The sequence below is a fragment of the Varroa jacobsoni genome, unplaced genomic scaffold, assembly GCF_002532875.2.
Source record: "Varroa jacobsoni isolate VJ856 unplaced genomic scaffold, vjacob_1.0 scaffold_166, whole genome shotgun sequence".
Lineage (NCBI taxonomy): Eukaryota > Metazoa > Arthropoda > Arachnida > Mesostigmata > Varroidae > Varroa > Varroa jacobsoni.
The window spans coordinates 41,022-113,110 of record NW_019213068.1 but is presented as its reverse complement, the minus strand read 5'-3'; the positions used below and the strand labels follow the sequence as shown (position 1 = coordinate 113,110).

Here is a 72,089-nt window from a genome sequence, read left to right as displayed (position 1 = left end):
CAGACAAAAATATGGAAAAGCAAACTGACTTACGCTGGAGAGCCATCGGTTCACCCTGGGGAAGCCTGCAAAATAATTAGCCGTAGCACAGGAATTATGTCAGGCCATTTTTAAAAATCATGTGGCTGTAAAGGGACTCACAGCGAAGGTGATGTTGAATGAGCTGAATTTCAGGTTAATGCCGACTTGTCAACTGGGCCGCAGAAGAACCTTGAAGCGCGCAAAAAGGAGCCGCATTTGCTTCAACGTGTCATTATAGCTGACACGATGTGAAGATAAAAACGTAATCATTTAAGCTTGAAGTAACCTACAGGGTATATTTTGAAGATACGCGTGTATTTGTGGCAAATGTTTTAACTGTCATTAAGTAACATTACTACCAGGTTTTGAGCGGATTCCTTAACGCTGTCTATTTCGAAAGCAATTCGTGAATTTTTCACCACGATCGTGCCCTCACTCACATGTTACTACTCGTATTGCGCTTTGTATGGAAGAACTCGACACCTGTGTTAGCTTGATCTTTGCATGCATTAGACCTCTATGTTTCGAATTCTCCGTCCTGTATTAGTACCGTTAGGCATACGGTTGGCTCCCAGCACGAAACGAAGTCTGTCTATCTATGCCCGGGTTCGAAGCTAGACCACAACCTGCTTCTAACATTAGCAGGCAAATACGTAACCCGTTAAGCTATTACGAGGAGAGTTTACCAAACGTAGTCACCTAGAACCCTCCTGCTCCGCAAAGCTTTTTTTGAGAGGGAAAAAGGGCGTCCGGGGAAATTCAAGCAAAAAGGCAGCTATTTTAAATATTATTCTAATGATCAAGTTCGAATACTATTTTATCTATTAAATTCGACCGTCGTGCAAGCGGACTAACTTCAGCGGAGTCAACTCTGAAAAGAAAACCTGGTATTTCGGTAATTAGGACATGGGCGGTTGGTCCAAAGCCAGATTCTCAGGACATTTTTCATCCAGTAATATTGCGAGCTGGCTGGCTGACTGGCTGGCTGATTTTCCGAGGAGACGATACTGCGACTGGAATAAGATAAGAGCGCTTTGACTTTTAACCGTACAATTGAATAGCCAAGCTAATTTTGTGTTTAGGTTCGTGCTGTAAGAACATACTGCATTGAACCTTGACCCTATGCCAGGGTTGTCCATTGCTAAATGTACGTACGGCATCTCATTTACTCGAACGATCTATGCCAAAATGAAAATAAACTAAATTTTAGTGAAAAACGAAGTCATCTTTTAGGGCATCGTGTACTAATCATTTGAAGAAAAAAAAACGAAAGAATCATTTGAGAAAAGGTCTGTGCAAGACGCGTTTGCTTCGTGCTTTCTTTCACCAGTTGCCAGACAGCTTCCGGATTGCCAGACTACAGAACCAGGCGATTTTGTATTAAAAGGAGCCTTATTAACGCTTTTTGTTGTTAGGCATAGCTAAGGTTTGAATATATAATCTTACAGACTGGGGTTGTTTGTCGCACAATCGGTTTGAAACATAACTGAAAATACGTATGGCGACAGAAATTCAGCTAGTAACTTGCTGTCCATCCGTTGTTTTTAATTTATAGATTTGGATTACACGCATAAGTTGTTCAATTAACATTAAATGCCTTTGTAGACGATAAGAGGAAAAGGCTTAATAAGATGAGGCTTGCGAGATAGCGATTACCATAGTGTTAGGATATTTATCCTAGCCGACTACGTGGGTAAACGTTTATAGGTAAAGTACTGAAGCTGATAAAAACAACAAAAAAACAATGCAACGTCTAATAGAATAGTTCACGTAAATGGCTCTACAGAGCAAAAAAAAAAATGAAGAAATCAAGATAAAGACGATACTTTCGGCTAGTAAAACTCAAGCGTAGCTTTTCCACGCTTGGGACAGGGCCGTCGGATGCTTAGCCAGGGGTTGATGACCCACGGATTAGGAAAACTGTTGCACACATATAACTTGGGGGTGATCGACCTTCAATTTACTAAAGGCCGACAGAATGACATATGCCAATCTTCTAATATATTGTCCGAGTTCCCTCGTCAATGTATCGAATAAAAACTGCTTGGCTTTTCCTCGTTGGGAAAGTCTCCTCAAAGTTAACAAACACGGTATATATAGAATACTTTAACTACTTCAAAAAATATCGTTCTGGTGTAAATTGTGCGGCAGAGCAAATACATTGATTTATCTTTCAATAAATATTTGATTGATTGGGCGGCTCTTCGAACACCGAAGGTGAGGACGAGATAATTAAACATTTTCAAAGAGTTTCTTTCAAGGATTTCGAATTAATGATATTAATTTGCTACTTTTAACAGGTATATGTACGGATTAGACTCTGATTTAGGAAACGCAGTAAAGAATGAATTGTGTTATGTATGATTGAAAGACAGGGATATTTTTAGAATTTTGAATTTTCCCTCATTTCTCAAACTTGGTAGACGCACTGCAATCATCGTTCAATATCAGATGATTTTTGCATCTGCTGCGTTTCTGTTAGACAGACGGATCCTATGGCGGATGCGATCACTTTACATTCGGAGCAACCCAGTTTACTAGGATAGCACACTATTTCAATCGCTTAAAAGGCAGACCATTTCAGTAATTTATCTCTCTGCTTTTAGCTCAACGCCCTTAGAACGTATTTGATTATTAGCTAATTAATAAAGCATTTGCGACTTAACTCTTAAACGATCTATGCCTGAATATATCCATCAGAGGATGAACGTAACGACTCGTTCCTCAGAACTAAACGATTCAGCTCATGCAACTTCATTCTGAATCTGATCAGGTTCAATATAGTTGTCAATAATTTCGTTATGATGGGAAGTGACAAGCGCCTGTGACAGTTCGGTTGAATATGGCAAGCTCGAAAGAATATGTCGACGAAGTATATGATAGAATTCCTCATCTTCCTCATAGCATACATTTTCAAGCTTTCGAAGATATGACCGGGGCCACATAATGAAATGGCTTGGTAGCTTTATTGCTCTTCTGCTATCGGCTTCTGTCTGTGCAAAAATATCCACGAGATAATGCAGTATAGCTAAAAGCATTCAGCGGCACGAATTAACTTATCAGTTAACTGCTTCAATAATAAATACTTCATTGAAGTAATGCTGGGTACAGCATACGGTATACATAAAACAATGAGGCTCTTCTTTCTCTTTAGTAACACGTCACCTAACCTCACGAACTAAAAAAAGATTATAGAACATCTCAGATATTCGATAATGATTAGGGAGCAAGCTCTTGAGAGAGCACTTGAACAGTTCTTAGTAAGGTGCGACGTGATGAAGTTCTCTGGTCTTTTGCGTCGGCATGTGTCACTTATAAAGCCACGTTTCCAATCTCGTGAAGCACCCGGTGATAGCACAGAGGGTAGCCCGCTAAATTTACAGAGACACGATGCTATAGATTCGGAGCCATCGTAGACAAACTTTGTTTCGTGTTGCGATCCATCTCAAGTGACGCCTAACGCCTCAAGTACCAGGTGTAAAAAGGCTTATAAAGCGTATGCGACGATGATGGGAACCAGCGAGGTAGTGAGCCAAGTTATAAATAAAGACAATAAATAGGATACTCTCGTTCTTTCCTTTTTAAAATTGTAAGTCTGCATGACATAAAGCGGACAACCATTATCAACTCAAGGATAAAAGAGTGAAAACATATGATAACAGATAACTTATTTCGATGTAGTTCAGCCATTGAGCCGAACAGAGCAATGCAAGCCGCTCGGGAACAACATGAATACTGCAACGGGTTGAAGGTGGATCTTGAAACAATCGTATACGATGAATGGGTTTATAGTTTTCACCCTACTAATGAAGCCAGACTATAGACTGTATTAAGGTTCAGCAAATAGTAAGCCAGCAAATAGGTAATCAGTAGATTATAGAATCATGTCTCGTGTTATTAATCTCACATTCAAGGTAAACATCAAAGGTGCATAAGAAATAAAAATCGAGATGCCTCCGAGCGCATTTGAGATTTAGAGGTAAAAACAAATGTACGTTAGTGTAATAAAAATTCATACGATCGACAATTTCTTTTGGCTAACTGACCGGCCCCCTTCATTAGCTTGTAGAAGATGAAATTACCTAGTAACTTGTGTTCATAATCAATTAATTCCTCGGTGCGCTATTGATCGTGGCATAAAATCTGATAATAGAGCTTGCTTCCCGATTAGCAAATCGCGTACTTAGAGGCAGCCGGCCAAATCGACACCTGATGTTCTTCACTGATCCAGTCAGATTTGGTCCGTGGAGTAGTGATCAGTCAAGTGTCAATAAAGCACGGGAACATTGTAGGTTGTGTCACCTAAAATCTATTTTAGTTGAAATCTATTGTGAAAATGGAACGATAAAAAAATCAGAGGAGTCAGCCGTAATGACGTTAGGGTTCCCTAGTCGTCCGTACGTCTTTTTCAGTCGTCTTGTAATCATTGTTTATTTAACATCTGATGGTGAACATGGAGAAGTTTTAGTTATTTGTTGAAACGACCGGTGGTTGTGCAATGACCATCTACACAGCGTAGAGGTGAGCTGCCGCGCTCCTAGCTCCTGTGTCGCCGTACGCGACGCCCTGGATCTGTTTAATGTTCCTATACAAATATTTGTCCCAATACATTTGCTGTGATATTATCTAATAACTATATTATTAATAGAAAAACGATATTATCGAGTGTCTCTACTCTAAACCTTAGAATTGTTATTTAGACGAGCTTGTGTCATAATCTAAGCAACCAGACCTCTAGACAGCAATGAACTGTACGTAGGTTTTATTATTATTTCTGTGTACGAACAAGGCGATAATACGCTGTTTTTAACCAGAATCAACATAATTAATGGCTATATTTTTTTTTGTTCCGTGTCTATTGATCTGACGCAGTTGCAAGCCGCAAATTCCCTCGATAGGTCTTATATTGTTGTACCAAATCGACGAGCCAATCAACGAAACAAAGCCAGATTCAGAGATATAGGGAAAAGAAATACGCGGTACCATAGATAATATTATTTGCGTACTCGAATTCATTAAGTCCTGCTTGTGAAGGACTGATGTCACTTTCGCATCCAGTCGTTTATACGACGCCGAGGATCGAGTCCTTCCATAAAGTGCTGCTCAAGCAGAAGTTCTGAGTGACGAGCAATTGACAGACTTGGGCTGGTATGTAACATTGTATACACTGCACGCATCGAAATGGCCACAACTGAAATTTCCTGTGTGTTGAGGATATTATAATAGGTCGGAGCTCTCGTGCGATATAGAGGAGGCATTTGATTTGTCTGCCTAAACAAATTCGTATCACATAGCCTCGGTATGTACATAGAAGGGCTATGTGTAACTAAGGATTGGGTGTTCGCTATTCTGTACTTGATCAAAGACCAGCTACGTAACTGCGGAACCGCTCCAAGTGCCAATAGTTATATTAGGATATCCGACTTTGGGTAGCTATTCCAAAAACAAGATTTCTGAACTGATCATTTTTCCATGACCGGCTCCCCGGACTATTATAGCCGTTTATAAAATTCGTCGTATTACACCGATATCAGTTTTTCGTGCATCGTTTCAGGATATGTAGATCATCAAAATGGGTACGGATTAGGTGATGTAAACCGTCTGAAATCAAGTTGTTTAAAGCAGATACAATATATCTAGTGAACTGTTAGTTCAATATAACGAATCGGGAACTTATTTACGATAAGTGTTCAATTAGCTATGGTAAGAGTCGCCTAACTCCTTTAGTATCGTTCGTTTTCTATACTAGCTTTGTATGTTGCTTATTTGTTTGTGTACATGTCTATGCATGTATACAATACTTAGGGTACATAGTCGAACTGCTTCCCCTGCAAAACTTTTTTACGCAAACGATATTCCTTGAGCTCGTGATTTTTTTTTCACGAATATATAAATAATGTGTTTGAAACGAGTTTTACTAAGATTCCCGCCAAATTTTAAACTTGCACCAGGCTCATGAAATAGACATTGCTTGTTTGCTTTATGAAGACGCTATTGAATATCTAACTCATTGATATTGAATAGCCACCTCTAAATATTCTAACACTAATGATCAACATGAAGCAATACGGACGTATTTTAAGTCCTATAAGACCCATCGTACAAGATGTCCTCCTTAAGCTCGCTCAACAACTTGTACAGCTTTTATCGTTGGTTATCTGGAAGCAGTTTCTTCGCGCGCCCATACATCTACACGCATTATTTAGCCTGGTCATGGAAACAGCTAGCCTTTGAAAATTAATTAAGATTTTTTCGAATCTCTTCCGTTCTAAAGTGATTTCGGTTTTGTACATGTTTGATATCATTACATTCGAATATCCGCAAAGCATGAAGGAACTGGTAAGCAATAACTATGGCTGTAGGCGAAACTAAATGCGATAAATAAATTTATATCGCCCTTTTATTGAGTGTTAATTTAACGAGTTTAATTTTGAGTGTTAAACCAATGGCTTTCACAAAGGCGGGGCACAGACTGTCGTAGCCGTTTTGAGACCTTAATAAACTTTGTTTAGAGGTTTTTTGGGAACTGATGCGCTACGTAAACGAGATTTCATTACGGAAAGGTGTTGCACGGTACTATGAGACCTTGCCCGCTAAGCCCCGTACTTCGTATACTTGGTTCGCCTTGCTATATTCAAATATTACTTCAAATCAGAAGGACTCACTTCGCGCCAACCCAAATGAGTTTAGCTGTTCAGAATCACGACCTGATATCAGCGGATAATTAAGAGTTCGATAAAACAGTAATGTAACGCCTATTAGTAGCTGCTCGACCGGCTTTTTTTTTTAGTTTTCCCCTTAGAAAAAAACACGAAGGTCAGTTAATTAGCTAGCATTATCGCTGACTGGAATTTTATTAATATGCTGCAGCTATCATATTTTTTTTGTTTTCTAGACGTCGGCTGCTTCAGTGTTCTCGAACAGCCTATATCGACCCCGTATATAGGTTCCTCTTAGAGTGTAATAATGCCGGCACTATGGAGGCTAGCTGAATAGCGTGAAACGGCGTAAAGTAAAACCGGTTTTGAGGTTTTGCTTAAATTTTATCTAAAAAATGTTATTATTTAATTCCTTCGACTATGCTCATAGTCGTCTGGCTAGCCACGTTTCCGTTACGTGCATGGCTGCAACGAGACCAGAAAAATGATATTTGGGAGGTATGAAAGGTAAAACATTTGTTGCATTATTTTTAAAATATGGGTTAAACAGATCGATTCTTACTACCTTCTTATCAGTATGAGCCAAATGTTTATTTTTCACACTTAATATTCTCGGTGTAAAAACTACGGCTGTGTTTATTTTTTCCGTTGTCTTAATTATTTGTTTCTGTTATTGCAAGCTACTTCTTGGTGAGCAAACTAGAAAAAAGAACTAAAATGAAAACAATAGCGCGTAATCTGAAACGATAGAAAAACGTCATCAAATCCCCTTAGGTTGCTGCGCTTTTTCAGTATCATACCGTTGGCTAGTAACTGATAAAGAGCTTCGTCATCGCCATAAAAACACGTGCTTTACTGGCAGGACTATGATTTTAGCCAGATCGGCCTCCAGCACGACAATGATACGACCATTCCGATACACGCTAAATCTCAGTCAAAGCGCACATGTTCTCGATACGTGCACGAAAGTATATCAATACTTCGGTCGTAATCTATCTAGAACGAAGTGTCACAGTTTAGCGTATAGGCCATAATCTCTCTGCTATTTCAAGCATTATATAATTATTATATTAAGATTATTAAGATTACATCGATCTACTAAATTTATGGCTGTTCCTACATACATCTTGCTTAATTCAATAGCAATTTCTTTCTAACTTTATATAATAGAAGGATTCAGAAGTAAATTACACGTACTGCGATTGTCTTATTTGAATGACATAAGCTAGTAGAGGATCTTTGGCGTCATATCACAATGAAAGGTAAGGAAACACATGTGACAGTAATAGCTATGGTACGTTTTTGAAAAGGAGTTGGAGTGGAAGCTATTTAAAACAGGCCGGAATGATTCATCCGCTTACTATTCCACCCTGCCGTACGCTACGTGTTGGGAGTATGATGATAATTATGCTAGTCATACGCTACTGTGACATCGGCTGAAATTAGGCAATCAAAGGGTTTGAAAAAATCATTGGATTTGGGCTGGCGACCGATTTCGTGTGTTCTGCTGGTTGTGAATCTCCAGGACAGTAAATGGAAAGAAAATGAACAACCGTCTGTAATATTTTTGCCTGTTCACAATACATTGCCTGCTCTAGCTGTTTCCCTAGAAGACGCATCTGTCTGCTATTTTTTTTATACCTCTTCTGCTGTTCTTTTCATGAAGACAAGTTTTCGGAATCATCACTTTTGTGTCATCTCAAGAACTTGCCCGACCAAAAAAATACAAGTAGCCGGCACAGGTTTCATCAGAAGTGAATAAGTTTTTTCCAGCAGGCTTATAACACGTCATGGTAATAATCATGCGATCATATACAAAACCTTTTTTTTTTTTTTTTTTTTCTATTGTATTGATAAATTCAGTTTCTGTCGTTTCTCTTAGTGCGCTAATTTCTGGTGATGATTTTCTGAAAACGTCGAGATATTGACACCTACTCGGAGCGGGCGCGTCAGTCACTTAGACCACGTTTTTTCCGATGAAAATTATGCAGATGAGTTTTGGGAGGAAAGTCAACGAGCCAACTTAATCCCTTTTCAACCTTTAGTTATTTTGTAGTCATTATGATCAATAAGCAGTTCTCCCATCCTTATGTGTTATGCCGTATAGTTATATCTAATAATCATTAGATTTCGAAGTGCAGGAAATATTTGTCAAATGATAGTTCTTTCGTCCGATGCTGCTCCCTTTGCTAGACACAGTAGCAAAGGCTTCTATTTTCGATTTCAAATCTCCTGGCCGGCCAATAGGCGGTACTCGTACAATTTTTGCTTGTATAGAAATGTTCGCGTGTGCGTAACATATTGTTCTTGTCCTAATTTTCTAGATTTAATAAACACAACCATGAGTTTACTTCTCCTTGTTGGAAAATTTCCAAGTTATAGTTTGGAATTATAAAATTATTTCATCAATAGAGCTTTGTTAGTTGGTAGAAAACCTATGCGCCTTCCACTCGACATGTAGACTATAGAAGCTATCACATAGCTTGTCGAAGGCCACGTGCTGAATATTAGAGGACGAATCAGAGCTGAGCACTGTCATCAGTCCGCTGCGCAAGTCTTAGACCTAACGATGAGTTGACATAGCAAAGCCTCAAGAAGAGGCTTTGCTCACGAAGAGGAATCGTAAGAAGACAGTAGAGCAAAGCGATATGTAAAGGTTGCGTGATTACGAAGTAAAGCGTTTTCGTTTCACGATTTCCGGGCCTATACCGATAGTATTCAATCGAATCGAGAGTCGGAAGCTGTGCTACGCTTCATTTCTGGGTTGATTACAGTTGAGTATACTCGATTACCGTTGACACTTCATCATTCATTGTGATGCTGAAGAGTCGTTAAGGTTATAGTATTGTATCCAAGAGGGTTTCGAAAAAAACATGGCGAGTGAAGCCACTGAATGTGCGTGAGGAAGTCGTATTTTTTTGGGAAAACTTTTGAAACAAAATGTCACAACATTAATCGATGTAATTTAATTATCTGCTGTCATTCAGATCACGAAAGATGAATACGCCAACGTGATACGAGAAAAACCCGATCGGATAATATAACTAGCTTGAAATCTAATCGTCAAACCCTTTTCGTGTGAAGAAACCTGCAGCATTTTGACATTTTATTTAAATTTTTATGCATAATATGAAAATGTACGATTGTTTTGTCTGACGGCGTTCAAGACGAAGCACAAATCCTCTCTGTACTATGCTGTCAGTGGTGCCATCTGTCAAAGTAGCCGAGTACATCGATCGTACTGCCCTTCTGTACCACCGATAAAAGGTGTTGTCGTAAAAACGGTCCTACTTCCATCTCCTTTGTAGATAACCACCGCCTGTTGAGTCGAATAAAAATCATATATAGGTGTATATTTGCAACTCAAAATCTTACGATATCCGCAATTTCATTGTTGTTTGGTTAAGAAAATTGGCCGAAAAATAAGAAAAGCCGTGAGAAATTTGCCAGCGTAGAATGTAGCTGACGTTCATCACTGTACAGTGACTCGTATGTGTGTTCATTTACTTGGAAAAATTGATAAGAAGAGAAGCGCAGAATTTAAGTGAGTTGCGAAAAAATCAACGCGTATGTAACTATCTCGCGTATGTATCTCGTCGGTATCGCAACGGCCAAGAAACTCATAAGTCTGAGTAAGTGACAACGTAAACGACACAACTGAATACGTTACGTATAAGGACAACAATTAACATTCTTGTCAAAACAGATAAAGGAATCGTTCCGTTATAATGGCTTCAGCGTTTTCGCTCGACCTACTACCACCTGAGGTAGAACCAATCAGCTTGATTCGATTAGCTAATGGGGTTAGGAACGCCAAAACAGGGTGGGAAAGGCCTGTACGCCCTGAATGCTTCAATATCTCACTCTGCATTATACCTTTCCCCGGGTGCCTGAATCAACGTCACTGGCTTCGAGCGCGCGTGTGTGTGGCACAATGTCAATAGATTGTGTACGGTGCACCGTAAAGGATTTGGCCTGCGCCGGTTGGGAAAGCCGTCGTCACAAAGACGGAAAGCCAAGGAAGGCCATGAAATAAAGCGATGTTTGCTCCGCGCCACCCTTCTGTTACAGTAATCGCTGGCTGTCAGCCAGACCGAACTCCAGCAGCAAGCTTGAGAATATATCGACCGGCACCAGCAGCGGCGGCGGTGGCAGCAGCAGCAGCAGCAGCGGCAAAAACCGAAGGAAAACTGAAAAGAAAGTTTCTTGCTTCCATCCAATGCCGAAACGAATGGAAATGCAAAAACTTCAAGGCTTTCGAGCTTTTCGCGACACCTTCTCTTGTCCGCAAATAGAAAATCTGGTGCAAAAAGTTGAAACAAAATGTTGCATTCTTTCAAAGCCAAGAGGAGCTGTTTATCGCCAGCGTTATTTTGTGGTGAGATGGTTGATTGCTAGTGTTTTTCTCAAAAGATGGAGGACGCTCGCTTGAGGCTATATCCAGAACCTAATTAAAGACCACAGGTAACGTAAAAACTAGGAAGGAAACTGGAAAAGGAGCAGTGGGAAAGAAGAAAAGCTGACGGAAGTTTTGGGACATAACGGAGCGAGAGCAGCGAATGCAGAAACCGACGAGGAATCATCTTTTAATCGTTCCCCCTGCCCTCTCCCACCCTCTAATTCTTCGGACTGTTGTTGTTCTATTGGGATAATGTTAGGCGTCCTCAGATTTCGTTACTCTCCCTTGCTTGCCCGTAAGAGCAATGTTTGCCCTATGATGACTTATTTCAAGAACAGAAGAAAAACTATGGGATATAGGAGGCCAAGCTTACAGCCTTATGCGGCTTGCTGCTACTAACACATACGTCAGGTATTTCGAGTCAAGACAGAGCATTTAACGATTTGAGTATTCGACATGGTATCGCGTCGCCTGGGGGTATTACTTCGCAAGGATAATATAGCTATTGTTCTGTAAAAGCCCAAAGTCAGAATGAGATCCGTGTATTTCCCACTTTGTATTCTATTAGGTATAAACGCGTCAACGTACCTCAAATATTTAAAAAATGGTTGGTCTCGAAGTTCATATATAATCAATAAATAACTAAGGTCAAGTGAATATCCTATAGTTGAGGTAGGCGCATACATAAGTGGATTCGAGTGATAAAAATTTATTCAAAAGAAGCGTTTTAGGTAACGCCTTTAGGTGACCTTGTACCGCCATTGATGTAACTACAGAGCAAAGATCGTCCGAGAGCAAAGTTGACCGCAGAAACTCTTGATTACTAATATGAAGGTGAGCATCTGACCTTCCTTTTGATGTATAATAGCTGTTAAATAAGCTGCCGATATAAAGTTCCGGCGAGGGGTCTCTAAAGCGACGTGCGTTCGATTCCGATACGAAGGGGATTGCAAGACTCAATTTCCCCTACATATGTTATGGACGCCTCACGTGGCAGTAGTGCCTTCGAATATCGTTGAATGCAAAAATGACATGTATTTATGAGTCACCCAATGGACTCTTCAAAAATTTAGCTTTAACTATAACGAGGTATTTTAAACATATGAGTGTAAATTTAGTGCAAACTTAGCTCCATATTATTATATACAAAACCATGTGTTGAAGCCACACGCCATTTTAGTAGAACGAAAATACTGCAAATAACAATTTAATTATGTGGTGCAAAAAATGCACAAAGGTATTACTATTTCATTACACGGATTTCTCTTTGGGGAAATGATGATTAGGTGCATCAGCGTAACGATCAACACAAATCTTTAGTGTGTTAGCTAAACTCTCTTCTTCGCTGTTGTTGATAGGTGCTTCTTAGATGACGGCCAGAATCACCCGCCAGGGCTGTAGGTGACTAGTCCTTCGCGAAGTAAGTACTTACGGCCAGCCGTCTCACATTTTACCAGTGATTTTTATGAAAGCAGACCTTTCTACTTCAAGTTCAGTCTATTGTAGTCAGACGCTAAACATTGCGTCTGAGTTGTTATATATAATATTCAGTGGATTATGTACCCAATACGAGAGACAACGGTGTATCTTAATAAGACCATAATCGTCATCAGCGTCAAGTGGAAGAATTACCTAGTGTCAATCACATGGTTGTAAGCATTATTGTATAATTAGGCATGACAGGATAAATAGTGCCTTAGCTGAAAAGGGTAGCACACTAACCGGTCCGTAGAAGCACATTTGACTAGTGCTCATTTCTAGTTACAATTTATGCCTTGGATGAGCCCGAGCAATCTTTCCATGAATACTTTAGTTATCTACTAAAACGAATTATTACTGAATCTTCCAGGCCGGACGGGGCAGCAGTCGAGGCTGTGACTATAAGGCACATGGAACAATTCGTCGTACCATCTGCAGTCTAATTGTCTCGCCCGTCTGTTCGCTAAAATAGCATGCATATCTGAGGGCCGCTTTTTCCATTCTTGTCGTGCCTTGACTTGCCAGTCATTCACCCCTCTTTGCCTATTCTTTATCCTGCTGCCGATAAGGCGTTTTCCGCTCATTAGGTGTCATCAGGAAATCCATTATGCCTTCCTTGTGGTGTGGCCGCAATAAAGAAAGGTAAATATGGGGTAGATACAAAGGAGTTTATTTCAAGATCTAGAAGGCAAGAATTCTTTAAATAAGGTCACAAAGTTAGAAAATCAGGACTCAGACCGATGATCAGTGGTGCTATCCAGCAATGTCGTATGGTTGCAAAGTCAATGTACCAAGCGAAGGGGTTTGCCCGTACATTTATTTCCACATCGGCTAAATGGTCGTCCATAAGAGTTGGACATCACGTTAATCAGGGTAATAAGTGAGATTAAGGCTTTAGTAGGATATTTTAGTTAGCAGAAATATTGTCAAGGTCGAAGGTAAGGTGCACGCTGGCCACGAAATGTACTTTATGAGCAAATAATTGAAGTTCCACTGAACCTATAAGTAAATCCTTAGATCAAACAGAAAATTTTATCCTATTGTGCTGTACGCATAAATATATAACATTCGCCCGACATATTTTCTTTGATAAGCGGGTGCACTCAGCACTTGCGCTTCTCTATATTGTCGCAGATGGCTACCTATTCGATTATTCTCACAAATCACTCGTGCTGCCTAGTTGAATGAATACGTTCCATTAATCGCTTGCTATGAGACAATAAACAAATACGTTTTTTTATATTTGATTTTACTCAGATCTGTCAAACAATTCGAACGATTGACCGACGGGCACAGCAGATTGATTTTTCTCTACGACAACCAGACGGCCGTATGTCTCTGTCATGTCAGCACGTTCGAGGGTAACGTACGATAGCCTGTGGCAAACATACATATTTCGTAATAGACGCGTCTGGAAGTACGCGTACACCTACGTATAGGCCTGCCGTTACAGTCGAAGAAGACTTCAGCGTCGATAAATTCTCGGATGCCAATATCGGCGATACTTTTACAGCACAACGCCTATTCGAGTTTAGAAACTTTGAGCAAAGTATGCAGTTTGATGTTATGCGTATCGTGCATCGTGCTAGTGCTTTTTTGGTTCGTTGCTTCGTGAACAGTCTTTAGGAGATAAAAGTTCCGTTTACGGAGCTCGCACAAATAGCTTCCACCGGTCTCGCCGAAGATACACAACACGCTATCTGGTTTCCACGAATCATTAAACTTAATCAAAAATGGGGCAGCTTTATTGCGGATATGCACATTTCCATGGCTGCATTCTATGAACGAAAGCCCAATCACGAACAATGTGATAACCCATTATGTTATTTATCTAATATCATACTGCGAGTAGTTAAACTTTTTTTCCGTCACATTTGTCCCGTGTTGACCTGGTAAAAAGGGCACGCTAAAGGTTCCCAGGTAGATCGAGAAACTAGACCTTATGGCAATTATGACTCGCACCCTGTTGTCTTAAACGTCAAATATATGGTTTTTTTAAATGGAAATTTCGCTTTTAATACCGTCGATCCTATGTTCGAGTACCGCAATCCTGCAGCTGACTAATGCCTATATATGCAGCTTCAACGAAAGCCCTCATTGTCATCAAATCGTCTTAGTTGTAGTGAATAGACTTTGCTAGCTTCTACACCAAACTGTCTATGATATCTATTACAGGAAACGGTATAGAAGTAACGTACTAGTCCATCGTAATACTATGCAAGGTTAGACGCGTGTAATATACACTACAGAACAGTGTAGTCCTATTGTAGTGCGTCCGTTATCTATAATAATACCGTTACCACACAGTTCCTGTGTGGTAACGGTATTCTGTCTGTTTCCTCTCGAGATGATTCAATTCCTTTGAGTCAGCTGAAAATCAAGTTGGTTAACTTCAAAGCAATGAAGCATCGCTCCGTGTCTTAGGCGAGTCCTTAGACCTAACACTTATCTCATTTCCTATACCTGAAAAATCTGCAATAGCAGCAACAACCGCATTCGAACAGGCGCAGAACATAGAAAAATAGCTCCCAGCTCTTTAGAATTGTCACAGGCATTGCCAACAAATCGTATTGTCTTCGATGGCAGTCAACTCTCGTCGATCCGGATAGGGGGGCGGGAGAGAAGGGCGGAGATGAGTAGAGGATGAACCAATTGTAATAAGACGAATTGTAATTCAGTCGATCCAACGAAAGAGGAGTGCTAATTGTGGGTTTGTTTTTTTGGCGATTTTCGTTGGTAGCTGCATCCGATAAGCTGACGTGCATTGTGAGACGACACGACGCGACGCTACCATGGATGTGGCTGTCACATGGCAACAGCCGACTGCGGCCAAATTCGTCGGATCGCCTACGGCAGTTAGCGTTCGTATACCACGGCGAACGTCAGCAAAGAAGATGAATAGTGGTTTCGATACGGAGGACATGTTCCGAAACTGTATTAAGGGGACTGAGGGTTGAATTTACATAAATCCACTTCTTGAGGAAATTTGCCGGACTCCGGAAGTTGGCAACGAACATCGGGAGAAGACGTCGGTTTTAGAGCAACGGCAGAGAACTATAGAAGTGTCAAAAAAATTATGTGCCTACGAAATGGTACAGATTAAAAGCCCTTTATGCAAGACGCTAAGAATTGAACCGGACGCACGCAGAAATAGGTCTCGCGACGATGAAACGAGAACCAGATGAACCTAGAAGAAAGAATAAGCGGGCGACAAAATTTTAGATCACTGAAGCCTTTGAAAGAATTGTGAAATAAGTGAATACTCAACACCCATAAAATGTTAGGACATATGAAGCAATGTTCCCCGTAGTTCAAGGCGTTCTTATTAAGAAGATCATGTGTTAGCTTATATCTTTAAGCAGAAGGTGGCGAATTCTGTGATCGAGGCTATGCGTGTTATTCGGTAATGCGTGCGTGTGTGATGAAAAGCGCGCTGAGCTTTGAAGCAGCGTCCTCTCAAGCTTATCACACGGGTTCTCAATTGTTGGAATCTTCTCTTACGTCAAAGTAACTTTGGTGCTTTACAGCCCAGCAGATAGGTAGAGCTTTCTTTAGACTGAAGCTCTAAAACATACGACTGAACTACTAATCGGTGTTATAAAAGTAAATTTTTTCTCGACCGCTATGATTTCGAGTGCTAACACGGCTAGCATTTCCAACCAGGAAACGACCAGGCGCTTTCGTTTATGCCAACATTGAAGGCAAGTCAAACCGCTAATAGGAAACCAAAGAAAGGCTTTCTATACAAGAAGACCGAGTGTAATTTTTTGTTATTGCCTAGTCCTTGTTTGTGTATACGTGATAGCACGATTTGTATCATCATGACATCTGACGATATCGTTTCGAATAGGCTCCGGGTAATATTTATCCACGAGTGGAGCAGATTGTCCCACACTGACGATCAATAGGAAATGGCTGTACTCCGATCTATTGATCTTCTCTAGTTTCCGTAGCATTTTTATAATCAGCGTGCCGTAATACGATGTTCAATTTGGGAACAAGTGCAAATCGACGGAACGGATCACGCATGAAGTAAAGGTAACAGCAAAATATGGAAACACCTCGCAATACGCTTATGTAGTGCAATAGTACAATATTATAGCAGGGTTTAATGAATAAGCACACGTCTACGGCCATATAATCCCAGAGCAGGTGGCTGTAAAGCGCTTGGTTTCGTCAGCCAACCGCTCAGCTAAGCTAATTGTACTTCCTTTTTGTAGTAGCGGTGAGATGGCTGGCAATATACTCAAAATCGCAGAAAAACCGATATGAGCGAATCGGGAACTAACAGAAACGAACGAGGCCGTAAAGTGGACGCATGCACTTGGCCCGATTGTAAGGCTAATGTGAAGGAGACGTGGGTAAGCTTGACAAACGTATTCCTATGGAGAAAACTTGTCATTATAAAGAGACTTTTGAAACATTTAGCAGATTCGTGAACGCCAACGGTGCTTGCTAAACCTAGGACTAGTTTGTGGTGTTCTTAGATAACATTCGAAGATTGGCTCGTTTTTCCCCGACAAAAACAGATTCGACCGGTGAATTTGATCGGATGCTTCGTTGTCGACCGGAAAAACCCGACACCGGCCTTCGGAGGCATGTCCACTAAAAAAAGAATACTGATTGCTCTTGCTAATCCGAGACGGGTTATTTCAACAAGCAGCGTACACAAATAGGGACTGCTGTTGGCAAATTAGAGCAGTAGGCTTCAGGTATGTTGATACCGAGAAACCCGAAGGCCGCCAACCCATATGCCCTTCATCAAAAATACCTCCTTCAGGTACATTGATCATCATGTCGCATAAACTGGCCACTTTTTGGTGGGCAGCGGTGATACGACTACTCTTGTTTCCGATCTAAGTTTCTATCTAGCTGTCTAGGTTTGAGATGACTTCAAAGCGGCCGTACCCACACGGACGTAAGCAAAATTGTATGCATTTTTTCAAAACTGACTGAATTTGGCAAGACATCATTAGTCGTGCCAAATTCAGTCAGTTTTAATTAATTAATCTCCGTACCTCGTAGAGCATGTGGGACTAGACAGCGGAACGTGAGGTCAAACCAAGTAGAGTTCCTGGCAGCCTCTCTCGCTTCCTTGAGTTAGAGCTATCCGTAGCTTGAACGTTCGGCGATTTTTTGACCCTCTGTTAATTAAACAGACTTAATCTTCTGATAATGAAATTGACTTAGCCTAGGGTCTTTATTTGTTGCGTTGATTTGTTTTTTTATACCGTAAGCAGTTCTCTTCAAGCATCCAGAATTTCCAAAAACTGACCTCATAATCATTTGATCGGCTTTTTCGACATATAGCCGAAGATAACATCGAATCGGATTCCGTTAACTTGGTATTGAGCTTTCTGCAAAGCAGTTCCTGTTGCACCGTAGTTGAACTTCAGGAGAGTTTCTGTCGTGCTTCAGTGAGAGTTTAAGAGAGATCTCGAAGGGACACTTTTGAGTATGAAGTTGAAGGTAATCTACATACTACCATTTCGGTGTTCTAGAACATTTTCGCAAACTATTTTGTTTGTAGAAATAATAACAGTTACTCTATAATTAGTTAAACGGCTTATCCCAGGCTCGAACAGTTTTACAATACAGTTCTAATGTACATAGGTGATAAAATAATCCGCTGATTATCAATTCCGAAGAAATTAGCAAAGATCGACGTTAGTTTGATCGGACTTTTATTTTTTGTCAATTTTTTTTGACCGCTGTCATGTTTTTTTTGCTTCGTATCATTTCAAAATGGACCACTAGCTTAAATAGTTGGTGATGGTATACATGTGCCTTTCTGTATCCTGGTGGTAGGTAATATTACCTCATATGCTTCATCCTCAGCATGGCTACACAGATTCGGCATTCTGTCTCTATCGAAACAATAAGAACTAAACGGTTGGTAACTGAACCTTCTTATTATATAAGGGTCCGTTGTTAGACTTACCTTTTTTTCCGGGGCAAGCGTTAAGGGTTGTAGCCCAGAGTTTGACTTCGGCTAGACCGCTCGAACTAAATTAATAGAAATGGCTTATATCCAGGAGTGTTACGTCTGGCGCTGACAATGCCCCATTTTGAGCCAATGTGCAGAAACTTGAAAATATTTGACTTGCGTATGGATGTATTGTTCGCTTTCCTGACTTTAACAGTGTTGACTTGGGTTTCCTCGTAGGGACGGCTCGCGCTTTTTAGTTTGACAGAGAAATTATTTGAGAACTCTTCCCCTTTAAGGAAATGAAGTGTTCTCTATTATTACTTGGTGCTTAGGTTATGATACATTGAAACTGCATGAAGCACCTTTTCACCTTTGTATTTACCAGATTCAATTCTTTTTGAAGTCTGCAAGTATTAGGCATATCAGGTCGTTGCGGCTTAAGGGCTCTCACTGACATCTTGGCCATATTATACTGTTTCGAATAAGGGCCCTTAAGATCCTGCTCTATTCTATTAGCGCCACAGACCACAAATATCCCATCGTCACCATCATTCCACTAGTCTTTTTTCGCACATATTGCGCATATAGGTCTAGATAGGCTCGCTGCTATATAACTGCATTATTTAGGACCACTGCTTAGTTTAAAAAAGATCTGCTTCACCACGTTGTTCCGGCTGTGGGGACGATTTTCAAGCTTATCGTATACGGAACAGCTATAAAGAACTACAACGACATTCGTAAAACAACGAAGCCTGAAATCGTTTTTGTGACTCACGAACTCAACATATTCGTTATGTTATCCGTTAAAAATACGACCTGAATTCATTCAGCAGATAGAAATGGCACGACATATCCGAGATACAGTAACTTCTCGGCCGAGAAATTGCCTACCTGCATACGTTCGGCATATTATGTTTGCATTTTCTAACTAATATCAATATCAACTGATTGTTATTTGTAATATATTTGTGTGCATCATTAAGGTCCTTCCAGATACGACACCTTGTGAGAAGACTCTTTTTCAACGGGAGACGAAACATCAATATAAATTCACATACAAGATCGAGTACAATCTGAGATCCGAGTGTAGACTGATCACAGCTTCCATTTGGAGGCTATTTTAAACATTTTGCTCAATGAACACTCAGAACTATTGCGCTCGGTTAGTTATTATTTATTATTATTATTATATTTTATAAATTAAAAAAGTAAGACCAGAAGCTAGCTATAGCTGATATAAGACTTCTCACGATGATGTTCCTGTCCTATTTTGTATTTTGATTCTACAAACCCGACTTTGTTACAATCGGATACTGCTACTATATATTATCAACGAATAAATACACCACTCGTTGAGCATGATGTAATCTCTCTTCATGTCGTTTTTATTTACAGAGTATCACAGTATGCACATAGTTGCTTCATATATATTTATCGTTTCTCTAACTAGTTGATCATGGTCACCGTTATTTATTTATTTTTTTTTTTAATTATAAATTTTCGCATGCTTTTCATGTACGCCAAAAATTCTTCCGTTTTATTCAACAACATGATGTCTTTCTCGTCTAGCATTCTGCATTTATCCTTTCCTAGTTGAGTGGGTTTTCTGCTTTTTTCGTCGATTTCTCACTTAGTTCGCTTGAAAAATATGTTTATTCCTGTTGTCCTTCCTTTTATCTGTCATCGTCACTAGCCGATATACTCGGATATCAAGTACGTCACAATTATTCGTAGATGAAATTTTTTCTACCCTTTTTTCTCACAGTTACGGCGCATTATAGCGTCCCTTTTGCGTTCTCATCTCCCCCTTTTTATGGGGTTAGGAAAAACTTGAGGTCAGAAAATTGTTATTCTGAGCTGTAAGAGAAACAGTAATAATCCCGTTCATAGGAATTGAAACGCGTTCGCGTCTATGATATGCCGCTATTGTGACGGTAGTGATTATAGCAATACTTAGCATAAATATGGCTAATTTTGTTCCTGTTTGCTGAGATCAAAAATTATCAATATCGTTTTAATTTACCTATGCTTTATTGTTATAGGCCTAATTATTGAACCGACTTCGCCGTTATTTCTATATTATTGCACAACGCGTTCTACGTTATAGAAAGACGACGCATACGATCCCTATATCAACAATCCAGATTTGCCTCGCGACTACTAGAAAGCGAGATTACTTGAACGGACAAAATCATCGTTTCATTTTGCCCTTCGTCTTCTATTTTATCTATGCATTATATATTATTTAATTTTTATTTATCTTCTGTTTTTTTTTCCTTACTTTTTCTATGTTACGTCTTATCCTTTCGTTGAGCCTCTAGTCAGTGTTTGTACAGGGATGCCACCTTCAGCGAAATGCCATGTCGCCGTCCCTTCTACCTTTCGTCGTGATTTCAAGGAAGGACCCGTTTAATGCGAGACCCAACTGGTACCGAAGGTCGGGCAAACGAGCACGAAAAGAACAATTTACGAACAAGCAACCAAAACAGTTGGTAGCTTCCCGTTTTCACCAACTTCATTCCTTATGTAACATGTATATGTACATGCGTATACCTACTAAAAGGTAGTTTGAGCCGGTATCAGAGCGCTGTTGTTGCCTTTCGCATTCTCCTTTTGACACTTTTGACGTTCTCGCTCGCGCCTCCGTCTACCGCGACAACAACGTAGTTTATTTAGCTACCATGGCGTTTAACAGTCACCTCAGCATAACATAGCGCGTTCGAAAAACAGAAGCCACTTCGACCTATAGAATTTTACATAACTTTTCCGATAGATCCATACCTCCAGCCTACTTCTGTTTTCCTATCAATTTTGTAAATGTTTTGCGTTCCTTTGACCTCACTAACAGTCTTGCTTGCTATTTATTTCTTGTTTAAGCCCACTCGCTTCTTGACATAACAATGAGGGAAACTAGCAATGCCACCACACAATCCAGATGATGTCATAATATGTCCCCGTTTAACCTTACTCGTGTCCTATCATAATAAACAAGAAAACCTGTTTATTAGCACCAGCACACAATCCAGAGAGTATAACAGTATGATCACATCCTTCTGCTACCGGGACCGGCAGGTTCTGCTAGGTCGAATTTTGTCAAAGTGGAATCTTACGAAATTCTCTATGTATTGGCTGTTGTGGATGCCTCAATACTAGACGCAAACGTACCCAGCTATCAAAATGAAATCTTGATAATAAAATTTGCGTATCCTCTCATGTCACTCAATTTGCAAAATACTCACACCAACACGTGCATACAACCGCAATTGCAGTTTTCAGTATCCAACAGACGAACGCTTCGTCTCCCATACGACGACAGTAATTTTCACAGGAAAAGCAGTTCAGCTTACTTAGCAGCGGTCTCATTACCGCCTCCCTCCCTCCCTCCTCCTCCCCCAACCCACCATAATCGTTTACTTTTTTTTGTTTGATACATGTGGTCATCGTACATGGGTGGTGAAGACACCCTGAAGCCGGAGTCCTGTGAAAAACCTTTAGCAGTGGTGGACTCGCCCGAAAAATATAAATCCCAAATTGTGCTCCTCATACCTGTGCCTTATTATTGCTGCCCTATTTAGACGGATAGTTGGTGTTGTTGTTCGAGTGGTGTCCTAATTTTGATCACACCTTCATCTTTTATTTTTTTTCATTATAGAGTTCTTTCTCCCCATATTTCTTCCCAGAGTTTATTCTCCCCACATTGTCACAGCACAATTCAAAGAAAATCGGACTCTGACTGTATCTGTACGCTATGCTGGTGTTGCGAGAGGTGGCCAGTGCCTGCGAGGGCAGAAGGATTCAATACTCGCTCGTACAGAGGAATATGGCTGGTAGCCACTAGGGAGTCCATAGGCATGGCGGAAGCAGCGGGGGTGCTCATAGAAGCTGTCATGTGGGTTCTAGGGAGAGTCCTTCGTAGCTTCGTCGATCCGTGTAAGCTCTGCTGATCGTATAGAATTGATCCTACGACGCTCGTCGGGGACATATCTCTCAATGGCAGCGAATCGACCTCGAACCCTGTTGGGTTGAATTGACGATAGCTGGACTCTTCCCGCTGCATCCTATCCAGTGGACTCTGATGAATGTCTCCACATAGGGGTGGAACATCTAAGACAACGCACGGCACGCAACCACTTTGGGCTTCTTTTGTGCATGAAGATGAAGCCTCATCCTTTGTAGAAGGTATCTGAAAACCAACATTGTAAAACTAGCGCAAATCAGTGAGTGATATTGAAACATGCTGACGGATATTTGTAAAACTGTCAGAATTTCAATATTCTACTTGATTGTACTGTGTTTAGAACCGGGGGACCGTCGCTTTCCATTTTCTATATCGATACAGCATAGTAAATTTTAGATTTTCTGATTCTGCCGTACTTAAACAAGTAAACAAGGCTTAGAGAAAATGTTTTTTTTGAGAAATAGCAATTTCGATAACTTGTGATTTTATTAGGACAAAATACAACCAACTGCCAAGCCCAGTTGCAAGTGGAGTACGAAATGCGTTGTTACCGAATGGAAGGACACCCATTTAAGGTTAAGGTGTTGTCACGTAGTCCGAACGATAACAAGTAAAAAGGCCATTTGGAAAGCAAGCACGGGTCCGAGAGTTTGAAGTGTTAGGAAGGTATTCCACGTCGATATTCTCGATGCACCAGAGGAAGACTGTCGAGACATTTGCTCTTCAGCTGAAATAGAATGCAGTATCCATATAAACATGTGAAGTATCACCACGCGCTCTCAAAGCTTATTTGCGCTTTTTCCATCTCGAGTAACTAATTATTATCTGACGCGAAGTAGAGATAATTTTTCCATATGTGTCGATAAAGAGCATTCTTTAATTTATTTTTCTTAGTTAGGTTATTGATTAATTTATTATTTTGAATACGAATTAGACTGTGCTTCGTAATTACGTATCCTAACATTATTATTATCGTTATTTTTGGGTGCCTGAGCCAGTAATGTGAACTGTGATCTTGATGTTTGTTGTCTAACCTTAGTCACGTAAAATATACCAGCTGTGTTTCACATATAAGCTAAAAAAAAAAAAAAAAAAATAGTGGATTTCAACCAACTCACTGAAATAATGAACATCAAAAATGGGTGCCGTTTTTGAGCTCTAAAACAGCATAAACGATGCAAATGAGAGACAACTTAATATTTAAGATACGCTGGAAACTAGATGGACACCAGTTTTTAAAATCGTTCATATTTCCTGGAGAATAGACACTTTAGAGTATATTCAAACGGTTATTGGCGCAAAAAACATTGGTGCATCCAGGATTATAACTTGTGACTCAAAAAAAACACTAGCAAGACACAAGATAATAATATACAATTCGCTAAACAAAAAACACAGCAGATTTTGAAAGTCAAAAAGCTATAGCACCATTAACGGGGTTCGTTCGTGCATGATGATGACGACCACGTTCAAAGGCTGCATCATCTTCTTATTTCATATTCTATTAAATAGTAGAAAACTATAATGTAATAAAAATAAACAAGAGAAAACCAAACTCGCCTTAGCCTATATCAACATAAGTCGCTTACCATGAAGAACATGCACGTGGACGGTTGCCGGCGTCGCGTGAACCGGGGCACACGTATACCTGCCAGAATGCTGCTCTGTCACATCGGAAATTATCAGCCTTGACACAACTCGACTGATATCGCTTGATTCGTCACGTTGCGTCGGCGTCAACAACTGCTGTGGTGATACGTCTAATAAACTCGTGATATTGATGCGGGAGTGTCTATCATAGTTGATGACACGTTTGCCATGATACCAGAATACATGCGACGGCGGATAGGGACAATCTTGGATGACACACGTCAGACTGACTATGCTTCCGCTGACCACGGACAGCTCGTTGCCTTCAGCTATCGAGGCATGCGGTGCTACAAGATCGAACAATAACAACATGGGTCGTGACAGAATCATGGCGGGAACTCCTGCTTATCTGGTAGCAGAGCAGACTATTGTAACAAAACTATGCACGAATCATGATGGATAATGAAAAAAAAACAGCTGCAATCATCGAGCCGAACTCCGCTGGTAGGTTTTTTGCACGTATATTAGGTGTGGTACGGGGCGTGATTATCACGTTAGCCCGCTTTAGAAAATCAACAGACGCCAATGATATTTCATTATATACGACAGTGTAATTTATGGTGGTCGTATTGTCAGATTACAGATAGAGAAATGACAATAATGACCTGTGCAAAGCTTGAGGGCTTCCGATAATATGAGAAGACGTGCAAATATAGCTCTAGACAAGGGCGGGTAAAAAAATTTCAAAGATATCTTATAACCACGGAAAAAATTTACGTTTAAGGCTGAAGAAGTATTAGCTTCAGCTGTTGATTTACCTTCTTCCTAATAGAAGACCTCTTTTTTCAGCTTTAGACTTGTTTCTTTCGGCCTTCAAGCTTAGCCCTATTGTAGAGCTAGTATATCTATCTCGTGTATAAAAACGTTTATTTAATTTGAAGTTTTGAAACTAATACTGAGATATATGGAAGCGTACTGTAATTTTCAGTTTATGTAAATGTTAAATTTTTATCCTTTTTTTTTCGAGAATGAGTCGCTGGAATTTTAATGGGAAAACTACATTTAATTGGCCCAATGATATCGAATCCAGCGAACAAGTGGTAGTTATATCGACCTCTAAGGTCCCGTTCGAAATTTCCGCCCCCTGGGCCAGCATGCTAAAGCACGACGCCATACTTAATTGCCACTTCAGTTAGCAGTCGAAGGAGCGAACGCTGCTGAAACAGTATAAATATAATGTTCGATTTGGCTTTATAAATAATTCTGTAACTATTTGAATCCACTATGTAAGTTTCCTATCGGTATGAACGTGGGTTAACTTCAGGAAGATGTTATTTTCGACGACTTGAAAGGCAGCTACTAATGGTTAAAACGCCAACACCCCGTATTTAGAAAAAAAAACAATACATTCGTGCCATTGTGTTTAGGGTAAGCCCGAGCCGGCAGGATGAGCAACCAGCGTCAGATAGTTAAACATTAGGCAGATTCAACATTAACCATTTGCATGGCATATTCTACGGTCAGAAATAACATTTAACTCCTTGGCATATACGTTCATATAGAGTCCTGCTAAAATACCATCGCCTCCACCTTCCACCTGACTGTCTATCGCATACTTGTAAACTCTCAACTTCGGTTATATCTAGAAATCATGTTTTTAGTCTGATGGCTGCAGAAACAGAAAAAGCAAGTTCTACCATACCGGTTCATAATAACGGATGTAACAGGGATTAGAGCTCATGCTCTGTTCGCATAAGCGAGAGAGAACTTAGACGAGGCTAAAACAACTGATTCAGTTGAGTAAGCAGATAATCAAAGCAGGATCGCGTATCGCAAGTAAACGGAAATCTGTAGTTTTGAACAACACTATAATATGGCCTTTTTAAATTGCTAAGGTTTAGTTTTTATGTAAAAACACCCCACAATGATTACATTTCTACATGAAACACTCTGTTCTCTATTACGTTGATCTGAAATTTCAATACAGTAAGCTTTCAATTTCTATGAAATGCATACGGCTCAAAAATGTCGTACAACGCGCGCTGCTGGATTTTTCTTTGATCGCTGACCATACTTCAAAAGTATCGGACAAGCAAACATGTTTTAGCATTTTATCAAACTTTTGTTAAGCGGTAAACAATTTCGCCTGTACTAAGGCTATATTTTCTAAAACAAACTGAAGGCTGCGTTGTATAAAAACCACTACATCAGCTTAAATTACATAATCACCTTAAAGGCTTTTTACTTTTAATCTCAGTCAATTTTTTTGAACCCTCCCGGCTATTGCCGCTGTGTGAATAAATCCGCACCACAATCATTGTTTTAGGACCTGTTAGCACTAAGAGTCAGACTGGAACGGGTTTTGCCGGAATTATCTGGGATTTCTCTAACAGACCCATGAAGCCGTGGTAAGCAAACAAGCAGCCCCCTGACCCCCTACCCAGTGACTTAGTATAGAAACCATTTTTCCTAACGTTAAAATATGTACCAGCAGTGGCCATGTGCTTATTCCTTGTTGGTTACCACGGCAACGAACGCAGAGAGATCCACAATAGCCATGTAAAACACGCCGGCCCACCGACTATGAACGATATGTGAACCAGGATAAAGTAAAGCTATAGATAGCAGTGTATTTCAAACATGCATGCAGAGAAATTGAAAGAACGTCAAGGTATAATTCAGCGTTGTAGGGATGCGTCTATGTGTATATATTGAGTTAGGCGTATATATTGTTCAGGCGAAACGATATTGTCGTGAATTTACCATAGATAATTATTTACAACAGAGTCATACATAAGCTGAATCGTGTAGGCTTCGATATGATTAAATCGGCTTTGATCCCCCGCATTTGTCTCGGACGAAATACAGTGTTTCTTGGCTGTTAGCAACTTGGACTCATACAACTCAGTAAAACTTCATGTAGACCTATGATAGACAGTCCATCATTTTTACCCGTTTAACTTACCGCATTAGGTATCGTTTTTTTTCTAGCTAGAGTCATACCCCCCCCACACACACACACACACAAAATTATTAGTGATCTATATAGCCTCAACCTTCCAAATATATCATAATCTAAAGCAGGATAAGTCCATATATATTATTATATTCATATTATGTCTAATAAAATACATCTCGAGAACGATAGAGAAACCCCGCACTAAGAAATTTGTGCCTGAGAAACTCATCTTGAGCTCGGAAAATGTCACAAAAAACACTTCGAAGAACCTATACCGCGCCTTAACTGATGTCCATATTATAATGGAGTCCATCTGAACGATCGAAAAGTCGTAATCCCCGGCATATGATTAGGGGCAATTAAGAGTTGGCTAACCACAGCCAATCTATCTTGGTTATACATACGATATCTAAAAATCATATTGCGTTTCTGTTAGATCCACATTAATCCACATGATTTCTTCATCCAAGGTTTAGCGAATCGGCCCTTCTAGCTCACTTTCAATCAAGATGAAGCCATCGTTAAAAACTGGGTTTGCCTGTTAGATATGAACGGTCTGCTGAGCTTTTATGTCCCAGTGTGTAACATAGTTTCCACTCGGCGAAACCTGAATTTTCCCTACAGCCACGGTTCGAACGGGATATAAATTATTATCATTATCATCATCATCATCGTCGCTTGCTATAAACTAAATTGATTAAAGTTTATACTTTTTCTATATATTTAATATTTTCACAATTTCAATCAATATGTTGTTATATCATTAAACGTTTCCATTAGCGACGCGTACAAAGGGGCTCTACACTCTCATGGTGTAGTAAAGCCCAGCAGATATAGATCAAACAATTTTGAAATTACAATATTTGAAACTTTCAAATGAAATTTAGCTGACACATAATCCAATCTTATACAATCAGCCAGTTAAATTTACTCTAGGAAAAATGGATTCAAAAGGAAAAGCATCTTTTGATCACGAAAATCGATTCTCACTGATCAAGTGTCTGTTCTTCGAAGGCCGCACCGCCACGGAAACCAAAGCTTGCTGAAGGCGTTATATAAGGAGGCCTTCAGCAAATCCAGTACGTGAGTGGTATAAATATTTCAAGAACAGCGTTGAAGACTAGCGAAGATATGATCAGATATCAGGACCCGAAGGACAAGACCGCATTGCCGCAATCAAGGAAGTTTTTCACCAAAAAACAGAGGGTGGATTTCAGAGGTTTGATCGGCCAAAAAAATTATAACCCAGATACTGAGGAAGCGAAAATTGGGAAGACATAGTCCCTTATAAGTGAACTCCAGATTAGTTGGCAATGCGGAATTTCACGTGCAATTGCGGAACTTTAATCAGCAAAAATCTGTTTAGAGTACACAGTGATCATAAACGACAGACATGCTCCAATCTCTACCACCAGCCAAAGAAGGATCAGGCGAGAAAATAGAGTTGCCCTGGAGAGAAATCAAGGTTCGGTGGTAGCGTCGAGTAAGTTTGGACGTGAGATGATTGTAGCACTTGCAATGATCACCAGGGGCATCTGCTACTATGAGATACTCTCCGAAAATGAAACAATGAATGAAGCCTGCTATTTCGAATTTCTGAAGAGACTCATGGATCGTTGGCATGCCAATTGAAAGCACGGAGTCTGGTTGTTTGACGACAACGCCAGACCGCATGGCCGTGCCTCATTTACTTATTGTACTAAGAAAAAAAATATTTAATGTTAGCTTCAGCCCGCTCATTCATCCACTCTAAATCTGTATGACTACGGGTTTTCTATGTTTCCATGAGACAATTGCATATCGCACATTGCACTATCGATTTACTTTGAGGAACCATAAATAAAGAAATTGCATACGGGAGCGTGAATGGTAGGTATATGGCTATCAGAGTGCTGCGACGAATGCTCTGGTATCTCTAACAGACATAAAAATTATCATTAGATCCCAAATAGATCAAATGTTATTCAATTTTAAAAACCGAAACGACCCGAAGGTTCAAAAACAAGCGGGAAGATCATTTACCGGACAAAGAAAAGCTGCAGCCAGCATACGATCTAACAGCAGCTAGTATCCTTCTGTGCATTCAGTCACGCATTGGCGTTTCGCATCAATTGTAAATGAATCTCCGCTATTTTCTACCTACAACGCTGTCTTCGAATAACCCTGTGATAACTCCAAATACGGCGTAAATGATCTCTCGATACCATTTATCGATGACCCGACTTTGCATCTGTTGTGGCAGACGCAGGCAAATGTACAATTAAAGGCTAGATGTAGATAAAAGAACATACTGAAGGGCCTGATAGCAAGAAAAACAAAAGAAAACCCTTACCGTTATTATTGGGATTGTGTTACACGCACTTTACCTGTACAACTTCGCATAGAATCAATCAATACAACAGCGGAAGCAAATAACAGACTACCGCGAATGTCGTATTAGCTAAAACAAACATAATGTAGATGTCCTATGCAGAGATGTAGATTCGAAGCAAGCAAACAAACCTGTAGACGTCTGTATATAAAACAGGAGCTCATCTTAGAATTCGTGCGTATCACCGTATCACATAAGTATGTAACCCAATATTTGTGGTAAGTTTTTCCATAGAAGATATCGATTTGCCTTAACTACATAAACTTTGCAGCTAGATTCTACTCGTAGGACGCAAGTGCTCTGTGGAGCCTTCGGTGCCACCAGCTATATCAACCTAATCCAATAGCTAGCAATTCCGATAGTCATGGAGGTCCATGCTCTTTGCTGCCGTCAGTGCAGTAAACCAGTCATAAGCATTCACTTTAGTCGGGCGTGCTCGACTAGCTCAATATTCTATTGAGACGGTGCTCAAATTGTCTTTATTTTAGCTGGGATTTGCACCGTTGTATTGTGCAGATTGGTACGAAAGCCGCCTTGTCAAACAGAGCATTATGAACTTTTCGAGAACTTTGAAGTTGATCTTTGCCAAATAGGTTGTCAGATTAGAAAGCGAATATAGCAGAATCGTGTACATACTTATTAAACGAATGCCCCGAGTTCAGACGGCTCACTCTCGGCATGAAATTAGGTGCGTCTACGTCCGACTTCAGACCTAAGCCACTATGAACCTTCGCACTTAGAATCAGTTACCAAACATGTTCCCACCTGCACTATCGCAGGAATAAATGTAGCAGTCTATGCTATAATACGTATTCAACTAAGGGGGAAAACATTTATTTCAGGTAAGCCGTCGATAGTGAATGTCAATATGCCTTTGAAGGGGAAACGTCTGTGAGATACAGTTTTCGCAGAGACCTTTTTTCAAAATGAGTCAATTCAAGTAGAGCAAAAGTCTCCTCTCTAAGTTTATTCATACGTGGGCAGGATCAATTGGTCCATATTGGATTCCGCTACAAGGTGAACATGTTAAGCTTCAAAATCCCCTGAAACAGGTAAACGATTATTTCGCCTCCATTCTTGAACCGTTTAACTTATTTCGTAAAGGAAAATGCGTCTCACTTCGGTGTGCAAGAGCAAAATTGTGCAAACCCCCCTGATTGAACAGTTTGCTAATAGATAATCGCTTATGAATATAGAATTGTACTATTCAGGATCAATGCGCTAGTACATATACGCTGCATATCTGAGCTGAGTAGCTGCACCATGTGGGGCATGATCGAAGTGACTGTATTAGTGACGCATATTTATAATCAATTATAACCTATTAATAATGAAACGCTGCTCGAGAGTTTATCTAACTGCAATAGGAATCAGTCTAGATATTATTAGAGAGAAGTTTGTTGTACTATAGAGCAAATCGAACATAACTGGTTCAAAACAATTAACTCGAGATTAGGTGTTAGTGCCATAGTGAAGATAAGTGTATTATATTAGAGAGTGTCTTTGAGAAGGCTGATTTTAAGGTACAAAAATCAACAATGTGGCAGCCTCTGGCCTAATACTTTATAGTCTCTCTCTCTCTCTTTCTATGTTACGCAGCCAAACTTAAGATTCATCTACCATGGCATCTCTTTCTAGGGACAAGTCCAAGCCGACAAGTAAGTACATGCCAACACGAAGACTCCCTTTCTATACATTCGAACCGCAGCTCGAATCCGAAAAGAAACATGAAATAGTGGCACATGCCGTAGGACGATATACCGCTATTTCATAGTCGTGCACTCTGTGGTATCGTCTATTTGCTCGGCAGCATTTCTTCTTGACAGAGAGGGACGTTCAATATCTGGACTAGGACTTTCTTCTTCATCTATGCATTTACGAACGACGCCACCGACAATACTACGTGGCCTAGCAGCCATGATGTTGGAGCAGGCCTATTGCTATTTTTCTAACCGACTTTAGTCCAGGTTTGAACACATTTGTAGCTATAAGGCGCTGGCAGACTAATGCAACAGGCGCCAACTTCTGCTCCTCCTCAGTGAACGGGATTTTCCATGGAGATTCTCTCTCTACGTTCATAGAACATATCCTATACGATATAGGTATTCTATACGATAGTCAGCCGCTCACACTCCATTCGCTTTTCATTTTACTTCGTCTTCTATACGCCGCGCCTAGATTGGCTATAGAACGATCGATATAGATATTTTTAGCGATTTAGGCGGCGAGTGAGAAAAATCAAACATTAAAAATGATAACACTACTCGCTGTTAGGCCTCCTTTGATCTCGACGCTTCGTTGCAGCTGGCTTACACGAGAAACTGCACTAATTCTAGGAGTATAATCGGCTTTGTCATCAGTGGAAGCGCTGAGGGAAGACACTCGAGCAACCTCAGATGTCTTCGTCATGACGGCCACGGTAGCAATCATCAGCATCTTTCCTGTGGGGGGCATCTCGAAGGACGGGGCAGTCGGTGGAACAAAACGGCGCTAAGTTTGGTGACGAAAGCAATAGCTGAAGGCCATCATGCCATGGGACAGCATTCACCATTATCGATAACGAAGCTATCAGCAATCGAAATAGCACTACCCGCTACTATTATTTTTTCGTCTTTCTGTTTCTGTCTGGCCACTGCCATATACTGCTAGATAGGTAGTAAAAGAGGGAAATTGCTACAGTAGGAAAAAGGCAATTCTGGCTATATGAGGCAGTTTATAGGATCATTTCTTGCCGCGGTCGTCGTCGATAAAATACCCAGTGCCTTTTAGCAAGAAAAATGATATCACTTCCGAGAGCACCGGCACTTGGAGATGGAAGAATCGCTACGGGTGAAGCCCGCGAGTATTATTATGGCCGTCAGTCGCAATAAGAGCAGCTTCATGCAAATTGAAGGCGTATTGTCGACATCGTTTTGGTGTTTTAGTTCTCTGAAGTGACTGAGATGCAAATATCTCTCACTTTGTTTGTAGACGTCGTACGCGTGGTCTGGCAGGTTTGAGGAACATGCAAGAGACAGTACATAAGCATGTACAAGTGTGATATACGAGTCGAAAATGGGACCTAATCAACCGCGTTAGGTAAGATCACGCCCACGGAACAATGATGAGTAAGATTATTTTTCAAGTTTACCTTCATACCTAATTGTTTCTATCAGTCCCATCAGGCCCGTCGTACATGAGTGTGAAGCTAAGGCGGGGCTCGTACGTTGCTGTTGTATGAGGAGCGCTATGTTAATAGGCTACGGAAAAACGCGGTATCGATTTTAGAGGATTGCTATCGCATAGATGTGCGGACGACGTGAAAGGGGTACTAAAAAATTCTACTACAATGTAGACCACTAGAGCATACAATGAAACATAAACAGGTTGTATTCATCGACGCTTTGTTCTTTGTAGAATATAAGAGCACACGGGGCAAAGTCCCTCGGCATCTTGAGTTTACAAGATTAGATCGAAGGTTCCAGCTTTATATAATAGCTCTCAATGTTAGTTTTAGTGAGATTATCAAGGTTTCTAGTTGATACTAGAAGGTTATTTCACGCTACTGCAGCTGCCTGATTTGAGGCGTGTCAGACGAACACAGCATTACCTTTATGTGTAAGTCTAGCGTCCTCTTATTGTGCCTCCGGTTTTTAATATGATTAAAAGTCTACTCATTCGTAATACTAATCGATATTTTCCCAGATGACCACCTGAAGGCCTACATATCACTGTAGTAATACTCACATAAAACATTGAGCGTTACATAGGCGCTGAGCATAGGGTGCTGCGTGTTAACTTGGCATTCGTACTCGCCAGCGTCGGCTTCCTGGAGGCCGCGGATTTGCAACATCCAGTCTTCGGACGCCGGAACGGATTGCGAAAACGCTGGCTTGGGGCCAACATCGGCGCTACCAGACTCATTGCGCGACAATTTTGGCGTCACTGAGTTCAGCATGTGTGTCCTGGCAGGAGATGAGGCAGGCTTGTGCTGCTGCTCTGACAACCGGCGTTGCTGCTGTTGTGAATGGGAGACTGGTCGATCTCGACGCACCGCGGAGAAGCGTTCGTCACTTGTGTAGGTAACCATACCGACCGTCAATATATGGTAGTCCGAACGCCGAAGCCATGTTACCTGTAAGCAAAGAAAAGGTAGAAATGAGAAAGAAAAGGAAGTAACTTAGTTGCTAATAGTTGTTTAACGACTAGTATTATATCATAATGATAATTATATCAATTTGATCATGACGCAAAAATTGCTTCGCGCGCAACAAATGCAACGGTCTCGGGAAGGCTATTGAGCTGGGTCTAAATAAAGATTACACTTTCCGATTTTACATACATCTCGGAACAGACTTTGGCCTGACGCGGCCTGCAAAAAAACACACCCAGACGCTTTGATTTGTCATTCAGGGTCTCCTAGAGCTGACCAGAGCTTCTACCCGTTAACTTAAAGGCTAACAACGGCGCATAATAAGTCCTTACTATGGAAATCACTGTCCGAACGTAAATTCACTCCGTAACTGTGGCATCGTCTTCGACGGAAGATGCTTTGCTTGTAACAGCAGAACTTTGTTACAGGGATCCTTTCTTTTCCAGATTCTTTTCATAGAACTTTCACATTTTTGCGTTTACACCTATTTAATGATGCGGACACACGAACAGAGGTAAATTTGTCAAGATAGGATATCTAATTAGACAGTGACTGTATGAACCTCACGTTTTCATCGGAAGCCTGCTTTAATTTGAAGTAGGTATGGAATATGTAGCACGTAGAAACTGTTTTTATTGCTCTCTATTGATCTACAAGCGTGGCTGAATCAAGCTAAAGCTATAGAGGAAAAAAACATTACCTCTGTTCACTAACCACGTACCTAGAGATGTATACATTGTTATTGATTTCGAGACTCTAGTTTGCATATGTACACCCGTACGGTCTTACCGTCACTCCGATGGGTGACTTTCTCAATGTTATTACTCCTGCAGAAAAAAGGAGCTAACGACCACTCCCTTATAAACAGATAATTGGGTCATTTAATAACATTGAACGTAGGTACATATGTATGCTGTGTCAACACCACAGAAAACTTCAGTGCCAGACCATCTCCACGCTGTCCAACTGTCGCAGAGAGTCAGTGGAGAAAGCCGAAGATGACTTTGTGGACAAATTTATTGCTTTACAGCTAATTCGTCCTCTTCCACCAAAGCATAGACCGCTTACAGCCTGGGTCATCGAAGTATGAGAGCAACTAATAAGACGATTTTTCGTTCGCAGAAACAACAATAGCTTGAGCAAATATTTTTTTACATTCATCGTGTATAATATGTATTCCTGCTGGTTTTCAGCTACTCATAACCTTACTGCTGTAAGATTATAGTATTGATAGGTTTCCTTTAATTTTTTGTATGAATATATATATAATGAGCGTGAATATGTCATAACGGGTATCTATGTTAGAATGTCGCAAGCAGATGACATCAACGCAAGTATCTCTGCTCTTAATTGAAGGGGTCCAACCATAAAAACAAATCTGGCATTTCTCACTTTATCTAGCACCTAACATGATAGCCGAACCACTAGATCCGTCGTGCATTTTGTGACAAAATAAAGAGATAGATCACGTATTGTCACGTATCAATCTAGTGACAGCTGAGCAGTGATGTGCTAGAAGAATTTTCTTTATACTCCAATATTCTAACAATTTTATTAAATCAAACATGTCAGACCTACTTCAACTTCTAGTGTCTGTGCTCTAGGGGTTATTGCTCATTTTAATATGGTTATCAATTTTCGTCAGTTAGGGAGCTAACACCAGTTAGTTATGAAGTCTGGGTGCGTCCTAAGAAACGATAGATTATATCCTTACGCATCCACATTTAAGTATCGATTGGGTCGATCGCATAGCTCTGCATTGCGCTATGGACAATATGCGATGAACCCTTCTGATGATTATTTTTGTTTCTACGTTATTGGAAAGTACTTTCATTTTTTTCGGTCATAGGATCTTCATTGACGCGCTCAGATTGTCGGGTTTTAGGGCGCACTCAAAACACATGTACGTTGTCGAGGCGAATGATAACCCAAGCATTGATATGATTAGAAATTTCCCAAGCAGGCCACATAAAGGAAGCGATAAAATCCACTGGTATCTCTGTATCGTGCATTTATTCCACGAACCAGATATTCCCTCCTGCCTCTCATTTTTAACACTCTGAAAAAGTGCCTTGTTCCCTAAAATAACTTAATAATCAGACTTTAGTTCATACCGATCGTTGTAACGGAAAGCCTCGTGCAAGATGTGTAGAAAACGGTATCACCCTGCCCATTTGATTAGTTTCGTATTCGTGTACCTGATACGTATACATTCTACTAACCGTTTTCTGTCCAATATTATGCACGTAACAATGTAGATAAACGGTAGAACCTAGCTGGCCCGTAGCATTGGCGGGGGTGAGTCTTCGGTCGATGCTTGGAGGAGATGCGTGAGGGTTATGTGCGGCGAGGTCTGGGTTAACTGTTGTGACCGATGCCGCTGCAACGGCTGGGATGGAGGCCGACGTGGTATCTGCGTTTAAGGTGTTCTTTGACCGCTCTAAAGATATGACTGCTCCCTCTGGTAGGCTCGATCTACCTGGGTCTGAGAAATATCGTCGGCCCGGATGTCGCTGACCTAGAGAAGACAAATTAATGCAAAAGGGATATGTAATTAAGTGGTTTAGACATTAAAGTTCCCCGTTTCCTTAAAATACTGTGCGAGTCGCGTACGTTTCCGCAGCTGAATGAACTGTACGTAAGTTAACAGAAGACGGGTTCTCGCATGGATCTTACCCTTGTATAATCACTAACTGTGAGGAGTTGATTAACAGGTAACTTTCCTATTGTCCTGCATGGTCTGCATTGTCCGAACCACGATAGATTTTTATTTTGTTGCATTGTCTTTAACATTATACTATGATACAGAGAATGAGAACTTGAACAAGATCGACATTTTAGACAACAGCATCTGTCATTAGTAAACTGCGAGATACATAAACCACCCTCCTGTAAAAATGTGCGCCAACTAGCACTAATCCCTGTATAATTTACGCTACGTCACCCTATAGCGCGTTCTGTGAGACATAACAGCTTTACGCACCACTCACATCGCTCCCATGGGTGTGACGTAGTTCATGCGGGGCCGGCGCTTACCCCGTGCCTAGCCTAGGCCTTTTGCGTTAACCGCTTGAGCTCAACAGGGCTATTTATCGTAAGCGTTATTTGAAAAATGTTACATGTATTCGTAGGTTAAATAATTCATAACAAACTACTAAATAATAAAAAAACAACTTCATAAACATAAAAAAGATTGGTTTAACTTGAAGTTTTGAAGAAACATTTACATGTCTCATCTTACTACGATCCCCATATAGGGTATCGAAATTATATTATTGTATTATTAATACCTAATAATAATTATAGCTTACAAGTATTAGATATATTTTCGAAATATAAATAGATATAGTTTCAAAATTCATAGTAGATACTTATAATAATAGCTTGATAATAAAGGCTGACTCGCCTTGTGGCTATTATAGGCCCAGAAAATACTTACTCTAACAACATTAATCTTTGGCATCCCGTTGTCATCTGCTTAATGTTCGGTAACTAATTCTGGGTCATAACGGGTTCTGCTGTCGCGTCTATTTGGGTGGGGGCAATTGAGCATAGTTGCTCATATTCAAGCGAGCCTGGTAGCTTATTAGCAGACAGGCCTTGTCCTCAGTGGTCGGTCGGTCGCTGAGAAGGTCAATGCTTGAACTCATACGTACATAAACTACTATAATTCGTATTTATATACAACGTCTTGTCCTATATTAATTACTACCCATCCGAGGCTATCCATTGATTCAGTTTACTACTTAGATAAGCCTCTTCATTCAAAGAACGCAGTCAAAATAGATCACTAGAGAACTTGGCTTGTAGAAGTTGCCTTTTAAATCATGCAGCCAAGTGTTACACGATCACATTCACGACTATCTTCTTATTTTATACGCACACTGCTGGGGTACTTCACAATCTATTGCTGAAATAACTATATATTATATATAGGTGAAAATAGTATGTTTAAAACAAAATCACGTCTCGCTCCTACTGCCAAATATTCATAGCTTCTATTATGATAGATATATGTAGGAACGACGCTACCATTAGAGATCAATCTTATGTAGGATGCAACTGTTGCAGTTCGATTGTTGATTGCAAAAATGTTCGTTCAAAAAACAATTCTAGCGCATTATGAAAGTTTGCTACTTCTCTCTGTCTAGAGCACTTAAAGAACCTACTATATTTGAGATTATCAAGACCGACTCGAGGTGGAATCTTTTTTGATTTTCCTTTCAGCAATATGGTAGATATTATTATAGAATATAATAGTTTAAACTAGCCTTTCAACCCTCTCATGACCATAGTGTTTATCTGTACAGATCAAGAAAGAGTTCTCGTTTGCTTGTCTATAAGTAAATGGTTCATCTTAAACCAACAACTCACCGCAATATTTCACCGGTTAGCTGGCAAAAAAATGCCTTGCCAAATCCTGAAGTTTCTCTTAATTCAGGCGTATTATTCAATGTTGAAAGGGAAAAACCTCAATGAACGCTTTACGCTTCATTGAGTTTGCTCTCATCACCGTATGATAAACAGTATCTCTCTCTCAACTGACCAATATCGGAGATGGTATCGCTTGAGCAATTCGTCGCTCTCGTCCCAATACGATATGAGAACCTTCGATCAGAAATTTTCTTGTGGATTTTCAATTTATGCAACGGTATCGCTTAGACTCCTATACTGAAGCACGTTACCTGCGATAATTCGAAGTGAAGCAGCTTATAGAAAAAAACCGGAGCTTTTCGTCTTCGAGCAAGCCTCGGCTTCAAGGCTAGTGAATTTCGGATTCGCGACCATGTATCTCTCTGTATTGCTTGCAGTTTGTAGAACAGAAACAACAAAAAAAAAAAAAAAGAAAAAAAAGTTAACGAAGTCTAATCCGCTTAAAGGTCGCTGAGTCATTCTTATAATCATATTCTATGTAGATTCGTGCTTGGGGAGTCGTCGTAATGTTGTAACAACTTCTTTTAACAATAATTATATCCGTAGCATTTTTTTTTTTCGACAATAACAATATTGTTGTTTAAATCAACTGGATGGTTATATCCTCTAACGATCAGCTCTAAACGTTGCCTATATGTTTCTGTTAGTGTTTCAGATCAAATCTCTATAACACAATAGCTCCCTATCCCACCCGATCGGTGTCAGTTCAATCTCGACCTTAACGGGCTCTTCAAGACCGATATGTCGTTAACGCTATAGAATTGACAAAAAGTAACAGAACTATTACAGGAACAGAAAATAATTGTTTTTTGCGCTTATATGAAACATGTGACATCTATAATGTGTGTGGCAGTATATAGAGATATCGTAATTTTAGTAAAATAGACGATTAGTTTTATGAAGACTATTACTATAAATCTCGGTTTAAGTAAAGATTAGGACGCGCTACTGGGCCAACTGGTTACAAACAATAGGTACGAAAGAAACTCTCTTTAGTGCAAATGTACGAGCAACGAAGTTTCTCAAACGTTGGACGCCAGGAGTGATCATAAATTATTTTGGATGCCTCCACCGTACATGGGTTGCCGTTACCCTAATTTTAACCCCTTTTTGTCATTCTCCGAATTGACAACGACAGCATAAAGATAAATGAAACTAAATTTAGACTTTTTAGCCGTAAATTTTCTAACATTATGTCAAATAGCATTTGTAGATGAGAAGAATGCTATGATATGAATGAATTTACAAGTTTTTCAGTGTCGTTTGAAATATAAGAAACGAAATACTAAAATTATCTGTATATTTCACTGAAACGGAACACATGTAACTTGCATGTATTTAACTTAAAATAGTGTATACGGGGTCAATTGGGCTACCTCCGGTCTGACCAAGTATAAGTATGATATCTATTCGATATATATGGACAAAATACGATATTTTTTTTGCATCGAATTATTTTACATCTTAATATATTTTTACGAATAATCCGCAACTTGATCCAAAGTGTGTTATTCCAACATCTTTTGATAAATATATAAATAAGATAAAATAGATAGCATCGACCACAAGTCGATGGCTGTTATTTAGACATTGATACAGTGGTTGTAGGCGAACCTATACACGGGCAGCCGTTTTGACCATAGATCAAACAATTTCTACGCGATTTTTAAGCTTTACGGCCCCCATTCAATTCAGGATACAACCCCAACCGGATAAAGCCTTACGTAGCTTGACATGTTGCGCTGTGACAGATCCCTGCTACCGTCGACTTTCGCTGCCGGTCCTTTAATGTGCCTCTGCCGTTCGCGCTGCTCAACTTCTATTCATTTCTCGGTATCGGTTTTTCGAAAGAGAAATGTCTAGCACAACATTATAAAGTTATTGGATAGTTCCGAACCAAATCTCCTACGATAACAGTATCAAGGAGAAGTCTCGCTTTCTTGTACTCTGACGAAGGGTTGAGACACCGTGGTCTTCATTCGATGTCATAAGTTAACTCTAAAGTTACACTGGTACGGCGGTTGCTTAAAAACATGGAAAAAGGACGGTTATGGTTTTCGACTCATGTCACTAAGTTCGCGTAATAAAATAGATCATGTGTACCATAATAATCGGAGGCTGTGGAGTGAAGCAAAAACACTGGTCCGAAACGAACAAGTAGGTACATTAACTGCGAAGTCCTATCTTCATTAAAAGTTTGTGATCCATCTGCGTATTATTTTTTTAGGCACATTTCAGGCCACTCCGTTATATTATGACAGATTGCGATCCATTCGCCCGATAATTTCAGCTTGTTTTTCTACGATCACAGTTTATTGCACTATCGTAGTTTACTTCCGCATTCTACTGGCATGTATATTACCAAAATCGATCATCTTGCCTACCGGATCTGCATATAGCTGGGATTATTATTAGTAGTGTGGCCTTGTTGTCCTCATAGGTTTGTTTTCATAATACGGTTGTATAGAAGTTGAACGAGAAATCATGCTTACGCTTTCGGCGCATTTAGATTACAGTGCCTGCATTCACAGACGAGACGCACATACTTTGTTATTGTTTAATATGGCTTTTACACATTTTATTATGGCTTTCTGGGGCATATGCGTGGTCTTTTTTTCGCGACTGGCAGCATCAAATAAATAAAGCAAATTCGTGCAAATAATGCTGCTGCATGCATTTACTGCAAGTTTATTTATTAACTTTTTCGATGCAATAGGACATAATCAGCGAAGCGGATACGGAAGCAAAATTGCTTTCAAACATTTTCATCAGTTTAAGTGAAAGCCTCTTCTATCGATGGATGAAACAGAAAAGAAGATGGCCCACATAGAACTTTAAACACACTCTTGATCAATCAACAAGCCAGAATCGATCTTTAAACAGCTATCTTTGAGCTAATAGGTAGGCTCCATCGCAGTGGGCTACAAATTTCCATAAAATATACCACACCCGTAAACGCTTTCCAGCTAACAGCTAGCTATCCAAAAAAATCCAGGTCTTAGTGGAAAGTCAATAACGGGTCTGTTCGCCTACGTTTGTAAAAGTGAATTAACGTTAAGAAATATCGACGCACGTGTGCGACGTTTGACGTATACGTCGAGCGTGAAATGCTTTCAGATTTGAAGACGGCCCCTTTTCGATAAAGCGATGACAAACATGCTCGGTCGCTTGTCAGTCTGCCACTTATCATGCGCTGCCCAAGATTAATAGAATCCAAGCTAACCTCAATAGTATAAACGTGTAGCTAACTCAGTCTAGTTTCGACGGAAAAACACTTGTGATTGGAATAAAATCCATCTTCTTAAAAACCATCTGCAAAAATACACATATACACATCTAATGAGAAAACTGTACCTCTCATAATAAAATAATAGACACGATCTGATCACCATTTTTAATTAACGTATGTAAAACAAAAGGTTTCCCATGAAAATTTTTAAGAACAAATTATTACAACACAAAGTGTGTAGTTCAAAAATCAAGACGCTTTTATATTACACACAGATGAATCGTCCGGAACGCGCACGCTGCATCATCATAATGGTTGGGTTATGCCCAACATAGAGGCATTAGAGAAAAAAACCACTCAATAAATTTCTACCAACAAACAAATGTTCTAAGTTTTTGTATTATTCACGCAGCATATATATTCAAAATGGTCAACCCTGTAATTTTTGTCAGGGACTACTGCCCAAGAACAGTTGGATACGTGCCTTTGCGTTTATAGATGTTTCTATGTTAGCCTTGCATTCATATCAATTCGTGTGCCATATTGAAATACTCAGCCAAATAGCCACCGAGCCAATCTGTACATTAGACAGCAGAAGTGTGTAAGCCTGTACTCGTTGAATTGTCTATCAGTGGACTTCGTACGACCAGTTCAATTTGTTTACCCTCCCACACTGCTATCTCCTGGTCTCTAGGGCTTCCACAGCTTGCCCCGGATGTCACTAGTTTCTTGCTATCGTAAATGATACTGTTGTAGAAGGACCATCAAAGAGACCTTGTTCCCAATCTGTTCTTGCTAGCATCGATAGCCATATAGGTCCTCTATTGGCGTAATATTGCTGGCCAGAAGAGCTGTTATTGACCGCTTTTGCCTATGTCAACGATATTAGTTCGTCACAAGACTTAGGAACAGCTGAAGTTTTAGCTTTTAGTTTGTGTTGCTTCTATTGCCACCGCTTTTACCCAGGCAGAAACTTATGATCGAGAGGAACCCCTAGCACATATTTGAAACCCAGCGAGGCTAACGGAAAACCGGGTAAGGCAAGGCTATGCTGGGCTCCGTCGACCTCGCTCAGAGGCATTAGTTAGTCCTTCGGAATAGTGTCAGACCCTTACTTGAGTGGCAAAACAAGCAAAGCTGCTGGTATGAGCGCTTGCCGTCGACGAGCAGACGTTGCGAGAACGCGATACAATCGCTTTGCATTCCTACAGCAAAAGTTGTGCAACCTTGGCCATAGAACCGGGCCACCATCTCACTGCTACAGAAACATAGTCCTTGGACCTTGAGAGTTTGGCCAGTGCCGACTTTCTTTGCTACAGTCTAAAATTTTCATTTCAATACGAGCCAGCCGCGACAGGTAACTATACTTTCATGGATATTTTTCTATACTCTCAATAAATATAAATATGGCATGATCTCAAAGCGTCAACATGCTCTCGGTATTCGCGCTATGTGACGTGGACCAAACTGCTTAAAACACCTAGACAGCCGTACGATACACTATCCTGGTGGATAGAGTAGGCTATTTTATAAATGTGTTCGTTTCCGTATTTTTCTAACTATGAACAGTACGAATAGAGTATGGTAAACTTATGCATGGCAGTACGTTTTATATCTGACCGCCGTTGGGGTGACTGAAGTGAAAGAAAGCATTGAAATGTTATTTACGAGAATTCGAAAATGTTAGCCGGCTTTTGTTGCTTTTTACTAAAGAATATATTGAAAAGATGTTAGGTTTTATTAAGTGCCTCAGGAATATACGCCATCTTGCTAGGCAGGCTTTCATTCAAGCCGTTCACTTTGCAAGCCGAAAAAGAAGGAATTTCTCTACTTTGCGATTCGAAACGGGTTTAGCGGTGGTTCTTATGCTAGAACTGTTATACCTTTGTAACGCTAGTTGAGGTAGAGGTCCGCGAGGTCAGAGCTGTATCTGTTGACATGAACTCTACGCATTTGAAGCTAGAAATATACAAATAAATAATATTATACAAACAAAGTATATGACTATTTATAATAAAATGAGTTTGTTTATTGTCTTTATAAGTTTAAGAGATTACCTCCTCTTACAGGATTCTTTTCCAAAAATAGTAGTTTCAATAAATTATTTTGAAAATTATAAAATGTTTTTTTGTTGTATTAACAATTTCTGCGATAAGTGGTTACATCTATGTGAATGGTTTTAGCTATAGGTTTGTTTACGACGCGGACATATGGTCTACTAACAACCTGCCAATCATAGATATTAGACTAGCGCTTATTAAAATCATATTTGCTGACGATGACGATCTCGTTTTTTCTCAAAATGTCTGCATAACCTATATGGGCCGAATGTAAGGCCGGACCCTCGGAGTTGAACGGCTCTCTCCTGTTAAAGCGTCTTAAGACGGCTGCTAACGTTAACCTAAGATGAGATACAAAATTAATTAGATAGATATCAATGGTATTATAAATGTGATATTTTCGTAGAATAAAAACAATATAGAAAATAGTTGATTGTATTGCTAATTTTCAGGTAACGGGTAAGTTACTTCCGTGAAAGGAAACCTACCGGACGATCGTTGTTGAATTCAATCAGATTACATATAGGCTACGTATAACTAACTTATTACAGACGGAGGGTTTCTTAAGATATATTTACTCACGGTCAATAGCCGGAAACAACGATGCACAGATTCTAAATGAATAGTTACGATTCCTTGTCGCCATTAAATTTCAAGCAATTAGTACATTAATTAATTTTAGCTTAATCATATAGTTAACGAGGGAGGCGTATCTGAAGTTTATAAAGTCTCGTCTTCCCTTTAGGCTTTTAAAAAAAGATACGAACGCACCGTTAATCAGCGGAAACTAGCTGAACATTCGGCCTTGTAGGTATTTGAATTGGTATTGAAAATGTGACCAGCCAGCTATATTTGCGGTGTCTTTAGATCTATCGCTGGCCGTAAAGCAGAGTCAAATAAATTTGCCACGACGATAAAGTTAGACAGCCATAAGTTACCCCCCTGCGAACCTGTTGCCGATGCGAGCAGTCTTTTTTTTTTAAGAGGATTTCTCTATATTGTGAATGTAATTAACGAAAAAAACGTTTGTCCACTAACTGGTGTGCATTATATCCAACGAAGCTACTATTTGAATATAGATATTGTCTTCAGTAAGAATGGCACAAGGAATAGATAACTCGAAGACGGTAAAAGATATCTGTGTTTCTGGCCATGCCGTAGCGATATAATTTGGCTAACAAAAAAACATTGGCTCTTCGTAAAAATAAGCTTAACTCTTAAATAAAAAAAAGAAAAAAAAAAAGGCATAAGGAGTTTTTCGTAGCTGTTGCTAGGTTAGCCGCATTCCGTATATTTGATGTTATTGAAATCTCACCGTAGAAAATTTCTATTTGATGCCTTACTCTCGTTAAATAGCCTAAAAGGTTTGTCAAAAGGTTTAACTCCAGTATGCTACCTGAATAGCACCTGTTTGTATCGTGTAAGAGCCTAGTGAAAACTTCTAGAAATCTAGCGCTTACACCTACAGTTACGAACTTCTGCTTAAATCAAAAACGTCAGTTATAACTGGTCCTTTGATTATATTGGGTCAGGTCTTTACACGGCACACCAAATTTTAATGAGTCACGAGTAAATATATGAATCACAATCAATTTACAGGTAAAATAAAGCTTCGAATTCATATGAAGAATTGCTATTTTTGGACAATATTTTATTTTGACCTGATAACAGCTAACACGGCATCGACTAATGTTCTGTGATGGCAATCCTGGACAAAGACATCTATCACAGATAACAAAACTCGGGTTATCCTTTCCACAAGCGATGTTACTCAGTATGAAGCAGGTCATCGGTAGATTTATTCTCATCGAAACCCGTTAAGTCTGTTCCCATCTCTCGTCCTGTCTCAGAAGTGCGGAAATACTCTAGCTCTTCTTTCATTGCCGTAAATTGCGTATCTAATTAGCATTGTCTATGTCCAGAACCAAGAAGAGTGGGATTCCTGTATGACAACCGACAAAGTTCGAAGACCCTGACAGCACCTGTTCAAGACAATAGGGTGCATAATCCGTCTGTCGTCCCAACTATTCCGTGTCCACTACGCTTTTGGCACTCAGTATATATCCACAATAACATACGAGGTCGCTACACAAAATACATTTAGTCCACGGCAAACGAAAGCCTTCTATTTGTAAATGTAGTAAAACCCACGTGTTCCAAGACGTGTAGCTATCTGTAAGTCCGACCGTTTCTGAGCTTCAATAGTTATTGTACTCGTATTACAAAAGACAGAATCGATCTCTGCCATCCCATGGAATCATAAACTTCGAATAGGCAGGGATTATGGAGAGTTTGAGTTTGTGTCTTAGTTTTATGAACAGCGACGCGCCGTCTAGACAGTACACGTGTTTGTTTGCGTCTGTTCAGCGATAAACGATGAAGGCTCGCATTAGAAACGAAAATTTGTTTTGGGTAAGTCATACGAATCACAATTCATGAATGTTGTTTCTAGGAAACCTGGCTTCTGTAGGAAGCAATCAGTTCGAGGTACTCGAAGCGTATTTGTCGTACGTAATGTACAGCTACATCAAGTTGTTATTCGGAGCATGTCAGCACGGCAGCCTTTGTGGAAGAACTTCGTGGTTTCTGCTTTGTCCATGGTGACCTCATCTACGTAGCACGACATCTTCGTGATAACTTGCTGAACGTGAGACTTAGTCGTTCCAAAGATCTTTAGGATACAGAACGTTTTCAGCTCTCCCACCAGATCCTGAATACGGAGTGACAGGTCATTCAGCAGAAGAGAAAATGGCAAGGGGATTAGGTTATGACCCCGTCCAATGCGCGCTGGTTGAACGAAAGGCTGAGCTATTCTGTTAACTGTGCTTACATCATTTTCTTGTAATGTTGGCCTAATTAAATACAGCATTTTTTACAAAACTATGCCTCCTGCAAAAATTTATTAAAAATTTTGTCGAACAAACACAACGACAATAGTCTGTATTGATCTCTGACATACACAATGCATCTCCTACAGGAATAAATTAAGTCAAATAGGATACAAATATGCCGATTAACGATCTTCACATATGACTTCCAAACGTTAGCGTATTGGTATGAGGGAGTAGCTGGTATCCGAAGTCGCTGAGGAAACCTAATATGATGTGAGTCCAGGAATTGTTCGGTTTGCCAGTGTTAGTACTTATGTTACCAGCATGTACGAACAGGGTAGCCAGTGAAAGTAGTGCATGATATTGTCGTTCAAGATGATCACGTTTTCGCTGCTCGGAGGGCCGATGTACGCTACTATGATGCTACATCTACTGCTTCGCCATACCATTATATTCTCCTCGCAAAAATGATACTGAATTTTTCAAGATTTTTGCAATACAGCGTTAATATTCTTTTATTGGAATGGCTTCGTCTAGTATGCTAGCGTGCGGGGAACGGACGGCGAAGAATCTAGCAGCTCGAAGGGGTTTGTTTTTCAGGCCTCAATGAATATGCTGACGTGGACGCGAATAATTACGAGTTGTTCCCTCTACGATCTACTGTGAAACAGATATTGTATTTAGCTTCCGTTCTTGTTCTGAGTGCGCCACTCTCAATCGTTTTGACGTTCTTGACTCCGGTCTCTGCTCCGTGACCGCTTCTGAAGAACATTTCTACCTATTAAACGGAATGATCAATAATAACTTATCAAATACTCCCAGCCATTTTGTGGAAGCAAACCTTAATGGCAGCCTGTCAGTTTCTTGTTAATTGGTTGCTTCACTAAAATACTTTAATGTGAGGTATACGTCGTAGGTTACGTATATAGGTGATATATAAACGGTTCTACCTTCCTCTTTTACCGTTGATTTTCGCTTATCGTTTTGCTTGGTACTCTACTGGTAAAGATGGGCTATTGGTCACAAACTCTAATAAAATTTATTTTGGTATCGTCGGTTCGATAACGGCTTTTTTGCGGTTTGGATAACCTTCATTAAGCTAAGTGTTCCTAATCAAGAGAAATGCCTGTCACGACATGGCTACTCTCTGGTTAAACAACATTTGATCTTGTATCTCTAGATAGAAATCTTGTATCTCTTAATCGAGCTTTCAACTTCATATGCGATAATGTACATAATATGTCTAATAACATCGATCAGTGGAATCGACTCTGCTTAAACGTATGACTTCATACCCCATAGGCGGTTGGAGTACGAAATGTTGAAGTCTTCAGTAGGAAGTTGCGGGATCAATGATTTTGTTATTTGATTGAGGTGTTCGTTGAGGTAATGTTTAACACTATTCGAACGTGACCTGTTTCGCCTTCGCTATTTTTGCCCACGGAAAGAAGAGTAATCCTGACATTGTCAGTGCCGATAACCGATACGCGTTATTTCGATGCGACGCCTGCTACAGTCGCTTATAACCGCACAAGAAGGTTATAATACTATTATTATATATACGTATATATTACAATACTAATACCCTACAGAGTAGAAGTTCAAGGTTATATCAAACCCTCGAGATTGATATTTTCGAATTGCGAGTAAAACTTCGAAATGTCCTCTTTTTTTATGTTACCCTTTATAAGAGAGATAGACGAATGTGGCAGTGTGTGTCCCACAGTGTTGTGCATATCAATTTGTGACAAAACTCTGTTTAGTCGATGGGAACCATAAAAGTTGGAATTGGCTCTTTTCAGATCGGTTCTGAGGCGATTCATTGCCTTCATCTTCAGTTTAATTGATGCAAACATTAATCAAAGAAATTTCACGTTTCTGCCACCGTCCTGTATTTACAACACCGGTCAATTCCCTTTAAGGTTCGACAAGACCATACAGTTACGAAACAATAATAATGCAGAAAGCTATGACGAAACTTAACTGGAACTCAGTGATTAATGGTACAAGATGCTAGCTAGGATTGTTTAAATGTGAGGGGCTTAACAGGCAGATTGGCCGTCATTTTTAGCGATGACCGTTTGTCACCATTAGCTGCCTGACTGAATCAACTTTGAACAACATATCAGCTACTTAAACTAATTAAGCAATATGAAGCCTTAAGGACGCTACGGTTCAGAACATTATTAAGTATTCATTGTACAATCTAAATTCCATAAAAACTACATATAAATCGTACCGTATGTAACAGTTCGTAGTCTCCTCTCACATGAAATGTTATTTCCCACAAAAGTTATTATATAACTTTTTATCCACGTATATTATATAGCTCTTAAGCCGTTCAGCGGACTTAAAACCGACTTCTGCTATCTTTTATATAGAATGCAAAACTGTTTAGGTCAACAAGTTAACACAATACAAAGGAGCTGTTTATACAATATAACGCCTTCATTTACAGCTCCTTTCGACTGACGTTTAACTCACCGAAGTGGGCGTGCACCATTGTCAATAAAGTCACCAATAGCCAGATCTTCAGCAGAACTGGGTCGAACGCCATCATCTTCTCAGGGGTCGTGTTCTTCGCTTTCCGTAATCGTCGAGCCTTAACTCGTTGATCCGAGATTTTGTTCGACTGGACAGTTACTTACTTATTACCTTGTCGTCCGTCGACAACCAATGTCTACAGCCGCTACTGGAGTTCCCCTTGTGGCGTTGCCGCTGTGACGCAACAATCCGGTCGCGGGGTGTCTCGACCACTGCAGTTGCAACCTGGGGGCTGCCCTCAGTAAATCGCCAACGATTATCGATGTACTCGACATAGGTACATCGTTGGGTAACGCGTTAGCGATTCAAAAGGGGTAGAGAGACGCGACTGATCTCTGTTATAGCTGGTGGTCAGGGTGCGTTTAGTTTTGCGCTAGTATCCTAAATGCACTGTTTCGCTGTTTTAGCTATTTTTCGTCTCCTTTTCTGTTCACGGTGAGGGGTAGGGGTTAGCGGCAGATGCAGCTATGGCAATCCGTGCTGTATGATCCCTTGCTATGCCACAACATAACAACAACAACAACAACAATGAAACTAACGATAAGCATAACACACTTAATGATTACACAACAACACCACCGATAGGCGATCCCTTGTCATTGGTGTAGCAGTTTGTTTCGTATTATTAATCCACAACTGCTATCATGTGGCCGTGTTAGGGATAACGCCGGGGGGCGCGAAATCTCTGTACGACAACCGACCTGTACCAAGCAAACCTGAACACTGTGGACACTCTAGAGGTAACTGTATTCTGTTTACATTTCACAACACGTAGCTCTTGTTGTTTTTTTTTTTTTTATTTCAACACACAATGAGAACAACAGATGTTCCGCGCCTTGTTTTGCCCTGAGCAGACATAATAATTTTGCCTCTTTCTAGGTCTCAATCCGGAAGCACTTCTACAGCTATTGTCATGAGTTAAGTTTTGCCGTATCCAACTTCTGTAATATGATGTTACCAAAGAACGATATTGTCGTTCTGTTGACCCGGACGATAGATCTGTAAGTAGCCTGAAGAATTAATGCCTTAAACACAACTTTCCATTCAAAGTGATTATGTGGGGCACGACGTAGACGTGAAACCACAACAACTACTTTGCTATAGCGACAACCTCCACCAATCAACATCAATCCCAATAGATTAGCAGTATTTTTAGGGGCACTGCGGCGATAGACACAAAAAACTACCTTCTTCCCGCCCGATTACGTACGCTACTGTGGTGCTAACACGGCATTTAATATACAGATTCCAAAAATTATTGCGAGATATCGTGGGCTGACCGATAGTCGATTTTGCCGCAGATAATGGTTCCGTACTATAAATACTGTCTATCCGGAATTGCGTTAAAGATCAAACGTTAGCAGCACACGCCACAATGGAGTCGTTCATACGCGGACGCCAACGTCAAACCTGCTTCGATGGGGCCCATGCGAAGAACGGTATGCGCGCGGTTACCCTTTCCTTCCTATGCGGTCCTCGCTCTGACCAAGCAAAGAGAAGAGGAAATATCTTGCCCTTCCTCGATAGCTACCCCTCCCCATCACGCTCGCCGCGAGCATGCCCCACCATACGCGTGGCTACCATGAAATGATGCTTCCAAACGATGAAATTAGTGTACCCGTCCGGTTTCAGTTTAACGTATCTTGTGCTCCTGGAGGCTAGCAAATACTGATATTCGCTCGTTACGGAATAAGTCTCATGAACCATTAACTAGAATTGTCCCATAATTGCGAATAGCTAGTAATGCTATAGTGATTCCGATTGCTTTTCTGGCTAATTTGTCAATATCATTCTATCAAATATAGAGTATATACCTTTAGCCCTTCTCCCCATATTATCTACGCGGTACAGAAATTCCAGTTTTATATTGTCGCATAATCAATACTTCAACTGTCCACTTCCTTTTTATAGATAATTTTGCCTTTCGTTTGACCTTTGGGGTCAATACGACTGTCACTACCACTTGCAAATGAGCTTGAAAACCCCAAAGTGTTTAGGCTTGATGGACTTTTTTTTCAAACCTCAGCTCACCTTTACTATTTATCCCTTTATATGAATACCGATACTAAGGATTTAGCCTTTGCTACCGCATGAGAAGGCTTCAGGTCTGTCTAATGCATGTTGAAAAGGTAGTCATCAGTAAACTCGCGAAAGGGTAAATTTTTCGGAGAAAATTTATTTTCATATAGGAATGCTAAACAACTGTACAAAAGACAAAAGTTCCAACTTTAATAAGTTAACTTTAATAAGGTAAAAGAAAGTTAAACATTTTTCAGCTTTTATGAATTGGAATATCCGAATGAAAAGCTGATATTCAGATTATGAGTTCGAAAATAGCATGTCATTAATTTAGCGCCTCGTGTAGTGGCCGGTTCCCTCAAGCTAACTACGTTCATACGCAGAGCTATCTCCAGGGCGTTTGAACACAGCGTTTCGAGCACGCGCTTTGCTGATATGAAAATTTATCAAGTGCCAAGAAGTTAATCGAAAGGGCTTACGCAGTTCCTCGGCTGATCGGCAGTCAATTAAAAGGTACAGCAAGTTAAAGCGTCATCAAAAAACATCATGACAATCATTTAGAATCTGTTATCAATACTTCGTAAGACTAAGAGGGGGTCGTCGATAGATGAAAAATCAGTTAAGCCCAGACGATCACCCGGGAAACCGACCACAGACAAATCTCAACGTTGTCCTCCGGTCGTTGATGTCCCCTTTTCAAATATTTGCTGTGCAGGAGGAGCAGTTATCTTTATAAAGCTCCGCGACGCTTCAGCGGCTTTCACCATTAGTTCAGCATCTGCTTTGAACAAACAATTCGACCTGTACGTAAAAAAACGTGGTAAACACATCGTTGCGCCTCAATTATAGTCTTCCTTTATATGGTTAAGAAGACCTATTGAATAACCTTTCACTTGGATAGGCCATGCTGATCCTGTTGCTGAATTGTTTCAACAGAAATAACAGTAACCATTTTTGGCATGTTTCGATTCTTGTGTTTGTACTGTGACAAACGTCGCCATCGATATGACTTTTGTCGTTGAAATATTTTGGAAGCTGGCAACATATTTTCCCGTTATCAATGAATTAATTTTTCATTTCTAATTCATCTATTTCTACGCAGTTTATTTCTACGCAGGTGGTTGCCCTCTCTCTTAGTAATGTTTTATGAATTTTTTGTAGCCGATAGGTGCATACGTTCAAAGTTAACTATCGTCTTGCCATTAATGAGCCCTGTGCTTGAAATACCGCTTCTGCATCCTGTAGATCCACACGGCCATCACGTAACGATGCTTATATGCCTTTGTGTATTAGATTAGGTCTGTAGACCCTGTTTTTGATTTTCATGTTCTATATTTTTCTTCCACTTAACACCGATTTCCGAAACGAAATCTCGGACGATAAATAGAAATTTAGGATAAAAATATTAAGTGATCTGTGAACACTTTTTTCCATGCCATGCCATGCCAGGCATGAATGTAGAATGTGAGGTGAGTATGGAAGCAACAACTGAGCTTGCCTATTCGCAAGGTTAGAACCCTCGCGGTTATCGACCATACATCGATCTTGAGGGCTCAGATCGGATTGGGCTTACCGCAAATAATTGTGCAATAAGTAATTTAAAATAGAATGAGTGGGTCGTGTCACAATATAATTTTCTAACTTGGAAAACCTACAACTTACGTGAGAGAACTGCTATAGCGTTGATGACAAAATACAAACGGCTGAGGTGTGAGGTAAATCGTACGTGAAGTGACGTTGAAGAAAATGTTCGGAAAAATCAGGTGGATAGCAAAGTAGAGAAGCAAAAAAGGCAAAAACGTAATGTGAGCAACTGGAACACAACAGGTAACATGGCGAAAAGAATAGCAGAAGCATTGAGTGCAGCGGCCGTCGTTACGCCTACTATGTCCGCAGAGGCTTTATTGTTTCACTATGAACGCGTCGACTCGTGCGCAGGGTATGCGCATATGACAATCTTGGAGTTCGCTTTGAATTTTAGCCGTTCAATGATGCATTAAAAACCGCACTTGTTCGTGGGTTGGGCACTAGATAAATCTGTTTTAGGAGACACAGGCCTTAAGGTCACCCTTGTTCGTTGCCTTCATCCGCTTTGGCGGCATTAGGGAGTGCCGTATTATTTTCCGTTATTGGACACCAACAGGCCTTTTTTCTTACAAGGGCAGGCGTAGACGTTTCGGATATGTACACTGATGTTCGTCACGGTCGAAGAGCGTATAGATCTGAAAGTTGCTCTTATCGTAAGATAAAATCTAATCCCTATCGTTTGCGATTCTAGTGTCGAGTTCGGTGCTAATTTGAAGGCACCCATTTCATTTTGCATAATGTACCCCCTTCTACCCCACCCCCCCCCGCCCCTTACCCCGCCAGGTAAAATTACGATTCGAAACGAGCTTAGCATCTGATTCGCTTTTTGTGGGGGGCGGGGGGGAGGACGATTCGAAATCAATTTCAGAGATTTATATGTGTACTATGTGTAAATTGATTTACTCCGATATCAGATCAGATATAGATAACCTAACCGTATTAACTATAAGAGATTCGTTTTATTTCTAATCTTATCAGTTTTAGCGGTTAAGCTCATTGCAGTACTCACGTAAGTAATATGTATAGCCTAAGTACTATTCATTTCTGAAACGAGTATATTTATGAAAACTTCTATTGGTATCTTTCTTTTTAAACAGGATCCAGTTTTACGTGTTCCTTAACAATAGCATGTTTGTATTGGAAGGTAGAAATACGAGTAGCGAGCGCTGTGAGGGCATCGATTCAAATTAATTATTAATCTCATCGAGAAATTCATTAATAAAGATAATGGTGAGAGACTCGGTGGAACATCTCAGTTGCCGGCGATCTGGACAGAAGCCAGAATCGTCTGGGAACTCTGTTTCTTAAACGAAGATTAGATGGGCTTTGATGCCAGTAGTTGAAGTAAATATCTTTTTTCAATGAGCTTATCAATTGCTCTATATACTGACAGCGAGAAAGAAAGCCGATCTAATCCATCATATCTAATTCAAGAGGCGCACAAAACACGGAACCAGAAATTGTTCTTTTGGTCTCGAGTGTCTGCGAATGTTAGAGAGTCACTGAACGGTACTTAAGAGCTCTCACGGTCCATTTTTTAATGTTCCATTAGAGCTCAATTTTGTGAAAGGATCTTTTTTGAACGCTTAGTTGTCGTTACGTAGCTGAGGCTAAATGACGTCACCGATATCAAATATTTTCCGTTATTAAGAAGCTACCTCGAATGAAACCAGTGTTCTTATATTGTTATTATCGCATTCTCCAAACTCCATCGGATCGTGTTAACGCTCTCGCGAAACTCATTCATAGCTAATATCTAGCGGATGGCTTTACTCCCAATGCGGATGTATTCATTGGTCAAATTTTGAAGTGATTCCGACTTTTTATTGGTGATGTCTAATATTAACAATAACATTTTTCTCTTTCAGGATTTGAAAATGAATAACGAGCCTTTCTAAAGGCCTCCGTTGAAACTGTACAAAATTCTAGTCACGGACAGTCCTTTATATTGACACTGCTATTGTTTTAGATAATATTACGCCACATAACTATAGCTCTGTGATTCTGGCTTGATCTCTCTCTCTCTCTCTCTCTGTGTCGGTTTTTACTTTCTTATCAATTTATCAATCAGCTTATCAATTCAACGAAGTTCCAACTCTGAATCTGTTCGAACTTCCCTTCTAAAAAAAAGTTTGTCACTGGCATAGATAGAATGTTTGATACCGAATGCCGTCTTCATAGAGCAACGCCTAACGATAGTACCAGACGTAAAACTGAAAATGTTTATTAACACAGCTTACTCGTAGCATGTTACTAAGCAGAAAATACCGTCGGTCTGCCCCCTTACTTTGTTAGTATCCTACACATGGCGGTCGTACACGCTAAGCCGTTTGTAGGAAAGTTAGGAATATCGTTGAAACCTTTAGACATAATATTTAGCGCTCGTTTAATTAATAATCGGTTTTTTCAACACACATTCGAACGGCTTTTTCAACTTGTAGAAAATTTACCTCCTGTTGTATGATACGATGTCACATATTTATATCGACTATTATCGTCTTAGGAAAGTTCAAAGTATTTTCTTGCCTCGTAGTAACGCTGAACTTAACATCTATTGAAAAAAGTGATAAGTAAAGCGAGCCTTTTTCAGCATTATTTCGCCTCGTGATTCATTCGTTGATACGATATTGGGTGTTATTAAATTCTAAAATTCTGAGACATTTTCGTCACGGTATTATAATGTTATATTACGGTTAAGTTTTCATCATCGTCATTACATTTTCTTCTTTCGTTTTACGTCAGCCGTCATTTTTGGTACATCGATATATAACGGGTGGTATCGATCAACGGCCGTCATCTCAGTACCGTTGTGTTTTAGCGTTGTTATTAAACCATTTCAGCATGCTTTATATTTATATTTCTTCTATCTATAGATCAATGTCAGCAGCTATCGCTTACCACCATCATAGTAATTACTAGTATTTTAAGCATTACCCTATCTTAATAATCCTAACGGACCATCTTAAATAAGCCTTATAGAAGCTTTCATTTTAAGGTCTTTTTCAAAGCTTTCGCGATAATTCACAAGTAGTAGTGTAGTAGGTAGTCTATAGAGCAAGGAGTTACACTCGGTTTCATACGAAGCCGCAAGCTATTTCAACTTTAAAACGACCTCATTTTTCCCCCAAGTATTCGTAAAACAACGAGTTATCAAAGAAATGCCTAAGGGGCAAATTCTGTGTATTTCCTCTACATTGGTTCGAAGCGTTTTTGTACAATAACATCTCAAATCCTAAAGAAAATTTAGCTATCTCCTTTCAGCAAACCCTTATGGGAGTCCGTCTAAGGTTCTTACCAAGGGTCGTGACTAGTTCGACGGTTACAGCATATACATTGTGATCGGTGATGACGGCGCAGTATTTTCTCCTATTTGAAAAGGCCTCATGTCGGAGCTACAGACGTCATAGTTAACAGCAGGGAATGTGGGTGCACTTTTGCAAAGCCTGTTACACTTTAACCCAGGAACTATTCATTTGCGATAGAGCAGCCCTCGGTGTATTTTTAACTCAGCGTGACTGTCGTCCAGATCAAATAAGACTACGTAGTTATTGATTAGACACATATTACTTCCATTTCAATTTCGAGCTATCTTATCGTCAGTATATGTTACTATTATAGATAACGTTTGGGTATCGTTGGGTTTATATATATTGACATGTCGAAAAAGAGTCAACTGTTTAGGCCAAAAATTTAAGCTAATATTATTAATACCTTAAAATAATATTATTTTTATCAATGACATTCTATTTTTTTTTGGTAACACGGTTGTCCTGCTGTGGCTTTTAGCCGACAATTAATAACAAGTGACTTTTGCATGAAAACTAAATTCATACCGTTAAGGGAGTTTTGCAGAGACCGAAACAGATGACTGTTTGGTCGTGCAAGATCAGAGCTATACGGCGGGTGCATGGAAATGTTTCATCCAAGCTCTCTCAATTTTTGCCAGGTAGTTAAAAATATATGCGGTCTGTGTTTATCGTGATAAAAGACAATGTTTTTTTTCTATTCATTCACTAGTTCCGGACTTATTGTAGTTAGTTATTGAAAACAGTGGTCCAGATTAATCGCACTTCCCCGCGGCAGAAACTTGTCATGCACTATTCCTTTTCAATCTCAGCAGACACATCGTATCATCTTCTTTGGCGTCTACGTGAGTTTTGTCGCAGATTGTAGGCGCATTTTTTTTTTATTTGCGCATTATTGTCGTATATGATCCACTTTTCATTACTAGTAATGGAAAAAAAGGTTTATTTTAGAAATATCCCGATATCGTTATGTTTCTGCAGAGCTTTGCAGATGTTAATATGTTCGCGCAAACGATTTTCTGTCAATTCTCGTGGCACCCAACTATCGAGCTTTTTTGTAGCTAGCTTTCTCTAAATGGCTTAAAGCTGTTTGGTCTCGAATATTTGGTTCCTTAGAGATATCGCGGCTACTCATGTGCTATCAGCCGTGCCTAACCTTAGCAATTATTTCATGCATTTTTCTATGTGCTATATGTTCGATCATTACGGTGAGCGTCTTTCACATTGAGATTTCTACAATGGAAGCAAGAAAGCGATCCTTTTGCTATAACGTACCTTGAATAGCCTGCATTTTCGATGGGCCTGGACATCATTTGGGCGTTTATTTTAATAAAATCGTAAAATATAAAGAATTTGTGTAAAACCATTGGCCATCTTTGAGACGCTCTATTTTAGATCTGACTGCAGGCATTTACAACAGGTTTAGCAGATCTACGACGAAATCTCAGCTGTAAAATGAATCCAACGCCGACCCGACGGGACCACCGACGGGATACACTTAAGATACGTGACTTTAGGCCATCTGGCTAGAAAAACAATCAGCACCTTTTCGACATCGTAATAATAATAACACTAATAACCTCAAACGTAACTATTTTAAGAACAAATCTGCATTGATTTTCCCAACGTTCTAATGATTGAAAATTTACGTAGATCAATATGTCTCAGGTTTAGACATATGAATAATTCACAGCTCTGATGTCCTGAATGTCCTGTTTCAAACTTAACATGCAATCCAAAGTTATAACTTTTTTCTCTTTATTCGTTGTTGATGAACAACGCCTACCTTTCTCAACTTTCGGTTAAGCCGTTTCCACCACTGCGCCGACATAGAATTTAGACATTATTCTATGGCATATTGTCACCACAGAACAAACGTATTCACCAGTGCATGAGAAAGAACATAAAACAGTATTAAATATATTAGCTTGAGAAAGTATACAATCGCTAGACTTCTCAAAAAAATTGCCACAATGTCCTCTTTACGTAGACTCATTTTTCTTCTTGAACCCTTTTACTGACGACAAAAACTACGCCAAGTCGTTTGCAGCAGCTCGTAGACAAATTCATTCGACATCACAAAGACCTGTTCCTAGGTCCCCATGTATAATTATTCCCAAAGAACCTGCCAGCCTGCGCGAGAAAAGTCGACGTACCTCGCCAACATGACCTCTCGTGTTGGGCGGCGCATTATGCAGCTGCTCCCAAACACCCTGTATGCGGGAACACGTAGGAATCACCGAAGTGATTGTCTTCACGCAGGCAGAATGCCACAGATACCTTTTCATAAGAACAAAAATTTCACCTTGAATGGCTGCAGTGCCATCTAGACGGCCCGCGCAGTTGTCATAAAGTAGCATAATTACGCAAATATTCGACACTTGAAAGCTTTTTCATCTTATGCACATTAGTGTGCGCTAAACGCGCCATTGACCCTTAGTTTTGGCCTTCCTAACAAACCTTTCAGAGATACCATAAAATGCTGGAGACCACTTATTTAGGGCCGTCGATTAGCGGTCAAGAAAGACAGTATGCTTTCTATGTTAGAGTCAAGAGTAGCTATAAGGTAAGCACCTTATAGTGTACAAGATGCTGCCTCAATAAGTTCATACCTCTTAATTAGAAACCATAAAACTTTTTCTTAAATTAGATTGTGCACTATTAACTGGAATTTCTATGACTAAAACAAGCCCATATCACGCAAGGCATCTTCGTTGTAGTATAATGGTCTGAAATATGTGCTTATGTGCAAATAATATCTATGCTAACTTTTCTGCTAATGCTCTGGGTAAATAAAGCAGAACGGTTTAGCTGTAGCTACAGTTTTGAGTAAGTGGCGCCTCACGCATCCGACTAAGAGTACGTATTGAGGTAAGGTGACTCCGGGAGGGCTGAATTAGCCAGGTCACGTTCAATGTTTATAGATGACGTTAAAAAAAAAACAGCCGTCTGTCAATCCGTATGTCGTAAATAGATAGGTTCGAGATTGTCCTGAAGATACATTTCTTGGAGGTCGGTAAAGTGGACGCTATGCGGTGGACTGAGGCTATTTGCGGTGTTCGCTTCCGACGCGTAAGCACGCGGCATGCTAGAGATTCCTTCGGCTGCTTCTTGCCTAATTCTAGTTGTAGGCCAGAAGGTCTGCCAATTTGGTGCTACATTATAAATGGCCTGATGGTCAGCTAATACCAGTGCTCTCGTAAACCGTAAATAAACGTAGAGCCGTGGCCCAGTAGCTGCCTGCCTGGTTAACAGGTGGCTTTTACACATGTAATTATGCGCATGCGCAATCGTTCCAAGGCACAAAAGGAGGCGGCCATGATGCCAGCCCTGGCGTCGGTGAGCGAAGCCGCTATCAACAGACGCACGCAGACGCAAACGCGGCGGGCGAATCGCCCTAGTCACTAGCACTGGTTGTCGATGAATTAATGAGTCTGGTAGAGTCAGTGCTCTGTTAGACTCATTAACTGAGCTAATTCTGACTCAATAACTGAGCAAATGAAGTGCTAGGTTGAATTCAACAGAAGATCTCACCGCGTTTTCAAAAAAAAGCGCGAAGAACGTGTGTGGTTGACCGGGGTCCAGGTAAATATTGACGGTTCTGGAAATTTGCGCGCTAAGTCACATTCGATTCGTTTGCAGAATGCGCGAAACGCGTTTGCGAAATGAATGAAACAAAATAATTTATGGAGGATTCTGTAATGTCCGGACAGTGGGAGGTTCATTAGAAGTTCAAGTAGAATGGGTTTTTCCTCGTTCTTTCTTAGCTTGGTCTTATCTTGCTTACCTAGTTCGCCAGAACTGTGCATCGACCAAAAATAACTGGATGTTGTGTAATGCAAATACTGCTGCATGAATTTACAAATAGTTAGTGTTTTTTGTCATGATGCATGGCCATGTGTGTATTTACTCTATCCAGTAGGAGCGTCGCAGCTTACCAGCAATCCTAAACTAGGTAAATACGAAGAAAATAGTGTGCATTTTAGGACACCACTCATCTGTGAGCCGATAAAGTTCACGTAAGAGAGAATGCTTTTTATATGATAAATCAGGCACCACTGAATGCCTGATAGGCATCATAGGTGGTTTATGACGCTGCAGGATTGTAACGTCCTTGGCACTACTGAATGGCAGGGCGGTAAGTCGAGGAATCTTGTGATGATTTGCCGGACACTTCCTGTTCAAGGACTTTTTGTACCTAAATATCGGCATGTGCTTAATATATATAATATCACAATGAAGGGAAACACGAGCAAAGGCATGCACGTTAGAATATACTCTAGAAATGGGGACAGCAAACCGGATATTACGTAGATGACGAAACAAGAGGGACATTTTATCGGTGAATCACGTATCCACACGGACAATTTGTGGTGAACACCTATGTTTCACTCCCTTATTGTTTAACAACAATAGACAAATGAAGCGATTTGGGATGAATCTAATCATCTTTGCATGGTTTATCCAATCTTGAATGAAACCGGCAGATCCTAGAAAAAAATTTTTCTTCCATTTAAATATTTGGAACGTTTTTATAGATTTTTAATTATGACGTGTTTCACCTAATGGTAGATAACATTAAATTGATTTTTTTCATTTTCTAATGCTAGAAACCATCAACTAAATACATGTAGTTAACTAGTCAAGGCGCATTAAAATGGAGCTCTGTTGAGGGAAAACTCAGCTTTCGCTCTATGGGGTAGCTTCAAATGTAGTAAATTAGGGCATGAGCAATCTCGGTTTTTTTTTCAATCTAACAAGAACGCAATGCTCCATCCAGATGTAAACAACACACTAATCCGTAACCGCAATCATTTTCCACGGTATTTTTCCATTTATAGAAAAATATAGCTATTTTTTTTTAGCAAGAAATTTTGGTCTGCTCTTAAAAAGCTCGTGCAGCCAGATTTCGCAATCCTTTTGACTGTCAACTGTGCGATTACTACTTTTATTAGCCCGTGATAATCCGTCAATGTCTAGAGAATATAAGGAGCGTAAAAATAGTCTTACTTAAGCTCCCGCAGGGTAGCTCTCACAGTTTACTATGTGGGTGCAGCGTGGCATTGTCGTAGTAAACGGCAATTTCAGACTGACTTATCAAATCTTTTCTGCTGGATAAGTTCGTTCACTCGCTGGAGCTTAGTCATATATAAATCCTAGTTGGCCGTTTTATTCTTCTCAGGCATTGTTCAATGCATACAGCTTTTCCAAACGCAAATTATCGTCTTTTTGGGATGGGATGAACTGGGCACATCTTCCGGAACTAACCACTGTTTTGTCCACTTTCTATCAATGTAGAGATACCACCGCCCACCAGGTGATGTTGCGTAATGTCGGGCGAGATGTCTTCTGAGAAGCAATGAAAGGACGTGGCTTTACATGATCACATTTAATGAATTTAATGTAACTAACTTAATTCCTAACTGCAGTTCATTTATCGCTAAATTTACAAATGATTTGCCGGTCACCTGCCTTCAAAAATGTCTTCATTGATCTCAGATAATCGGTCGGGGCGCGGCTTACCCTCTAGCTTCAACATGTCATCTTTGTGCTTCATCAACCAGTCTTCGAGAGTCCTCTTTGTTATAGCGTTTTCGCTGTATACGGTACATATGTTCCACACTGCTTCGGCAGTTGTTTGATCTTGGCGAACGGCAAAAAAAAAGGTTCATAAAATGAATTTTTTTTACTTGGGACCTCCATCTTTGGAGCCGAAATTGGGTATAAAATGCAATGGATTCACTGTATAACGAGGTTGTAACGGACTTACAAAGAAGAGTAAGCAGCTACTAATTGTTTTCAAAAGTGAAGATAAAAAAAGGAAAAGAAAATTTAAAAGCAAGTCAAAGAACTTTTGTTTTGACCCAATATCTCTGTGAGTCTTTGGTCGAACAAGGATGTTACGACGCTGCATCTGTGCAGCAGTGTAGCCGTTAGATCGACAGGCATCTCCAAATGAGCTTAGCTTCTATATACTGTGCTCTATGTTAGATGTTTTATGCATTCAAGTATACCTATCGTTACTTTTGGAATAATTACGCAGCTTTTGTTAAAGCTCACTGCAACTATAATCTTTTCGAAGGCGATTTGTTTGTGGCAAAAAGAAAGAGCTCTTTTATCAGAACTTTGAAACGATACAATTATTAACTAATTTTGATGATGTAATAAAAAAAAAAAGTAAGATCGTTTGCTGCGGAGTGTCGCAAGGCAGGCGATTTCCTTAAAACCAGAGTGTTGAAATGGATAGAACCCTAGATGTCCTGCTATCGCTAAGTACCTGAGGCAATTATTTGACGTTATCCATTGAAGCTAGTTAATTGAGTTCACGTAACCTTGAAACGTATCTAAACTAATAGTGTTTTAGAGACAGGCATTCTGTGCCTATCAAGTTGTCCTTTTGCAATATAACGATTTTTGTCAAAGCTGCCGCACTAATAACGACCAGGTCGGCTAAATCACACAATTTAAAATGCAGATTCTAACGCAATAGTTTATCCGCTGGACTGTTTCTTCAATTATTTGACTTTGATAAACTTCGCCGTAGCAACTTAGTGATAGTAAAACGAGCCTAGGCGAAGACGGGGATCGTTTATTGGTAAAAACGATGGTTCTTTATTTCAGCTATCTACATCGAGACAGTGAAGAGTATAAACCAGCTAGATTTAAGCAAGCAGCAGCCATCGATACCCCACCACGATAAAGACGTCTACCATCTGCCGCGCATTTGCCTTAAGCCGAACAGACCACACACATGTACTTTGTATGACGACGAAGTGTTTGCCCGACGCACCGATGAATAAGCGAAGCCAGAGAGGTGCTGAAAATCGTTTCCCGCAGCAATTTTTTCTAGCCTTTAGTCTAGTGCTTCCCTCATTTGCTAGAAATGGCGACACTTCAAAATAGAAGGCTCCTGCTACTGCAGCTGTTCGTCGAAGACCACTGCCATTCAGCTTGCCTGTGCGGCCGGAAATGTGCAGTGCACGTTACAGGACATATGAAGTAGATGACGCTAGGACAAATTCAACACATACACACACTACTCGACTGGACCCGTAGTGAAAAGCAAATCTTGATCCTACAATGAAGACGTGATTTCGTCTGATTCAAGCAGACGAAATAGCTGCGGGCGTTAAATGGATGAAAAAAGAATTCAATAATAAAGTAAAAAGTATATATACGTACGTACAAGTAAATAAGCTGGCTGTCCTGCTTTCGATGTCAGCTTGTCGAGTATCTTTTTCCAATTAGAAAGGTTTCGGTTACCCAGCGTCAAAGTGTGACAATTTCAGATGCTTCAGATACTCGGAGAGAGCTATATATATATATATATATATTCAAAAAAGCATATTGCATCTTCGTACTTTATAAAGATATAAATTCATCGTATATTTCAATCTAGCCGATCTGAGTGTATTCTCCGCCCATAGACGAAAACTGTATTCTATAAATAAATGTTTTCATTGTACGTTATGCATTTAATATCTATGCTGGCTTCTTGGGAGAGTGAGTGAGGTTACGGATGCAATATCATAGCTGGATACTGACTCCTAATATTATATGAAGCGATAGATTCGTTCGGTGTTATGATGTATGTACATTGGATTCTACCGTTTCTAGCTGGCGTTCCCATGCATTAAGCGATATTAGAAACTCGATGAACATAAACAGGGTTATAGTTTGAGTATAATGTTGTTGTTGGAGTTGACAGATAGTGCTAGCGCCGTATCGTTTGATCGTGTCAAGCCAAAACTGTCATACATTTAACTGACGTCTTTATTGCGTTGCTCGGTGCGTTCAGTCATGGATATCTGACCAAATGATACATGTCTGACATTGTTTTCCTCACTATATTTATACTAGTACTACCGACACAGAAGAAATTGTGGGCGAGATCGAAGGCGAACATGCACTAGGTATAATCGCTTACAGCTTTACTTCAAAACCCACTCAAAACTGGAAATTTCTACTTAAACGATAGTCCACTCCTTGGATAGCCACGGACGACGGCTAACTGAAAGCACTTCTTCAGCAGAAGCTGGCGCAGTTGATTCAAGAGTTCTATTGACAACTTGAAGCGATTCAGATGACTGTTATCAAGCGTCCGCGTGCACTAAGAGAGATTGACAAGAAGGGCAAATGGATCTTTATGAACTTAGCGAGTAGGACAAAAAAGGACTGGCAAAGAGTGACGTAAAATAGTATTGTTGCATGATAATGCTACTTTGCATGCTGCCTTGATGATCCAGCGAGCGCTAACGGATCTTCAGTAGGAAACTCTGCGTCACCCAGCGTACAGCCAGATCACTCCGTCAGGATCATTTTTGGTCAGTTTAATATAACCAAGAAAGCGAACGGTTCAGAATAAAGGCCGAAGTCCGCAAATGTGTCGGCGAATGATTGCTTTGAAGGACGAAGCCGCAGGATACATCGGCCGCCAGAACAATGGCAGACAGCCGTAGGAAGCGAAGGAGACCGCTGTGACCACAATGTGTTTACTTGTCCAAGAATTGCGACAAACTAAAGCAGTAAAAGACAACGAGAATTTTATGGCCGACCTAGTACATAGAAAGATTCGTTTAATATTAAATAAATGACCATTATTGGTTAATCACTATGCGAATTTGTGCTTGTTTTCAGATCGGCGCAAGTAAAGACTTAAATGGATACAAACACACATTCATATCACTTGTAGAATACGCTTCAATATTATTATGCTATTTTAACAGGTTTTAATGTCGAATAGATATCGTTGAGTCGGCTGCGGAATGAAGTTTACTCCTTAAGGAGTATGATTCAGAATTAACAGGAAGAGAGCAGGTTCAGTCTTGCATGGGGCTAAGAGTACATTTTTTTTTATATATCTGCCAATCGAAACACATTATTATACGTTGTACATATATTAGACATCTAAAGGCTTAATAAATTATCACTATCATGAAGACACCATCATGACTATTTTTAGCGAACTTTAGCCATCGGCTTTGGTTTGTCCATTTAAATCACCTTTCATAATTGTAGGTTTTTTTGTTTCTAGACGCTACTGCCTTGATGTTTTGAGTTTTACGTTCGGTATGGCTTTCGAGTAATCTACTACAAGAAATGAAGTGTTTCTATGTCCGGATTTGGACCAGAACTACAATATGCCACTAGGGTTAGCAGGAAAATATGTCTCCCACTAAGTTATTACGCGAACAGGCGGTATTATCTTGAAATAAAACAAACGGACCTAGAATATTTTAAAGAATCTTCAAATATCTTTCCTGGATTGGTTACTCCGCTCTGTATCTCTCGTATATGCGAAACTCCAGTCCAGTTTTGACGTTCGAAAGGCACATGCATTTACACTAGGTAATATCCATACCATTTTTACTATATAATGTGCATTATTTGTGTCCTGTAACGGTCACCAGCCTACATCCTGGTCTGTTGCACTTTAGTTTACCACACGGCTTTAGTTCAATTCAACATGAAAACATGTACTACCCGCATCGTATTGCGATAGCATTGCATACATTGCTTAAGTAATCTTCTCTAGATGTATTTTGTTAGAAGATACGTGCACAGAATGTTTCTGAAACAATGCGTTGTCTATTTCCTAACTAGGTAGTGGTGCAAAAATTCAATTTGCTTATAGTTAGCTGACTATCTTTTTATATATAATCATTGGAGGCTTGGTGGGAGCAAACTTCATCGGTTAATCTATCCGTTTTCCTATTGTTTACTTGCACGCAGAGCTTCTGCACCCTCTCATTTTTCGTTCTAATGCCGCTACTAGATAGGTGCTGTTTTTTATACTGCTTCAGGTATGTTCTAACCCAGTTCCTTATGACATTCATGTTTCGCAGATAACTATGTGCAAACTACGTGGTAACTACGTGAACGCCTAAGCCACTGCGGGTCAAACATGACGTGCTTTCCGGCAACGATCCTCTCGCATGCCAACGCTAAGCGTTTACAAGACTATATGGGACGCTGCAGAATCAAGCGAGCCAACCCAAGCCCAATTTGAATCTAATGGGTAGGTTACGGACACGTAATGAGGGCGTTCTTGTTTGTCGGGCACGTCACGATGCCCCAATAAAGGGCAAAAACTTCTAATACCCCCCTCATGTTTGACCCGCTGGTCACCGCTAGTCCTTAAAGAACCGTGACGACCTTTGCCATGATAGATCTGAAAACCGGAAACAGGGTCTTTATCGTCCCAAGGCCGAGGAATGACAGGCTTTGTTTACGATATAGTAGCCAGCAGTGCTTCGACGTGGGGTGAGAATGCTCGGAGTGGGTCCAAGGATACCGGCACAACGATAATGAGTACACTGCAGACGTCCCTGTCAATGAACCCCAGTTGCAGGCCGAAGACTGTGTTATACGCATTAATTATCATTTGTCTGGGAAGATGCCGCCAGCCAACTGCATTCCGCTTATATCTTTTGAAAATAAAGGGGAAAAAGGGATATCTATATCCCGCAGACTGTCCCCTTTTTGTTGGGTTTTCAGTCTTTTGTGAATATTTCTAGGTGACTTTTGTGCCATATAGCTTAGGAGATTTTGGCTCTTTACCAGGACCCCGCGCAGTTACAATAATAAATTCAGAAATGGTTTGTATTGATAGCAGTTTATATTTATATCTACCAATAAGTTGGTACGTATATTAGCTTTACATCAATCTAAATAGAATGAGTTGAGATCAAGGCTTCAGGAATAACACAAAAAAAACCCTTTTCGTAAACTCGTTGGGGGTTTTTCGCTATAGGCAAAACAGTTCGATGGTTAACAAAGGCGCGTACAAATATAGCTCTATTCTTCCGTGTTACTTAACGTCTTTGTAGGATTTTATCCTAATTTAATAAACTGTGCGTTTGACTAACAGTGAGTCAGGAGCTTGTAAATGCTTTGCAAGCATGTACCTATGAATTGCGCTTCGTCGATAGGGGCAAAAAGGTCGCTTTTGCCTTGAAAAAAAATGCCCAGATAAATGCATTTATATCTGTAAGTGGAGATGCTATATTTTTGGCGTAAGAAAAGAGAATTCTTCCCGACGCATATTTACCATTTACAAGTAATTCATAATTTAAATAAGCTGATTCCGGGCGCCTCAGTCAAAGGCCTTGTCAAAGGCGCCTCAAAGGGCTTGTTTATCTTATTTTTTGGAATCGTTTTTTATAGCGTTTTTTGGCATAGTGCAATTGAGCCCTGCCGAAAATGCTAATAAAATCTTACAAAGTTAATACGCAGATTCAAATTTTCACAAGGCTCAAATATGCGGTCTCAAATGTGCAACTGAACGTGTGTTCCGAGATTAGAAGCTGCTGAGACCCGTTTTTGCCGACTGAAGTACCCAGTGGCTGGCAGAACCCAGAATGTGTAACACCACTTTATTTTTACAAGCTCATAATTACAGAATTTTTAGTTAATGCCAACAATATAAGGCAATGAATCTTTAGCCCACTGCATACCTGTTTCCCTACAGGTACACAGTGCATTGTAACCAATGTATATATATAACGACGGAATTAAAATGACGACGTGCACCTCACTTCTTGGGTAGAAAATATCGTTCACAGCCGATAACGCATGGATATCTATGGTAGTCGTAGCGCGGACTGTGATCCGTATCCTGAAAAGAAAAAAACAGGAAGTTACAAAACAAGTCCAACTAAACAGTCGGTCTAGACACACGACATGAACTAGACAAAACATATGCTGAAAAACAACCCAGAAGAATCATCCCGGAGAAACGTTAACTTCTATTTGCATCCAAATATTGGCTAATAGGGCTGAGACGCCCTGCTATGCACTAGGGTTACAACGAGCACTGCATACTACTTTCTTAGATCATATGTTTTACTTGTTATTGCAAATTTCTTTGCCCTCAGAACGTTGTCTAGCTTGGCTACAAACATAATAGACCCAAGTTTGTCTATGTCACTTAATTAGATAGTTACACATTGCTTAGTGTATACGAAAGACTAGTTAATTAACGAACTTTACGAGGGTTTCACCATCCTAACATCCTGGAATTTCGATTGTTTTCTAACCTACCAGCTTTGTTTCGCACCGATTCTACAGAAGACGAACTAAAATCTGTTTTCAGACTTTAATCAAGTGACGGAAACATTCGAAGTCTTATTTCCATCAACGTGTGACAATGCAAATTACGAAGCTGGGCTAGCGAGCGTCTGCGCGCCCACAGCTGTAATACAAAAGAAGGCTTACGTTTATTAAGGCTAATTAAGAATTATACAACATCTGGTGGTAGTCGATTTTTTCTTATGAGACAACCTCTGCATTCCCTGAGATTTCTGGAGTCTTCAATTCCTTGAGATAATTTATTAGCACGTGGTGGGCGTCCCCACACGTTTAACAATATCTCTGTGAGAAATCGATGGCTTAATTCTCTTTGCTGCGATTCTCAATGGTGAAAATGCCGAGATTCGTGGAAATTTAGTCAAAGTCTCGTATGTTGATGCTGGCCTTCTGCGTACGTGTATAGGTTGGTCGTAGGTCGTAGGTACGTAGATTTATGCTACTTCATTACTACTTTGTTAAAAAATCGTTAATGTACATATAGCATTGAGAGGAGACTTAAGTTTCTATGTTTGTGAATAAAGAAATGTGAATAATTGGCTGGTAAACACGTTTGTATGTATATAAAAACTGATAAAAGTAAAAATTCACGTCTAAAGGCCAGTCGAGAGATGAGACGCTCTTACGGAAGCTCTGAAGCGTTGTTTACTCGTGCAGTTCAATGCGTCATAAAAACTCAGTTTGACTTTCATGTGCTGCTGGCTTCTGCAAATGATAGTCGGTCCTGCCGATGCTTAGAGCAAAATTAGTCGCCGGATCCATCCTACAGTGATACGCGGCTTGCAGCAGCGATGTACGATCGCAACATCTACATTTGCAATAGGCCCATCTGTTTTAGCCGCGTGAAGTCTTGACGTTTCCATTACGTTTTTCCCGTTAGCGGTCTTCGGCGGGCTTTCGCTATGCTCCCGCATTGTTCTGCGTATTTGTAGATTTCGTTGTAATCCCAGTTAGCTAGTAAAGACAAGTAGACAAGAAAAGAGCACATGACCCCGTGAATCCGACAACAATTCATGGTTTTCATTTATGAGGAAAACGCACGAATACTCCCCTACGGCTTCCCGTACGGAAGTGCGACACTGAACGCTTAGCACCCTTATAGATTAGCTTACCTATGGTTATCGGGCAATTCAGCCTGGCTCATCACCGTCTCCGGATAGGGAGTGGGCATACGCTGTCATGTCGACGATCCGTTACTGCCCTTTGCCGTATTATAGTTTTGGACAGAAACATATTTTTTATAAAATAAATATTGACTACAGCAAAAGACCGGAAGACACTGCTTGGCTACTTCTGCCCAGTGCACGAACAGCTGAATTCAGTAGCCGCATATTTCGGTCCAATGGAAATGACCAATAGTAACATCGTATATCTTAAAGAGACTGCCATCAGAGAGAAGAAAAGACCGGCAGAATGGCCAATTTGATCTTGAAATGCGTAGCGCATCTTTCCGTCGTGCTGTTTGCCGTGTACTTGTACATTGTCCTGATGATTAATTAGCTTAAATACGATCTAGTTATTAACCGTATGTTGAAAATGGAGTACTTAACCAGCAAGCATAAGAAAAACGTACATTCAAGTCCTCGTATGTCCCGTCTGGCGTTTTTGCCTGCAGGTGCTCTCGTTCATATTCGTTTATGTCCTTTCGCTATCTAGCCATTTTAAGCTAAGGCTCCCAGGCCGGATGCCCCATTCATCTTCTTGAGTTTAAAATCATTTACTCACTTTAGGTTGATAAAGGTTGCAGAAAAATCACACTTTACTCCCCGATGATATGTCAGGCAGCTAATTACCGCAAACCAACAATAGAATATTAGTGGACCTACTAACTAAGGTCATATGCAGGTTCTGGCCGCTTCTCTACATTGAGTTACTCGCCTAACCTATACATAACTCAATGTAGCGACTTTTGTATAGCAGGGGTAAAGTTCACTCGCACTAGAAACGAGATAATAATAATAATAATGAGCGGAAAAATTCGTGTTGGAAAAGCATCTCTGGGTGGTTTGAATGATAAGTTATAAATTATATTATTGCCAAATACGGTAGCATTACAGATATATTTGTCGAATTTTTTTTACATTATTAATTCACGTTTATGGGTCACTTTTATAGTGATGTGCGCATATACACCCACAGACGGTTTATCCGATAAATTTCCACTGGCTATATCACTGATCTTACATTAGATTATTGCCCATTGAGAATTTAATCTGTACTAGACACCAGCATCTTTGTATTCCAGCCGTTAGAAAAGCCGACAATTTTTCGAGGATTTGAATCGAAGAACAGGTTTAAACTATCATATGCAAGCCGTTCCTGCCAATACGATCTATTGATAATGCCTACCATTAGAGAGTTATGCGTAACGTACCGCGGCTGGCGTCTTCTTCTGTGGGTCTTTTAGATATCCGATAGTAGGAGTGGTCTTTTTTCAAAAGATTAGTGTGTAAATGTTTTGAAAAAAGCTGGGGTTCCCACCCCAGCTTTCAATCAACCGTTCATCTTACCTTCATTTAAAAATGTAGGCTCCTGTAATCGCCGAAATTTTTTAGCTTACCTGCGACACGCCATCCTCTAATTCTCCATATCAGTCGAGCCGTATAGGTTGTCCAAGCATAGCAAGCCAACTGTCTGTTTTTAATAGGTGGGCTCATATTCGTCATTGATTATGTACGATAGTCCAATAGAATTATATCACCTTTCTTTACCAACGTAAAATAAGCGTAATTTTTCCCAAATAAATTGTGTTTGACTAAGTTATTTCTCCTCCTTATCAACTGTTGTTAACGAAGGCAAGAACCAGTACGACTTAATTTTTAGTTAATCAATCGATGCATAGTTTACTGCAAACAATATTATTTGAAGCGTTTAATGAGTCCTCGTCAGGACGATAAATTTTTGGACCCGTATGCACCCTATGGACAACGGGTGAAAAGAAATATGGCGGTAAAGCACCAAGATACCGAAGCTAAAATGTCTGAGTCTAGTAGTCTGAACAGCTACAATTTTCGCGATCTAAAGAGTGTCGGAAAGAAGTATGATACTAATTCGTCATAAGCTTATCAATATGTCACGCAAAAACTGTCGTTAGAGAAGAACATTGACGCTTGAACTTTATGTGTCGCAAAACGACGGAGGAGCTCTTAATAAAGGCATCTTTCCAATATACGTGTCGCTAATTATAACACCAAAACCGTCGACAAGTAATGAATTGAAGAAGTAAAGCATTTTTATAAAGATATAAGTTAGGTAAAGATCAGATCGCATAGGAAAATGTAGGCAGATGGCCTTGTCGTTTCCTAAGTTTGGCTTCACACCCGCAGATCTTACCAAATTGGGCCACCAACTATGTTTCCGTTAGTCCGATGATTAACTTCACTAAAAATTGGTCACCAAACCAGACGAACTCAGACTAACAAATGATTTCCACAAAAACTAGCCTGTACATGTCAATGCATTCTGTCTGGTGATATGATCGAAATCCTGTCCAAAAAATTATACACGCTAATATTTGATGTCTGGCTTATTTTTCCAACAAAGCCTGTATTGTTTCTATAAATAATTCACCACATCAGAATACTGCCGTAATAATATATCACTTTTATGCCCATAAGCCGGATGCTTTCCCAAGAAAAACCCTGAATATTATTGCTAGCAAAGGAGACATAGGGGGGCAAAGCAGAATGAAGCATATCTTACTACATTGACACACACGAGTACATACAGATTAACAGCAGAAACTATCGAAATCTTGCGCCTTCAGCATAGAACACACGTGGGGTTTGCCACCGTATCACGATGAAGTTGTTCCTTTGTTACTCAAAGATAGAACATTTTGCCCGCAAGGACGAGCGGCTAATGATGCAAAGCAGCCGCTGACAGAAACAGAAATAACCAATAAACACGTTTAATAAAATCGCCCCCTTCTTATTCATATACGCGCCGTAGGGGCGCCGCATGTTAGCGAATGAATGGGAAAGCAAACAACTAACTCTTGTTGAGGATTACATGTTGGCGATTTCAACTCATCTAAGAGGTGTCAAAGACCCTTGTTCTCAAGTGGGTTCCCCCGTTCCCGTTTCGGATGCTATAAGCCCCTTCTGCCCTTTGTCGTAGACATTGCCGTTGTGGTTTTGTTATGTTATGTTGTGCGTACTCTATACAATATCTGCATAAGCCATGCAAATGGATGCAATAGATACGCGGGCAAATGCTTGCAAAGACCAGGGGATGACGACCACCGGAACGAGATCGTAACCCCCGGGATTTTTGTATACCGCATGCATTTCAAGCAATGCACAATAACACGCCAGCCTCGACGACTCCTGTGTCACAAGCATCGTGCGTCTCAAGTGCGACAACAGTGCAATTCGCTCTTTTTAGCTCGAAAATGTTGTCGGAAAAAGCACGCACTCATGCAAGCCATAAGTAGATAGTCAGGCGAGACAGCCATTCTTTTGGCCTACGCAAAAAATTTGCTATATAGGAAGTTA

General features: G+C 40.1%; 1 protein-coding gene across 1 annotated transcript; it reads right to left on the bottom strand.

Moving 5' to 3' along the window:
• Window positions 1-19,839: 19,839 nt before the first annotated feature.
• Window positions 19,840-48,746, bottom strand: LOC111270728 (uncharacterized). Its single transcript, XM_022851109.1, has 6 exons — window positions 48,536-48,746; window positions 35,720-36,015; window positions 33,092-33,479; window positions 24,035-24,382; window positions 22,997-23,172; window positions 19,840-22,670 (listed from the first exon to the last, which is right to left on the bottom strand). The coding sequence occupies exons 1-5, from the start codon at window positions 48,609-48,611 to the stop codon at window positions 23,033-23,035; spliced, it is 1,248 nt and encodes a 415-aa protein (XP_022706844.1). The 5' UTR covers window positions 48,612-48,746; the 3' UTR covers window positions 19,840-22,670; window positions 22,997-23,032.
• Window positions 48,747-72,089: the final 23,343 nt, after the last annotated feature.

Excerpts from the sequence above, each read along its gene's own strand:
- LOC111270728 (XM_022851109.1), bottom strand. The coding sequence starts at position 48,611 with ATGATGGCGTTCGACCCAGTTCTGCTGAAGATCTGGCTATTGGTGACT. Across the intron at positions 33,480-35,719 it reads ATAATATTGGACAGAAAACG|GTAACATGGCTTCGGCGTTC; the intron begins GTTAGTAGAATG and ends CTTTGCTTACAG. Across the intron at positions 23,173-24,034 it reads CCACGTGCATGTTCTTCATG|CTGAAGAGCAAATGTCTCGA; the intron begins GTAAGCGACTTA and ends ATTCTATTTCAG.